At 42.5% G+C, this 72,089-nt stretch overlaps 1 long non-coding RNA gene across 1 annotated transcript, besides 4 other annotated features; it reads left to right on the plus strand.

Annotated features, from left to right (window-relative positions):
- Positions 18,467-19,002: an enhancer, noted in NCBI's record as "H3K4me1 hESC enhancer chr8:70245925-70246460 (GRCh37/hg19 assembly coordinates)". NCBI's record gives its function as "activates a minimal SCP1, AML or CMV promoter by ChIP-STARR-seq in primed H9 embryonic stem cells {active_cell/tissue: H9 hESC(primed)}" and the evidence as "EXISTENCE:reporter gene assay evidence [ECO:0000049][PMID:30033119]".
- Positions 19,003-19,537: an enhancer, noted in NCBI's record as "H3K4me1 hESC enhancer chr8:70246461-70246995 (GRCh37/hg19 assembly coordinates)". NCBI's record gives its function as "activates a minimal SCP1, AML or CMV promoter by ChIP-STARR-seq in primed H9 embryonic stem cells {active_cell/tissue: H9 hESC(primed)}" and the evidence as "EXISTENCE:reporter gene assay evidence [ECO:0000049][PMID:30033119]".
- LOC124901958 (uncharacterized) lies at positions 41,704-46,840 on the plus strand. Its single transcript, XR_007060956.1, has 2 exons — positions 41,704-42,214; positions 43,325-46,840. It is a non-coding gene; the product is annotated as an uncharacterized LOC124901958 (long non-coding RNA).
- Positions 41,811-42,105: a silencer, noted in NCBI's record as "tiled region #8363; K562 Repressive non-DNase unmatched - State 3:PromF". NCBI's record gives its function as "represses a minimal TATA promoter and a strong SV40 promoter by Sharpr-MPRA in K562 cells {active_cell/tissue: K562}" and the evidence as "EXISTENCE:reporter gene assay evidence [ECO:0000049][PMID:27701403]".
- Positions 53,996-54,502: an enhancer, noted in NCBI's record as "H3K4me1 hESC enhancer chr8:70281454-70281960 (GRCh37/hg19 assembly coordinates)". NCBI's record gives its function as "activates a minimal SCP1, AML or CMV promoter by ChIP-STARR-seq in primed H9 embryonic stem cells {active_cell/tissue: H9 hESC(primed)}" and the evidence as "EXISTENCE:reporter gene assay evidence [ECO:0000049][PMID:30033119]".

Here is a 72,089-nt window from a genome sequence, read left to right on the forward strand (position 1 = left end):
GGACAACATTCATGTTGGTGGTAAAATAATGAGAGAGGAGAAACCTGGTTCTGAGATGACCTTGCAGAGCAGAGCTGTCTACCTATCCTGGACAACCTCCTCCCTCTCACTTGCTCAATGAGAAAGAAGTAAGCATTACCGTGTTGGAGCTGATTGATATATTTGAGGGAGTCTCTTTGTGATAGCAGCTTAGCCTATGGCCTCATTAATAAAGGTAGGTACTGCTATTATCTAGATTTTACAAATAAGAAATCTGCTATCAATGCAAGAAACTTTGGGAAAGAAAAAGATAAAGCAAAGTACATTTATGTCTCAGAAGAGCATTTCTGAATCTGTGAGGAGGGAGAATACTGGGGCTTGCCCAAACAGGAAGATAGAGTCGAGCCAGGCAGCTCAGATACTTGTGAAGCTGTGACATGAAGTCAGCACAAGGGTAGCTTAACAGGGAAGGAGACATAAGAACCATCTTTGTGTGCCAGTCTCCCTCACTGAATTGCCCCCTGAGCAGAACAACAAGCTTTTAGTCGTGTTCGTACTCAGCTCCTCAGTTAATTTGAGTACCTGCAGCTGCGATGATGAGATTCAGTTAGAGAATTTAACATTACTCCATATCTGGTAGCCAAATTCTGTCCTCATCTATACTCACCTTTTCCAGCAAGCTGGATTTGCTTGCATTCAGTCTCACTGCCAGGAGATTTTGTTCTTTGGTGGAGACATCAACAAAGGGGATTATGAGAGAATCTTAGAAGATTGTCATGTAAATGTGCCTCCCAGAAAATAGATCCCATTATGCCTAAGAGGTCTTCCAGACCACTCATCACGTGCTCAGCAAACCTTTATTGACTGGCAACATCAAGTCATGATTAAGAACAGGGACTCTGGAGTAATACTGCACCCTTAGCTGTGTCTCTGGGACAGTAATTTACCTTTCTGGGACTCACTTTCCTCCCTTGTACAGAGGAGTGTACGCATACTCATAAGGTGTTTGTGAAGATTGAATTAATTAAGTAAAAGCACTTAAAACAGGGCACAGCACATATGAAGCCCTCCATAAGTGTTAGCTGCTATCATTTATTTATTGAGCATCTGAGTGCCAAATGCTAAAGAAATATGATCATAATCTTCAGGAAAAATATAGTCTGGCCAGAAGAAACAGACACATCCACAAATGTATGCAATCTTGTGTTGTAGGTGTGGATTCCATAAAGATCCCATGGACATTACCGATGGCAGAGCCAGCTTTCTCATGTCAAGGTCATAAAAGGCCTCCTGGAGGACAAACATTCTTTTCTTTGAAGTAGACGTCACTGTGCTCATGGGTTTCTTTTCCCCCAGGATATATTTATGCAAGTATATTTATAAGGGTAGTGGTTTTTTAGATAGAACACTGAAGTCAGGGTTTATAAATGTTAGTTTCCAGTCCCAATTATGAAGTGTACTAACTGACTTGGGAAAGTAGCTTTTGAGCCTCAACTTCCACCAGCAAAATGGAGTTAGTAATAACTGTTCTATTTCATTGTTTTTGTGAAGTTCAAATAACATAGCTATGAAAACACTTTATAAGATATAAAGCACTGTGTGAATAAAATATATTAATTATTATCTTATAAAGTCCATAATACTTTCTCCTCAGAAGAGTGCCAGTTCCAATTATTTGGCAGTGATTGCCTACAATGCTGGGTGCAGATATGAAGCTACATCTGTTCCCTATTGAGAAGAATACCCTGATCAATAAGCAATGACTCCCTTTGGTACATGCTAAGGACAAGGGACATGGGTTAGTTCATATTTACAGAATTTGTTTCATACAATATCAGAACCAAAGCAGATAAATGCTTCTGCATGAATGTAACCTAGAAAAGGAACCTAGTATTATTGCAGCATTAAACAACAAAAAAATTATATGTGTGTGGAAAATAACTGTTTTCTAATGGTTTCAAATTGTTACTTGTTAGAAGCCAGTAAAAATTTCTGGCTTTGTTTTAAAAGGCCTGCGCTTTTCACAGTTCTTCATACAGGTGACCGAAACACTGATTATTCTAGTGCTATGAACTGAATTTTGTTCTTCCACAAGTCCTATATTGAAGTCTTAACCCCCAGTGTGACTGTATTGGAGATAGATTTGTTGGCAGGTAACTGAGGTAAAATGAGGTTGTAATTATGTGCTACCAATCCAATAGGAGTTGTGTTCTTATAAAAGGCAACACCAGAGAGCTCGCTTTGTCTCTTCCCATGAGTGCTCAGAGCATGAACCATGTGAGTAAAAAGCAGCCACCTGCAAGCCAGGAAGAGGGACCTCACCAGAAACTGAATTTCCTGGAACCTTGATGTTGGACTTTCCAGCCTCTATAACTGTGAGAAAATTCATTTCTGTTGTTTATGCTGCCCAGTATCTGGCATTCTGTTATAGCAGCTCTGGCAGATTAATACACCTTGTAATATTCATAATTACCGTGAGATATTCTTGTTACCAGGAGAATGTGAGAGAGACATTCTGGAGCTGTGACATTGTCATTCAAGTATATGGTCGCCTCCAGAGTAGCAATCAGGAACATAAGACCCAGGTAGCATCAAGGCTGTGGAACCCAGGACAAATCAAGTTATCCAGGAGATAAAGGCAAGAGACAAAGTTACCGCTAGTGGTCAGGAAACAGAGTGAGTAGTCACCAGGCTTAGGCAGTAAGAATCAGGCTGGATGCTGGGAATTCGGGAAGCCTGAGTGAAGGATCCAAGGCCCCGCAGCAGTGATGTGAACCTGGTGCTAAAGTAAGGGCTGTTTCATTGGATAGTCTTCTAGACTTGCTGCCTGGGCAGGACCTGGCATGAGAGAAAAATGTAACTCTGAATTCAGGGTGAAGCTGGGAAAAAGTCACCACTTTCAAGTGTTTGAGATGAGTACCTGTTGGTAGATCCAGATATTAATTTCTCAGGAGGAGAGGAACCTAAGACTCGGGGTAGATAGTTCCAATGGGTAATTTGCAGTTTTAAAAGTGCAATGTGCCACTATATACACAACATATTGCTTGTTTGTGAAAAATTGCAGGTGACTTATTTTACCTCTTTTTTTCCCCAGTAACCATAACTAATAGCATGCCTGTACTACTTTAATTAAGCATGGCCTCTTACATAATAGAAATTCCCTTGGGTGCAAGTAATGGTACCTAGAGCAATTTGAAACATGCTTACTCACACACACTGGAGAAGAAAGGGCACATGAGGATAGAATCCATTCAGTTACCAAGAGGAGGTACATGACCTTTTTCTGTGGAGCGTTTCAAATACAGAGTTACAGCTGCTCCACGGGGCAGGTGTGATTCTGTGGGGATGGGCCTTCCAGTTTCCCCTGTTGCTCCTAAAATTACATACGTAAAATATGTTCTCTGGAAACGATCTGCATAACATCTGTTCTCTTCATTTCTTCCTATTCTGTAGAAGACTATCTAATTAGAAAGATAAAATAAGGGATTAAAGCAATAGCATTTAATGTGTACCATTCACAGGAAGTAACTTTTTTTGGTCAATTTTCAAGAGATGCCAGGTGAAAATTGAAACCTGTAGATAACTACCTCAACTTAATACTTCCACTTGCACATCTTATCACAGTATACAAAATCCAAAATTCAAAAAGAAATGCTTCCATAAAAATCATGTTTTCTTACAAAAAGATAGCATCGGTTTTTGTAAAACAATTATATTTCTATGAAAAGCAAGTAAAAACCAAATGGTAGTTTACACTGTGAAAAGTTAAGCATTGAGTCTGGGAATGTTTCCCAATGAAAGTTAGCATTATCTAATCTAGGTTATATTCATTTCCTGTTGCTGTAGTAACAAGGAACCATGAACTTAGTGGCTTGAGACAATAAACATATTATTTAACAGTTCTGTAGGTTACAAGTCAAACACAGCTAAAAATCAAGGTGTTGGCATGGCTGCCTTCCTCCCTGAAGGCTCTGCAGGAGAATCCATGTCCTTGCCTTCAACCCTTTTGCTTGTGGCCCCTTTTTGTCATATTCAAAGCAACTTCAGGTCGAGTTCTTCTCACATTGCATCACTCCAACCTTCTGTAGTCACACCTGTCTCTCACACCGTCCCCTTTTCCTTCTCCCTCTTCTACTTTGAAGGACCCTTATGATTACATTGGGCCTACCCAGATAATCCAGGATAATCTTTCTATTTTATGGTCAGCCAAAAACAACCTCAGTTTTCTTTTACTGTTTAACCTAAAATATCCATAGCCTCCAGGATTAGGATATGGACATCTTTGGGATATGGGTGGTGAACATTATTCTGCCTACTATTTCTAAAATAACGACTAAAAACACCATCTCCTCTGAGTATCTCTCTACATTAAAGAACACGGACTCACCAATTTGTGAATAAAAGAAATGTAAGATCAAAGCCACCTCCTAACCACAGATCTGGCAGTGGAAGAATAGATTCTCCAGCCCAGGGGAGAGTAAAGGGTTACAGGTCCCATTCATTTAGAAAGACGGTGGGTGAGGGAGGCAGCCTAAATCCTAAAATATTCCTGGGTCCATTCGTTGTTCAAGGGATTGGTAGAAATATGCCCTGTGAGTACAAGCAAAGGTAACACAACTGCACGGGCGAGAGGTCCTGCCTTGTTATCTTATGGGCTGGATGTCTATGGGAGGAGCTTCGGAGCTACTTGAGAGAGGCCAGAAGAATGATGGGCTGCCCATTCACAGGTAACTACCAAACCTTCAAAATTACACACCTGAAAGTCAGTCCATCCCTTGCATATCAAAAATACTTGAGCCCGAGTTGAAACTTCCCATAACCCACCCTGCTTAAAGCCTAATGGGTTCAAATACATTAGGAAATAGTTTGATCACAAATGAAGAAAATTCTGTCATAAAAAAAATCTATTTGGAGGTCATAATTCCAAAAGGAAATTATTCTTTGGGCCTTTCAAAATACTTATGAAATAAAAGTTTATAATCTGAATAAAAGGAAATAATCACGTCATTTAGTTTGACATGTATCTTTAATAATCAAAATGTAACTGGAAACTTTTAAAATTTATTCTAAGTCAACTTTCACATAGGTAATTTGACCCATTTTTGCTCATTGCAATAACTAATATGTTTAGCTACAAAAGTGTCAGATTCATTTATGCTTCTTGATTTTGATTCTCACTTATCCTTGCCTTTATTTCCTGTAGTTTGCTATGTTGACTATGTTTTAATTTTATTAAATTTTGGCTAATTAACTAACATGTAGTAGTTTTCCATTTTGCTAGACATTTACATTTTGATTTTAGGATCCTTATATTAACAATATTTCTTTATTCAATTCTATACTCAAATTGTAAATTCAACACCACATTGAAGGTATAAGAGAGAGCAAAAGAAGGTTCTACCCAAAGGAACTTACTCTCTAGGAAGGAATGTACATGTACTAAACAAGTGAAAAAGTAATCAAAGTGCTTATTGTGCTAAGTACTATGGGAACTAAGCAAAGCAATGAGTTGGAGAATAAGTAGGGGAAACATCCAAATAAGCTCAATTAGAAATGAAGTGGGAGATATTACAACAGATACCACAGGCATACAAAGACATACAAAAAAATCATTCAATGCTACTATGAACACCTGTATGTGCATAAAAAAAGACATAACAACAACAAAATCTACAGACAAATATCCCTGATGAACATAGATGCAAAAATCCTCAACAAAATACTAGCTAACCAAATCCAACAGCATATCAAAAAGATAATCCACCATGATCAAGTGGGTTTCATACCAGGGATGCAGAGATGGTTTAACATACACAAGTCAATAGATACGATACACCACGTAAACAGAATTAAAAACAAAAATCACATAATCATCTTAATGGATGCAGGAAAAGCATTTAACAAAATCCAGCATCCCTTTATGATTAAAACCCTCAGCAAAATAAGCCTAGAAGCAACATACCTTAAGGTAATAAAAGCCATCTATGACAAACCCACAACCAATCATTATACTGAATGGGGAAAAGCTGAAAGCTTTCCCCCTGAGAGCTGGAACAAGACAAGGATGTCTACTTTCACCACTTCTATGTAACAAAGTACTGGAAGCCCTAGACAGAGCAATCAGACAAGAGAAAGAAATAAAGGGCATCCAAATTGGTAAAGAGGAAGTCAAACTGTCGCTCTTCGCTGATGATATGATTGTACACCTAGAAAACCCTAAAGACTCATCCAAAACGCCCCTGAATCTGATAAATGAATTCAATAAAGCTTCAAGATACAAAATTAGTGTAGAAAAATCAGTAGCACGGCTATACACAAACAGCGACCAAGCTGAGAATCAAATCAAGAACTCAATCCCTTTTATAACAGGTGCAAAAGAAATAAAATAAAATTTTAAGGAGAGGAGTAACATTTGGGATTAATGTGTATTCTGGGAATCTCAACAAAGTAAGTGCATAGTTTGAGTTTTCATAAGACTTCTGCACAGGCAGAGAGAAATAAGATCATGTCTATAGCTGTGTGATGATCATATTAAAAATATTACTAAGTTTTTAAATATCATTTCAAATGGTTCATTTGTATCTCACATTGGACATAAGTAGATCGTAAGGTTAATGGAAAGTAGAAAAGTTAACTGACTTGCATGACCATAAAAGAGACATCGATCTGAAAAAGAAACATTTATTCATTTACTTCAGCTGCAGTTTTCTTGACTGCTGAATTTCATGAAAAGGGATTGTTCAGGGAGGGTTATGGAGCTGAAGGTCCGGACAGGAGCTGGTGCTACCGCTGTTCAAATCTGAAGGTAGTGGAGATGGAGCCTTGGGGAGGAGATGGTGCTGCATTTTAAGTCTGAAAATCATTGAGCTGGAGGTTCACGGAGGAGCCGGTGCTGCCACTGATGTCTTAGGTTGTAGAGCTGAAGACCAATTAAGGAGCTGGTGTTGCTGTTCTTCTGTGAGGGTCGTGGAGCTGGAGATCCAGTGGGGAGAGGTGTTCTAATTTGAGGGTCATGCAGCTGGAGACCTGGGAGAAACTGATGTTTTTTTAATTGGAGGGTCATGGAGCTGGAGACTTGGGGAGGAGCTGGTGTTTTTCTAGTTTCAGAGTTGTGGAGCTGGAGACCCAGGGAGCAGCTGGTGTTTTTCTAATTTCAGGGTCTTGCAGCTGGAGACCTAGAGAAAAGCTGGTGTTTGTTACTTTGAGGGTCGTGCAGCTGCAGACTCTGGGAGGAGCAGGTGTTTCTTTAGTTTGAGGGTCGTGCAGCTGTAGAACCTGGAAGGAGCTGGTGTTTTTCTAGTTTGAGGGTCTTGCAGCTGAAGACCTGGGGAGGAACTGGTGTTTTCTTGTATGAGTGTCCTACAGCTGGAGACCCAGAAAGGAGCTGGTGTTCTAGTTTGAGGTTCATGCAGCTGGAGACCTGGGAAGGAGCGGGTGTTTTTTAGTTTGAGGGTCGTGCAGCTGTAGAACCTGGGAGGAGCTGGCATTTTTCTAGTAGGAGTGTCGTGCAGCTGGAGACCCGGAGAGGAGCTGCTGTTCTAGTTTGAGGTTCGTGCAGCTGCAGACCCAGAGAGGAGCTGGTGTTTCTTTAGTTTGAGGGTTGTGCAGCTGTAGAACCTGGGAGGAGCTGGCATTATTCTTGTATGAGTGTCCTGCAGCTGGAGACCCAGAGAGGAGCTGATGTTGCTCTAGTTTGAGAGTCTTGGTGCTGGAGACCCAGAGAGGAGCTGATGTTCTAGTTTGAGGTTTGTGCAGCTGGAGACCTGGGGAGGAGTGGGTGTTTTTTAGTTTGAAGGTCGTGCAGCTGTAGAACCTTGGAGGAGCTGGCATTTTTCTAGTATGAGTGTCCTGCATCTGGCGAGCCAGAGAGGAGCTGATGTTTTAGTTTGAAGATCGCACAGCTGAAGACTCGAGGAGGAGCTGATGTTGCTCTAATTTGAGGTTCATGCAGCTGGAGACCTGGGGAAGAGAGAGTGTTTTTTAATATGAGGGTCGTCCAGCTGTAGAATTCGGAAAGGGCTGGCATTTTTCTAGTATGAGTTTCCTGCAACTGGAGACTCGGAGAGGAGCTGATGTTCTAGTTTGAGGGTCGTGCATCTGAAGACTCGGGGAGAAGCTGATGTTTTTGTTTGAGGGCCCTGCAGCTGGAGACCCAAAGAGGAGCTGGTGTTGTTCTAGTTTGTGGTTCATGCAGCTGGAGACCTGGGGAGGAGCAGGTGTTTTTTAGTTCTACAGTCCTGTAGCTCTAGAACCCGGGAGGAGCTGGCATTTTTCTAGTATGAGTGTCGTGCAGCTGGAGACCTGGAGAGGAGCTGATGTTCTAGTTTGAGGGTCGTGCTGCTGAAGGCGCAGGGAGGAGCTGATGTTCTAGTTTGAGGGTCGTGCTGCTGAAGATGCAGGGAGGAGCTGATGTTCTAGATTGAGGGTTGTGCTGCTGAAGATGCAGGGAGGAGCTGATGTTCTAGTTTGAGGGTCGTGCAGCTGGAGACCTGGGGAGGAGCTGATGTTGTTCTAGTTTGAGGCTTCTGCGTCTGGAGACTCAGGTGGGAGTTGATGTTTTACTGATCAGAGGGTCATGGAGCTGGAGACACAGGGAGTAGTTGATGTTTTCCTTGTTAGAGGGTCATGGAGCTGCAGACCCGTGGAGGAGCTGGTGCTGCTCTTGTTTAAGTCTGAGGGTCGTGGAGCTGGAGATCCAAGGAGGAGCTGATGTTGCTCTTGTTTAAGTCTGAGGGTCGTGGAGCTGGAGTTCCAAGGAGGAGCTGATGTTGTTTTAGTTTGAGGGTCATGGAGCTGGAAACCTGAGGAGGAGCTGACGCTGTTCTAGTTTGAGGGTCACGGAGCTGGAGGCCAGGGGAGAAGCTGATGTTGCTCTAGTTTGAGGTTTGTGGAGCTGGAGACCCAGGGGGCAGCTGGTGTTTCTCTAGTTTGAGGGTCATGCAGCTGACCCTCAATCGACCTCAAACTAGAAAAACACTCCTCCCCCCAGATCTCCAGCTACACAAACCCTCAAACTAGAACAACGTCAGCTCCTCCTCGGGTCTCCAGCTGTAAGACCCTCAAACTAGAGGAAAACCAGCGCCTCCCTGGGTGTCCAGCTCCATGACCCTGAAACTGGAAAAACACCAGCTCCTCCCTGAGTGTCCAGCTCATGACGCTCAAACTAGATTAAAATCAGCTCCTTCCCAGGTGTCCAGGTGCATGACCCTCAAACTAGAAAAATCCAGGGAGTTTTTTTAGTTTGCTGCTGTTTTTCCAGTTTGAGGGTCGTGCAGCTGGAGACCGAGGAGGAGCTGACGTTGTTCTAGTTTGAGGGTCGTGGAGCTTGGAGACCCAGAGAGGAGCTGGTGTTTTTCTAGTTTCAGGGTCATGTAGCTGGAGACCCGGGGAGAAGCTGATGCTGTTCTAATTTGAGAGACGTGGAGCTGGAGACCCGGAGAGGAGCTGATGGTGTTCTAGTTTGATGGTTGTAGAGCTGGAGACCCAGGGAGGAGCTAATGTTCTAGTTTGAGGGTCGTGTAGCTGGAGACCTGGGGAGGAGCTGAAGATCTGGTTTGAGGTTCGTGCAGCTGGAGACCCTGGGAGGAGCTGATGTTCTAGTTTGAGGGTCTTGCAGCTGGAGACCCTGGGAGGAGCTGATGTTCTAGTTTGAGGGTTGTGCAGCTGCAGACCTGGGGAGGAGCTGGTGTTGTTCTAGTTTGAGTGACTGGGTCCTCAAATCTGAGGGTCCTGGAGCTGGAATCTATGGGAGGAGCCAATGCTGCCACTGATGTCTTAGGTTGTGGAGCTGAAGACCCGTGGAGAAGCCAGTGTTGGTGTTTTAGTTTGTGGGTCATGGTGCTGGAGACCCAGGGAGGAGCTGATGGTATCCTAGTTGAGGGTCATGTAGCTGGCAACCCAGGGAGGAGCTGATCCTTCTGTTGTTTAAGTCTGAAGGTCGTCAAGCTGGAGATCCGGGGAAGAGTTGGTGCTGCGGTTCAAGTCTGAGGGTCCTGGAGCTTGAGCCCCCAGGAGGAGATGGTGCTGCCACTAATGTCTTAGGTTGTAAAGCTGGACACCCATGGAGGAGCCAGTGTTGCTGTTCTAGTGTGAGGTTTGTGGAGCTGGAGATCCAGGGGTGAGTGGCGTTGTTCTAGTTTGAGGATCGTGGAGTTGGAGACCCAGGGAGGAGCTGATGTTGTTCTAGTTTGAGGCTCGAGTAGATGGAGACCCTGGGAGGAGTTCATGTTCTAGTTTGAGGGTCATGCAGCTGGAGACCCTGGGAGGAGCTGATGCTCTAGTTTCAGTATTGTGCAGCTGGAGACCGGGGAGGAGCTGATGTTGTTCTAGTTTGAGGTTCATGCAGCTGGAAACCCTGGGAGGAGCTGATATTCTAATTTGAGGGTCGTGCAGCTGGAGACCCGCGGAGGAGCTGATGTTGTTCTAGTTTAAGTGTCGTGCAGCTGGAGTTCCAGGGAGCAGGTGGTTTTGCAGTTCAATCTGAGGGTCCTAGAGCTGGAATCTATGGGAGGAGCCAATGCTGCCACTGATGTCTTAGGTTGTGGAGCTGAAGAGCTGTAGAGGAGCCGGTATTGGTGTTCTAGTGTGAGGTTTGTGGAGATGGAGATCCAGGGGTGAGCACTGTTGTTCTAGTTTGAGGGTCATGGAGTTGGAGACCCTGGGAGGAGCTGATGTTGTTCTAGTTTGAGGGTTGTGGAGCTGGAGACCTGGGGAGGAGCTGGTGTAGTTCTAATTTGAGGGTCGTGGAGCTGGAGACCCACGGATGAGCTGGTGCTGCTGTTGTTTAAGTCTGAGGGTCATGGAGCTGGAGATCCAGGGAAGAGTTGGTGCTGTGGTTCAAGTCTGAGGGTCCTGGAACTGGAGCCCCCGGGAGGAGTAAGTACTGCCACTGATGTCTTAGGTTTTGGAGCCGTACACATGTGGAGAAGGTGGGCTGGTGTTCTAGTTTGAGGTTCATGGAGCTGGAGTCCTGGTCAGGAGCCAGTGATGCTGTTCAAGTCTGAAGTTTGTGGAGCTAAACATGGAGCTACTGTTGGGGAAGTAGAGAGAGACAGAGTTACAGGATGCCACTTGAAACTGTAGATGTAGCTGAATCCCAAGCAAGTTAATCCTGGGAACTTCTCAGTCCTCGTGATCAACGCATTCTTTTTTCTCTTACACAGTTTGGATTTGGTTTCTGTCTCACAAGACAGAAAGACCCTGATTAATACCCTCAGAAATTGAAAAGCTTAAAAAAAAACTAAATGATATTGGTATAATAATAATAGAAATTAAACTATGATTATCCTGACAGAGACAAAATCACACACCACACACAATATATATTGTTTCAATCAGTAAAATGAAATATAAATTGAAAAATACATCAATGCAAACCTATAAAAAGTTATTTCATGGAGAAGCGATGGATAACAGAGATTAATCTGAGAGTTACTATTAATGGAGAAACGTAGAACTTACCATTTTTCCTGTGAGTTTTTGGTGCTGATACTGATATTCTGTGAGTTCTGGCAGCTGAGTTTGTTCACACAGCCTGGTGATGCGGCAGGTGTCACAGAAGGACCCTGTCCCAGCTGGTCCTGCTCCACTGCTATGATGAGTGCAGCCTCTGATCTCTGACTGCGTCTTGAGGGGAGACCAGGCCTTTGATCACAAGCATATCCATGGTGAGATTCCGTGGATGGAACCTCATGGATGTTCCTGATGTTCCTTCCTGATGTTCATCTGCTGTCTTGCTATTTAATGCATCTTGTTTATAACTGTCTTCTAAATATTGAATGGAAATAAAGCATTTGTACAATATGGTAAGGTATAAAGAATATCGACACATTGGACACAGAGGACCTCCACCAAGTTTAGGGAATAGAATCTGAAGAGACATAACTTTAGATGCTCCCTGGAGGCCCTGACTGAGTCCCAGCCCCTTCCCTTCTCCTACAGAGGGAATCATTTCCTGCTTTAGTCTTTATTATTGCCATACTTTTCTTCATAGTACATTTCTTTCACCACATATGTGTACATCCCTAAAAGATATGCCATTTAGTTTTTGAACTTTCTGTTGTCTTTTTGAGACAGGGTCTTTCTCTGTTGCCTTGGCTGTAGTTTTGAACTTTGATGTGAAGAAATTCTCCTGTGTGGCTGCTCCTACACTGCATGGCTCTGAGCATCTGCTCAGTGTCTATTTTTGTCCTCCATTCTCTTCCTGAGACCCACCCACATTGACATGATTCATGTTCATTGCTGCGTGATCTCCTGTCATATGAGGGGAGCATGGGAAATGTCTTCATTTCCCTATTCATGAGTGTTTGTCCAGGTTGGGGCCCTTAGGAGTGTGTTTTGCTAGGAACATTCTTGGGCATTTCTTTTGTACACAAGTGCAACTTTCTTCTGGTCAGTAGCTTTCAATTTTTAAAATTTCATCCCAGGTAAGAAACGTAATTTTCCCCATAACCCACAACACACACCCTTTCATATACAAGCATAACAAAAATAAATTTCACAACCATTCTTAGCAGTGCCTGGTGTTCCTGCTACTCTCCATTCTCCCCAACACTTGCATTGATTGGATTGTGGGATTTTTGCCAGTCTTGTGGGTGTCATGTGATATCTCCCCCTGTCAGCCTGAGACCCTCTTCATGTTTTTTATTAGCCATTCCTCCACATTTCCTTTTCTGTGGAGGGCTGGTTCAAATCTTTTGCCCAGTTTCTGTAAAGTGGTATGAATTTTTGCCTTTTTCTTTTATTATTACTATTACTATGTTTTTGTGGCAGAGTCTCACTCTGTCGCCCAGGCTGGAGTGCAGTGGCATGATCTCAGCTCACTGCAACCTCCACCTTCTGGGTTCAAGTGATTCTCCTGCCTCAGCCTCCCAAGTAGCTGGGATTACAGTCGCACACCACAACACCTGGCTAATTTTTGTATTTTTACTAGAGATGGGGTTTCACCATGTTGGCCAGGCTGGTCTCAAACTCCTGAACTCAGGTGATCCTCCTGCCTCAGCCTCCCAAAGTGCTGGGATTACAAGTGTGAGCCACCATGCCCAGCCTGCCTTTTTCTTTTACAAGAGGACTATTTATAGATTATGCCTATCCATTCCAGTGACTATCTGTATGGCAAAGATGGGTTTGAATCCACCAGTATGAATGTGCAGGATCTCCTCTCTGGTGGGAGAGGAGACAGAGAGGATAGAAGAACATGGAGAATTAGAGCCGAGAGGAGGTGGAGTCAGGGTGGGGTTGCAGGCTGCTGTGAGGACTTGGCGCCTTCTCTGAGTCAGGTGGGATTAGCAGGGGATTTAAACAAAGGAACCGTGGGATCTCCTTTATATATTTCTGCCATGGTTGGCTCAGCTGAATGCACCTCTTGAACAAGACTTGGTCTTGGACACCCAGAGGTCCACGGTTGAGGGTTTACCTCCTGGCGTGGCCACTGACACATCCACGTTTGGTGCCCACATGGCTGGGCAGCCCCGAGACCTGCTCTGCCTGGGCCTCTCATTGTTGGCATTTCTCAAGTTTGTCCCCTCTCAAGTCTGCCCCATCCAGAAAACCAAACACCTCTCTCTCCTACATGGAAACCCCCATCAGCATCTCCCCCTGACTCACAGGGCATCCCGTCAACATCACAGTCCTGACTTTCCCACACGGACAAGCCCACGGGACCCCTCGATGGACCAGGACAGCACCAGCACTAAGACATCCCCTGAAACTCACAGGAAGACCGGACCAAGAAGATGGGAACTGCATAGGATGTGGGGAGCTGCAAATGCCCATGATACTGTCAGAGACAAAAAATATTATGGCCATGGCTGACACAAAATGTTACTCAACATTTATCACAGGCCTAAATGGAAAACAGAATGCTATAAAACCTTTAGATAAAAACATGGGGGAAAATTTGTATCGCCTTGGGTTAGGCAAGAAGTTCTTAGACATGACACAAAAAGCATGATTCATAAAAGAAAAGATTGACAAATTAAATTTAGTCATAAATTTAAAATTAAAATTCTATAAAGCAATATAAAAAATCTAAAGAGAATGAAAACACAAACTATGGTCTAGAAAAAAGTATTTGTGAATCACACATCTCACAAAGTACTGGCACGCGGAATATACGAAGAACCATCAAAACTTAACCATAAGAAAGTAAAAACCCCAGTATTAAAGAGAAGGCAAATATTTGAATGGAGCCTCATCAAAGAATAGATAAGGAGGGCATATTGCCCGAGAAAGACACTCAGCATCACAGAGATGTTGGAGAAATGCTAATCAACAGTACCTCTGCAAATCTATTAAAATGGCTAAAAACAGACAAAAAACACTGGCCAGTCCAGGTTCCAGTGATGATGCAGAGGACCTGGGACCCTCATAAGCTGCGGTGGGAATGGGAGGGGTCCCGCCATGCTGGAAAGTGGTCTGGGAGTTTCTTATTAAATTAAGCACATCCTTACCACGTCATCCAGCAACCCCACTCCTGGAACTCCCCCCAAGAGAAAACTTAAACGTGCACACATAAACCCGCACACAAGTGTTTAGGCTGGGCTTATTCCTCGCTGCCAATAACTGGAAGAAAACAAAATGTCTATCGGCAGGAGAAGGTGTGAACCAACGCGGATGCTTCCACATGGGGGCACCAGCCAGCAGTGGAAAGATGCGCCCGTGATGCACCAGCTCTCCCAGGTCACACACCCGGTGAAGGAAGCTAGTTTCGGTGGGCATAGGCCAAAGGATGCCGCCACATGATATCTTGGAGAAGACGGTGCTACCGTGCTGGGGAGCAGGGCGGGGGTTTTGAGGAGCTACGGGTGGAGGGACGAATGGAGGAGCTCTCTGGGGTGATGGTGTGAGCACCTGCACCTCACTGTGGGTTGCTGCAGCTGAGAGGCTGTACAGCAAGCACTGGCTTTAGTACATGCAGACTGAAGGAGGAAGGCTCCCAAAAGTCAAAGACAAAGGATGTCACTTCCACGAAACAAAAGCACACACACACAAAAACCTCCTAAAACTAAGAAAAAAACACAAAAATATTTCATAAGAGCGTTGGACTTTGAGTTGATATAATCTACCTGGGAGCATGGAACTGAACATCAATTGAAGGGGCTCAGTACCTGGCTATCAGAAATTACAGATTTAAAAAGCGTCAGGGAGGAAATAATTTCTGCAAATGAGGTTGCTTTTCTCCAGATACCTGGCAGAGTAAGTTAAAGCAATATAGTAAAACAATGCACATCTTGATGGAATCTGAGGATCACAAAGTTGTGGTGAAGGAAATTTGAAGATGTCCAGAAAAGGAAGACAAATGAGATGAATCTTGCAGCTGCCCTTCAAGAGGGGCATGCACCAGGTGGCAGTGATTCTCCGTGATGTTACAGGAATTCTCCTGGCTGGGTCCTCAGGAGCCTTTTCTTCCCATCCACACTCACCTCCCAGGGTGACTGGTATGGGTCCCTGGTGGTCATGACTGCATTCAGGGCAGGGGGCCTGCTGAGGCTGCTCTCCCTGTTCCTGAAATGCACGGGTTTGGTCCAGATCCCGCTGCTCACCACACAAAAAGCCAATCACTGAGACAATGGTTACTGCCAATGAAGAAGGCATTCATCAGGAGTGGCAGCCCAGGAGATGGGAGATCAGCCTCAAATCCATCTTCCTGACTGACTACATAGTAGGGAAGAAATGTGACTATGTATAAGGAAAACAGGAATTAGAGAGAGTGAGGAAGAGAAGTTGGTCAGGAGGAGACAGGCGGCTGGTCAGGCACTCATGACGGGTGAGGGGTCTGGCGTCTCACTGTCCAGATGCCATGATCTGGTGAGTCTCTGTTCCTTCACACTACCTGGGAGGCCTGATGGTCAGTTTCCTGAGAAAGGAACCCAAATAAGACAAATGTCAATTTCTCAAGTTTCAAGACCACAAGGATCCATTTCTATGTTACTCAGAGAAACCATGAACATCAGTTCTACGGGAAAATTGGGCCAGTTCAACACCAGATCTGATCTGCCATGACGCCTGCTGCTCAGCCCTCAGATAAGGCCCAGAATCCAGTGTTTTTCCCCCACCCCAGCCTGACCCCACACCCACACCTCCCCACTTCACCCTGGGCCTCATTGCTCTCCTGCCGCAGAGGTGTCAGGGAGCTGCACATGGCCTGTGTGCACCTGGACACGTGGCATATTTCAGATGCACCTGGTGTCACGTTTGCACAAACCCAAGTGGGAAGAGATCCAAATGCATGTTCACCGCAGACAGCTGAGGACATCCCAGCAAGTCCCTCAGTGGAGTCAGCCAGCGCAAGGCGAGTGAGGGACCTCCGGAGATGTGAATGGGTCTCAGAGAGTGTGTGAGTGGAGCAGCAAAAACATATGCTGCTAATTAATTCAGTCCTGTTGAGCTTACAATAGTCCACGTCAAAAAGAATGTTTGGGGCTGCAGTAATTGAGTGGACAGTTGCAAACAAGGCAAGGGAAGGAGGACCAGAGAGGTGAAGAGGACACTCCCTTCGGGGGTGGAGAGAGTAAGACCTGGCATTGCACATGGGTGGGGGGGGCTTGTCGAGGCCCCTCTTTGCTTCTGAGAGTCTGTTTTCATGGACAGTCTTCTACAAAAGGTACATGGCAGTTTTTCAGGGCCAGGGTCACCAGGATTCATCTTTAAGCCTCCCCAGCCTGGGAGGCACCACCTCCACCAGCCCCGTCCGCACAGTCTTATCTCATCTCAGGTTCCCTGGAGCCCGACCTTCCATGCACAGCCTCCTGGTCTGGGCGTCTCACCTCCATCCACACAAGTGGTTCAGGGAGGGTGGAGTGTCTGGTGCTCTGCGCTGGAGGCTCAGCCCGCACTGGGCCAGGCCATCGCAGGCCTCACAGATGAATGAAGCATGAATAAATCCCGATCCTGTTATCACAGCTTCTCCCCATGCATCCCCAGCAGAACATTGTGTAAAAACTACACCAGGATTCGTACATGCCAGAGGACCGAACTTTCGTGTGTTGAAGATAATTTATCTTTCTGAATCACTACAGATCTACCAAGCGGTTAACCACAGAATAATCACAGGGGAGAGTCTGAGTGCTGACCTAAGAGAACCTTACACTGCTTCAGTTACCCTTTAAAATTAAAGGGTATTGACTTCATAATTTTGTTTTGTTTCTCTTCTAAATGAGACTGTCATGGAAAAAACAGCTATGTAGGCGATGGCTTTGTATACCTTTAGATGGAAATGTCAGCTCAATTATTTCAAGTGTAAAAGTGTTTCAGCTTTTTTGAGGTATAATTGATATACAAAGAGCTGCAGACATTCAATGTGTACACTTTGGTGAGGCTTGACATGAGCAAACACCCATGAAATCATCACCAAATCAAAGCAATTGAGGAATTCTACACCTCCTGGAGGCTTCCTTGTGCCTGTGCCCATGGTGAGAACACAGCATGAGATCTTCCTTCTCAGGCAATCGCAAATGGGCAACAAGAAAATAAGAGGAGGTCACCTTATGAACACACACCCTGTGACTTAATTGTTGATCTTTTTAACCTGGGCCTCACATTGTTCATTCAGAATATGTCAAAGACTTTAGAAGTCATCTAACATATCAGTAATTTAAAGTCCTCTAATACAAAAAGTATAGAATATTACCTTTTGTCACATAGCAATAGGGAAATGAAAAAAGAAAACTGACTTATGTTCTTTAATGGCTAGGAAAATATTCTTAAAAAGATATCTCGGCTCACGCCTGTAATCCCAGCACTTTGGGAGGCCGAGGCGGGCAGATCAAGAGGTCAGGAGATTGAGACCATCCTGGCTAACACGGTGAAACCCCATCTCTACTACAAATATTAAAAAAAAAATTAGCCGGACATGATGGCGGGCGCCGGTAGTCCCAGCTACTCAGGAGGCTGAGGCAGGAGAATGGCATGAACCGGGGAGGCGGAGGTTGCAGTGAGCTGAGATGGTGCCACTGCACTCCAGCCTGGGTGACAGAGCAAGACTCCGTCTCAAAAAAAAAAAAGAAAAAAAAAGCAGAGCGAGACTCCGTCTCAAAAAATACTAATAATAATAAATAAAGGTATCTCATCCACAGGTGAATCTAACAAATGACAAATTTATTTCTTTACATAGATAAATATAAGGTTAGATCCATGTAAGTAAATGAAGCCATTAAGGGTAGAGTCCCACAGATCACAGAACTGACCCAGCAACCAGCTCTGCTAACGATTTCGGGGAGTAATTTCCAGGCAGAGGTCGAGCTGGAGAAGCTGGGGACCATCGTAGTCCCCCTGTCCTTCCTGCCTCATAGGGTCTCTGAGGGGTGCCTGGAACATTTCCTCTTGGGCTTTGAAGATCATTTCACTTATACGCGACATTTTCCAGGTGCCACAGACCTAAGCCCAGAAACTTCACAGTACCAAGACCACCCGAGAGCCGGGGTCACCTGAGAGAGGGCAGGGGGTAGACAGTGGCTCCCCAGGAGTGAGTACCAGGTATTGTCAGGGTTTCTCTCCCCAGCACATTTACAAGGGGACTTGATGGGTTCTTCTTCCTTCGGGAGCAATCCCAGTGGGCAGAAGGAGGGGAAGGGAGGCCTGGCAGACTCTCCTCCCCAGCTCCGTTCCAAGATCGACGGGGCTCTGGCAGGCCCACGTCACCTGCAGGTGAGAGATTAGGGTTCCTCCCTGGCCTCGCTGCTCTCAGGCCCTCATGGGCACCTCTCCCCACCCTCTCAGCTGGACAGCGACACACACCCACTCTCTCATGTCAATTTGCACACAGAGCCATGCTCACTGCACACACACACTCACACACATGGGCTCTTGCACAAGTCACACCTTATTCACACTCATGCACACTCACATGATAGTTGCAAAATCCTTGTGTTCCAGCAGGGAATATGAGGACACAAGGGTGAGCGTGCGGCTGCCCGTCCCACCGTGCGTGTGCAGGTGTGTCTGTTCCTGCCTCCGCGCCAGGTCCTGGGGTGAGCACACATGGCTGCCCGTCCCGCCGTGTCTCTCCTCCGCACTGGGTCCCGGGGTGCGTGTGCAGGTGTGTCTGTCCCTCCTCCGCGCCACGTCCTCACTCTGCTGCTCCCCCATAGGGAAATTGTGATATCTGTGATTTTTCTCATCAGTCACAACTGGAATCTGCACGTCTCTGTCTCACACCCGTTCACTCAGCTGTGAGGACATCGACGTGCAGCCTCGACTTCCTGCAGTGCATTCGTCAGGCTCCCGTGGCCGCTGGGCCATTGTCGGGGCCTCGTTACCTGCCTGGCTGAAGCCTCCGCCTCATCACACCCCTCACTGGAGCAGCCCCGACTCACAGGCTGTTAATTGTCACCATCAAGCACGCCAGAAATTTTAAAATGATTTCTCTAAGCCAGGTACAGAAAGACAAACATTCTCTCTCTCACTTATTTGTCAGATTTAAAAATTGAAACAACTGAACTCATGGACATGGGCATGGAAGGACGGTTGCCAGAGGATGGGAAGGGTAGCAGGGTGCGGGAGAGGCAGGGACCGTTAATGGGTGCAAACATAGAGGAATGAATAAGATCTGGTGTTTGATAGCACAACAGGGGAACTAAAGTCAATAAGAACTTGACTGTGCATTTTGAAATAACTTAAGGAGTGTAGTTGGGTTGTTTGTAACCCAGTGGATAAGTGCTTGAGGGGACGGACGCGCCCGTTCTCCGTGATGTGCTTATTTCACACTGCATGCCTACATCCAAACATCTCACGTACCCCATAAATATATACACCTATATGCCCACAAAATTTTAAAAAATCATTTATCTAAGGATAAAAGTGAAGGTCCCTTCGTTTCATGCAGCTTCTGTTTTGTCAAAGCTTTTGTTTTTTGAGATGAACCTTCCTCACTGGTATCGTGGGCACCAGGGAGTTTGTCCAGGACAAGCTCCCACCATTTCTAACTACTCCCAACTTCAAGGGAGGATCTGTAAACACACGTGTTTTGTGGTATTTGACTGACATTCTGATATTTTTTCAGAGGACTTGGAACTACTGTAAGAAATCAATGCATGACATACAAATTCACACAATTTTGGGGAGGGAGAGACAACAGATTATGTAGTAGCGGGCGCCTGTGTTCCAGCTACTCAGGAGGCTGGGGCAGGAAAATGGCGTGAACCCGGGAGGCGGAGCTTGCAGTGAGCCGAGATCGTGCCACTGCACTCCAGCCTGGGAGACACAGGGAGGCTCCATCTCAAAAAAAAAAAAAAAAAAAAATCATGATTTTAGATTGTTTTTTCTTTTTAGAAGATTTTTTTCTACTTGAGATATTTGACTCAAGCATTGTTAAAAATGCAACAAAATCATAAAAGTTTGGTGGTTCAAAAAATAATGTTGACACAAAATTCTAGTGGCTCTACACTTGGATAGTTTTAATTTTTTAATTTGGTAACTCTGGTTACAGAAGCCAAGTGACTTTTCAGACACACAGGTTTTCAGCCCTTGGCAGGAATTAGAAATGAACATTTCTAGTATTTTCCACCGTGCAGACCTTCAGGGCATATGTGCCTGTGTCTATATATGTATGTATACACATATGAGCAGACGTGTTTGTGTGTCTGTGTATGAATATGTATCATGTGTGTACATGTGTGTGTTATTCACAGATTGCCTTTGCTAAGTATCAGATAATGTAGTGATTCCAAAGGAGTTTCAAGCTCATCTTTATTCTTTCCTATTTTGCTGAGTGAAAAGTACAGCTGTACTCCTTTACTCACTGTGTGAGACAGACGTCATACGGATGACTATAAACGTGCCATGCATGATGTAATATATAGAAAGAAAACCAGATGAAAATAAAAGTGAATAAAATTGGCATAAATGACCCCAAATCACACCTGAAACACACTCTGTGGCCCCACTGAGGTCTTCAGGCGCTCTGCGTTCGGGAGGCCTGGAAAGTCCCAGCTGTGAACCTCCCGGCAGTCCTGTGACTCAGTTCACCACATTGCTCAGACATCCACGCCTCCTGTTAATTTACCTTAAGCCTTGACTTATTTTTAACCTTTTAAAGTTAAGACCCGTGATCAGTGAGTGCCACTCTGTGGGGAGTCACGTTTGGGATGGTAATTTCCAAAGGCAGCTGAGAGAAGAGGAAGGAATGGGTGTTCCTCCAAATGCTAGTGTCAGATGCCTCGGTGAAGGCGAAAGGATTGATCCTGAGAGGAGAAGAATAAGCTCATCTGCAGAAGAAACGATATTTGACCACAATACAGGCCTTCAGGAGCAGTGCTGAGTCCAGGGAGCATTTATTAAATGCCATTTATGTGACAAGCGCAAAGCTAAGGACTGTCCAGTCTGTGGAGAGTAAATCTCCTTTCCACCTTGCAGGCTGACAAAGTCAAATCATTAGTGACCGCTCATGTGAGGAAGGTGGAGCTGCCTCTCCAGATGCACATAAATCCCGTGGCTTTTCCCAGGTAGCCTGGGAGGTGGGTCCCGGTGGGTAAACAGCGATAGATGCGGGTGATTCCCAGGGGTCCTGTGAGAGGCTGTGGCCCGAGGCCTGGAAGGAGGCAGGAGAGGGTGCTGGTTCACTCGCAGCTCCAGGGTGGGCTGGAGGTGTCCAGGTGGGACTGTGCCTGGGAATGTAGGTGCTACCCATGGGGAGCTGCTGTTCTAGAGATGGCCATGGGGGCCTCTGGGAACCCAGGAGACCCAGTGACCCACAGTTCTTACCACCTGGCTTCACAGATGGGATCTGGGACTTGGGAGTTAAACTGCTTGGTGAGGCTCCATGACTGCCAGGTGGGAGGGCTGGATTCGAAGCCCAGAGGGAGGTCGCCTCCACCTTCCGCCATCGTAGCCCTGACTCGCTGCCTCTCCACCCTGGAGACAGGGAGAGGGAAGAATTTCGGAGACCAGGGTGGGTGGGTGTGGCCCTTCACACTGGTATTAAGGCCTCCCTCCTCTCCTGTGACATGTAACCCCCAGGGCCTGCAGGTGCCCAGACAGCCTGAGCTCATGGCGCCCTACGGGGAAGGCTTTGCTTAGATGTGGAAATCAGGTAGAGGACACTGGGATTCCCTCAGTCAATGTCCGAAATCAACCTTTAACCTCCAGAAGTGCTTTAAGGCCCGCTTGAAAAGGGAAGGAAAAGGTAAACGTTCATGGTGGGGATGGGGAGCCCTGTTGGCCACAGCCTGGCCACTGTCACCACCTCAGATGGTCACTGTGGCTCTGGGACCCAGGCTCCTTGAAGGACAGACACATTGGCTGGAGCTTTGGAGATGGACAACTTTGACCCTTGCCAGGCGTCTTAATTACAGCCTGGAGGCAACAGGGCAGTGCACTCCCAGCTCTGTTTTTCTTCTTTTTTTTTTTTTTTTTTTTTTTGAGACAGAGTCTCACTCTATTGCCCAGGCTGGAATGCAGTGACACAATCTCGGCTCACTGCAACCTCCGCCTCCCAGGTTCAAGCGATTCTCCTGCCTCAGCCTCCCGAGTAGCTGGGACTACAGGTGCACGCCACCATGCCAGGCTAATTTTTGTATTTTTGTATTTTGTTTTCACCACGTTGGCCTGGATGGTCTCAACCTCTTGACCTCGTGATCCACCTGCCTCGGCCCCCCAAAGTGCTGAGATTACCAGCGTGAGCCACCACACCCGGCCACATGCTCAGCTCTTACTCCTCTTTCTCTCTGGAGTTTTGTTCTCCTCAGTTGTTGACTCAGCGAAGATGAATCCCACCTTTTAGAGAATAAAAGTCAATGGGGTTTGTTCCACCAGCTGACTGAAACAGAGAAGGTGTGAACGAGGAACATGCCATGCAGAATAGTGAGGCCCACAGAGGACGGAGGGGCTGCAGACGCCCAGGGATACTGAGTCTGCAGAAAGTGAATCCAGCCTGCAGAGCTGAGGCTGCTCTGATGCAGCAAAACTTGAAACACCACTGTTGAGTTTTCTTCCTGGGGAGGATGGACCCAAGAGGCCCTTCCCCACTTGGACCACAGCCAGCAGTTTGCACCCTAGACAATGGCCCTCGCTGAAGGGACATCTGTGTCTATGCAACCCACGTACAGTTAGACACACCACACGTGTGACCCAATGCGAGGAGGAGAGAGGCACAGAGCCCACAGGAGGGAGAGCTCAGTGGGAATCGATGGAGAGGAGGACTCAGCTGTCCGTGACCCAGAACCGGCTGACCATGTGCTGGCCACTCTCTGCCAGTCCTGGTGGACACATGCAGGTGGTGTCCACCCCATGCCTGCCCAGTGGGGTCTTACTACCAAGTGTGCCCCAGGCTTACCTGCCCACTCTCAGGTGCTGCAGCAGTGACCTGTCCACCCACTGTGAGCTGCTGGAGCCCCGGTGTGGGTCCCTCAGCCTCTGGACTGAAGCTTCCTCAAGTCATGTCAGCAGCAGGCTGGGTGCACTGTCATCAGGATGAAGAACATTGCCCTGCGTGCACCTGGGCAGAGTAGAGGTGTTGGTTTCTGCCGGTCACACTCCTGTGGAGGGCCCGGCCACCCTGCAGACCCGCCTGTGTATGTGTGGAGCATCGTGAGGGTCACTGGGGCGGGGCCCACTCCTAGACACAGCCACTGAGTCTCCACTGCTCAGTGAGGACAACACGGATGAAGGACTCAAATAGTGGCCTCTGGGGTTTGGCCTCCCGGCCCAGCCAGGCATGTGGAGGAAAGTGAGGGCTTCAGCCGGCTGTCAGGGCCCTGGGTGGTGACACAGGAACCCTGGACCCTGCCAGTGGGCCCAGAGCAGCAATGCTGGAGCACTATGATCAGGACACCTCTGCACCAGCAGCTGGGCTGCCGGCCACACTTGGGCCGAGCCGGCGTTCACTCCCCCAGGCTTGTTCACTCCAGACAGATTTCTTCCTAACTTGGGCCTCCACCTCCCCTGTCCAGAGCACTGATTTTGGAAAACGTAAAATTGTAAACTCTCTCTGCCCCTTCAAGGTGTAAATCTTCTTCCAGCTACTTGCCAGTTCCACAGCTCAGGAAATGTCCTTCTCCAGGCCTGGGAGCTGCCTTGGAAAATGAGGCATCGAGAAAGAAAGGGCCCAGCCCCTCAGGCACTGTGGGAGGGCAGGAGCCTGACTCCATTGAGGAGGATTAGGGGGCCAGCCCCCTGCTGAGGCCTCCAGGGCTCTCCCACCTGCTCAGCAGCCCCTCAGGCCTCTCAGCCTTCCTGCCGTGTGCTGCAGAGGACCTGGGTGCTCTCCCCTACTGCAAAGATCTTGAATAAAGCCTTTCTTGCTGGTTTAAAACCATCTGATGAGAACAATTACTTGTTCTCATAAGAGACCCTGCATCAGAGTGGTCGTACCCACCCTATGGGTGGAGATGGGGTCTTGAAGCCCACCTGCATTTGTCACCAGGGTGTGCACAGAGAGAGTTTCAGTGCCACCCTAGAAGCATCCACTCAACACTCAGGAATAAAGCAACACCTACAAAATTTAAAAATAATGGTAAATGGAATGGCACCTAAAAGAAGAGTATGACTAATATAAACGAGAATAACAGATGTGCACACTTGCACTTGTCCACGCCCCAGATAGAGATGCCCATAAATCACATCCGAACATTTTCTAGGGCCAGAGAGGTGAGAGTGAGGGACATGGAAAATGGGGATGAAGGGAATGGGTAAAGAAATCCACCTGGGACAGCAGGTCACCTTGGTGGGGGCAGCATCATGCTGGGTAGGGCAGCCAGGGCAGTGACCCCTCCAGGCATCTAGGCAGAAAGTCACACAAGGGGCTGAGAACCCACAATATGAGAGGGTGGATTCTAGGATGAGCTCCAGAAGTGATTTACGGATTAAGAGAATGGCCACATCAGGATCCCCACCCCTGAGGTCCCACAGCCCCCACCATGTTGCATTCCAGGGTCTTTCCAGCCCCTGTTACCACCCCTGCTGCTGCAGAAACTCGGGTCCCATTTAAACCCTGATATGGTTTGGCTGTGTCCCCACCCAAATCTCATCTTGAATTGTAGCTCCCACAATTCCCATGCGTCGTGGGAGGGAGCCGGTGGGAGGTGATTGAATCATGGGGGTAGGTCTTTCCTGTGCTGTTCTTGTGATGGTGAATAAGTCTCATGAGATCTGATGGTTTTAAAAAGGGGAGTTTCCCTGCACAAGCTCTCTTCTCTTGCCTGCCACCATGTGAGATGTGCCTTTCACCTTCTGCCATGATTGTGAGGCCTCCCCAGCCACGTGAAACTGTTAAGTCCAATAAGCCTCTTTCTTTTGCCAATTGCCCAGTCTCGGGTGTGTCTTTATCAGCAGCATGAAAATGACTAATACAAACTCCCTCTGGTGAGGGCCAGTTGTGGCTGCTCAGCCACCGGGGAAACCTGGGTTCACTGTCACAGACTCACTGGGGTTTCCAATTCCAATTCTGGCCTGGAAGATGACTGATGGGCTTTTGATCATAGAGCTGGACATACACACATTTGTGACTCTAAGAAATAAGGCAAGAAGCTATCACTGTGTGCCCTATTAAAAGTAAAAGCTAATTTTTTGTGAGAGAACTGAAATCTCAGGTGTGGTATTTGGAACACGGAGCCACTTGACAGGAAGGCCCCAAAATGGAAGTTCAAACATCCTGGCAGAGCAACAGAAACATAAAATGAGAAAAAGAACAGAAAACTAAATGAGGAGCCATGGAGAAAGAACACTAGGATGGAGCAGGTGCGGCTGTTACCCATGAACTAAGTGCAGCTCCGCGTCAGAGAAGAGAACACAGTGAATACAGCAGTCCTTGAACTGACATGCTTCACATTTAGAAACATACCCTCCATCATCACAATTTCATTTGCCAAATTAGACACACTTTACTGACACTTGTGGAGGTTTTATTGCTTTGCTTTGGATGAAGGCAATCTATTATAGCTTCTCCCATGGAGCTTCTCTGGACACTGTTTAATCAGACTTCCTTAAAGCTCCCCTAAAAGAGGTCTCCTCCCTCCCCAATACCAATATCTGAGAAACCCCAGCTGCTCACACAAATTCAAGTTATTCATCACCTTTCCCAAATTTACGGCTCTGGCTCCTTTTATACTCTGACATGGGGCATTTTTGTCGGCAATGCCCTCACAACCCCAGTGCCTCCTCTAATCAAATTCCACCGATTCCTTGGCTTTCCTTTCCCATAAATGTCATCGAAACACTCAGCTTACCTCCTGATGGAGTGATTTTATGCAAATTTCCTTACTCATAATTAATTTTAAAGACCAACATTCATCAAGGAAGGAAAACTGTTTCCAAAAGGCACACACATCTTATATGAAACATTGCTTAATACAAGAAGATCTGATTTTGTGGGAAGCATTGCTTTGAAGTAGTTTCTATGTCCAGCGATTTGATGCCATTCTATGAGACTTTAAGACAATGAGAGCCTCTGTTAGCAGAGCTAGGGCGGGCCCGCGGGGAACTGGAGCGGGCACGTGGGGAAGTGGGGCGGGGACGGGAGGAACTGGGGCCGGCACGCAGGGAACTGGGGCGGGCATGCGGGAAGCTGAGGCAGGCACGTGGGGAACTGGGGCGGGCACGCAGGCTCAGAGATGCACACGTTTGTTCTCAGCCTGCACATCCCAGAATGCATTTTTGCCTCACGCTGTAACAATTAGAGAGATCCTTCACAAGGCAAGGGCTGATGAACGTGCAGTTCTGGGGAATGCGAAACAAACAGCTGAAAAGGAGAAGGCAGCCAGGCCGAATGAATGTGCTCATCAGACAAACTCACCAAGGTCTCCCTCATTTGGCCACCTTGTTCCTCCTGGAGGCAGGGGCCCCCCAGAGCTGCCGGGTGTGGGGCAGGGGCCTCCATAGACATCTGGCTGGGGCTTCACTTTGAGCCTCCTCCACCATCAGGGCAGGGGAGTGAGGATGCAAGGAGCCTGGACCTCCCCTCAGGAAGGTCCTGTGGAGGGGTGTGGGGTCGCCTGTGGGCCCCCCAGCCCAGACATGGAAAGCTGAGCTCATCCTTCGCAGGAGCTGAGCTTCCTTCGGGGATCTTCTTTCCTGACACACACTCCGTGTCAGGGGGTCACTAACCCAGGACTGGCTTAGCGTCAGAAATAGCTGCAACCTTTTTTGTGGCCCGTGAATATGCAAAATCAGGTAGATGGTCATCTGAACTCTCCACACCCAGCGTCACCTCCACACAGGCCCCACAGGCGCCCTGGATCCAGCGCACCATTGCCCAGCCTTGTGGACCAGGCCCCAGGCTGTTATAGTGTCGGAGGCAAAACTACAACAAATCTAGTTTAAAGATTGAATTGGCTTCTATTTGTGATTCTAGACTTGGAAACACTTGGCCCTGGGAGCAGGATGGGCGCGGTGAACTGAGCGGGGAGTGTCCCGTGAACTGAGCTGGGGTGTCTCAAACATCTGGGCTCAAGCAGTCCTCCTGCCTCAGCCTCCTAAGTAGCTGGGATTAGAGGCACAAGCCACCACACCTGACTCTGAAAAGTATAATTTAATAGTCCCAACACAGATGAGAAATATTAGACCCTTTCCTCAGCCTGTCACTTCAATTAACTTCCAAATCTTTATTAATATATTAACTATTTATATTAACTATTATTAATATTAACCTAATATTGCACCACTTCACATTATATTTTCATTTATTTTTAAGGGAACCTTTTTCTATTTTCATTTACTTTTATTGTGTAGACCCAACCCAACATTAAAATCATCTCAGTTATCACCAATTTTGTATAGACACTGAAGGAAGAAATTTACATTCATTATATCATTTAACACTTAAAATCAACAAAGAAATAAATGCATATGTATTTTGTTCTTAGCAGAACAGTGGAAACACTGCACAAAATGAACTCAGCTGTTTTTATTTTGCTTCTTGATTCACACCCATTCTACCAGCACTCTCTATCTTCAGCTTACCAATGAGTAAGGAAGGACTGAGAGGAAAAGAATCTGTGCATTGCCGTATCTTTCCCTTTCCTCTGTCATAATTTTCGGCATAAGTTATTGGCTAATATAGGGAAGTAACATATTAAGTGTATTGGTTTGCTAAGGCTGCCAAAACAGAGTACCACAGACTGGGTGGCTTACGCAACAGAAATCTATCTTTCTCATACTTCTGGAGGCTGGAAGTTCAAGATGAAGGTAGGTGTCGACAAGAGTTCATTTCTTTTGAGGCCTCTCTCCTTGCCTTGCAAATATCTCCCTTCTCCCTGAGCATTCAATGGTTTTCCCTTTGTGGGTATCTGTGTCCAAATTTTCTCTTCTTACAAGGATAACAACCGTTGGATTAAGGCCCAACTCAATAACCTCATTTAACTTAATTACCTCTTTAAAGACACTCTGTACCAATACTGTCATATTCTGAAGTACTGGGGGATTAGGACTTCAATATGTGAGTTTGCAAGGAAGACACAGTTCAGTCTATAATATTGAGAAAGGATATGATCGTCTTCCAGGGTTGTTCATGTTTCTTAGAGTGGCATTGCCTCTTCCTGCATTCAAGGCAAGTTCTGGTCTTCTGGGCTGTCATCTTCTCCAGTTGCTCAGCTGAAAACACAACACACTCATTTGTACACTCTTTGAGGCCCACCGAACTCTCACACAATGTGGGTCTCCTGGAGCTCTGTGTTCGTGGGGATTCAAAGGCTGTGTGAGAATGGTGTGGTAGCCAGCAACAGGCACCCCGCATGCATCTCCTGTGCTCATGCACATGCTCCATTGTCCATCAGACTTCACATACAGAACACAAGACTAAAGACCAAATTATTAAGAATTTGGAGATGGTGACAGTAGAACATTAAGCCAAGTGAGAGTCCTTCTAGGAGCAAGGCCCCAAGAGTAAGGTGAGCATGTCATAGAATCCACTTAGTGGGAATCACAAATGCTATATGTGAATGAGGCAGCAAGAGGCCATGGACACGCATATTGCCTGGATCTCCTCTATTCATATATGTGCCCCATTGTCCTATCAGACTTAACTTATAAAACAGAAGTTCAAATGCAAAATTATTAAGAATTTCAAGATGGCAACAGCAAGGCACCAAACCAAGCGCTTCTAAGCATGAGGCTCCATGGAACTGCACAGTTGTATGCCCATGAAGCTGGTCTTGAAAATAGATGTGGCCACCCACAGAAAGTGTTGGCCTTGTGGCCAGGTAAGCCTTCTCTGCTTAGCCAGCCTCACCTCTGAATTTGCCCATAGATGTGACGTGGTTGGAAATCATTTATCATCTTTCTTAGGATTGCCATGTGTTTTTAGCAAAAATATCAGATCCACCTGATAAAAATGTATAGACCAAAAATACACAATCTACAATGTATGTTAATAGTAACCCCTATTATAGCTTCTACATTAAGTACTGCAGATTACATATTATAAGTACATCTTATAGACATAAATATTTGATAAAATAACACACTATATTGCATGGCACTGAAAGTAAATCATGCTATGACATAATGAAATGGTCATGATTTTTTCAATGACCATCTTTGTATCTCATATTTATTTCAACAGCAGAAAGCTCATATAGAAAATCAGCTTCCAAGCTGGAGACATGGGCCCCCTAGCCTTTTTTTTTTGTTTGGCTCTGCTGTTCTGTTTCATCAATTTCAAAGTATGTGTCAGCCACTAATGGCTTGTCAATCCAGTTCCATCTGTGTTGTGGTTCCTGAAATTCTTCCCAAGGTCTGGCAATGCATTATTTGATATTTCTAGTTTTCAATGTTGTTGGATCTCTGCAGCAATTTTTATGCTTCCAAGAGTTTTCAATGGGAGGGTCAGGAAGGGTAAATCAGCCAGCTGCCATCAGAGCCAATAAATCCACCTGCTTTATTGTCATTTAACAGCAACGAAAGAGCCATGGATTTTCTGGGGTGAAATAAAGCAAGTGCTGTGTACCACCTTACACTATTGGAGCACACATGTGCATGCACCCACACACATTAGATGTTATTCATGTGGGAGACACTCACTAAAGGATATAACCAGGATTATCATCAATTCACGGACCCCATCTCCAATATATTGGACTCTTCTCTTTCTCATGTGACAAGATACACAATAAACATATAAATATATAACATGTCAGGAGACAGAAGTGTTATAAAAAGCTAAACAGAGTTGGGAATAAGAGAATTCAGTGGGAGGGGCGTGGGAGTTGGTGTGCTATTTTAAGTAGGGTCACCATGGACATCCTTTCTGATGGGGTGACATTTGAGAGGAGACTGGAACTGAGAAAGCACCCAGATACCTGAAAGAAGTGGGTTCAGAGAGAAAAAGAGCAAAGGCAGGAGCTTCATGTGTTTGAGGAAGAGGACAAAGCCAGTCTCCCTAGAAGACAGCAGGAGGAGATGATATTTGAAATTTGTTTTAATTTTAAGATAAGTATCTGTTGGCACGTTTGTAGTGAGGGGTGGTGTGATCTGTCCACCCCAGCTGCTGTGTGCTGGCAAGATCCAGAAGACCAAGTGCTGAGGCAGGTAAACCACTTACGAGAAGGTATTGCAACGATCCAGGAGAAAGATGGTGGTGGCAGCCCCCAAAATGAAAGTGGTAGAGATGGAGAGGTGTGGTCAGATTTGGGATATAATAAAAGAGCACTGTCAAGGATGACTCCAAGTTTTTAGCCCACGCAGCTGGAAGAATAAAATTGCCAGCTGTAATTCTACACTTTTCTTCCTTTATTAAGAAAGTACATTGTAATGCAAGTAAGCATTTGCTGTAGGGACAAAGGGCAACCTGCAATTTGTTCTAATTTATAAAATAAAGTAACATTTTAAAACATTGGTTTTCTTGACCATTGAATAGAAAAATAGGCCAGGTGTGGTGGCTTATGCCTGTAATCCCAGCACTTGGGAGGCTGAGGTGGGAGGATCGCTTGATCCCAGTTCAAAACCAGCTGGGCAAAAAAGTGAGACCCTGTCTCTACAAAAAAAAAAAAAAAATTTAAATTAGCCAGGTATCATGGCGTGTGCCTGTAGTCCCAGCTACTCAGGAGGCTGAGGCAGGAGGAGCCCTTGAACTCAGGAGTTCAAGGCTGCAGTGAGCTATGATCACACCATTGCCCTCCAGCCTGGATGACAGAGTGAGACCTTGTCTCAAAATAGTAATCCTTATAATAATAAAATACATGTAACATACTTCAGAATAGTTGTGACTCCAGTACATAACACCACATTTAGAGTTTCTGCAAGTTCTTTATTTGGAGTCTTCAATAATAAATCAGAGCCAGGTGTACTTGTGCAACCTGCAGTCCCAACTACTTGGGAGGCTGAGACAGGAGAATCACTTGAATTCCAGAGTTGAAGGCCAGGCTGGGCAAGATAGTGATACCCATCTCTAAAAGAAAAAAATTAAATATTTAAACAAAATTTTAAAAGTAATAAATGAGATTCCCGTGTTCCTCAAATGAAAGCTTACCTTAGGCTATTGCTTTAACTGGAAACTACTTTGGAGAACACTGACTATAACCCCCATTTTGTAAAGATGTATATTCAGACATGAGCTATGAATGGGGTGACCATATAATTCATCATCCACACTAAGGTATTTTTGGGTGTGAAAGGGGTGTTATAATTATTGTTGTTGTAATAATGGGCATATACAGGACTGTCCTAGGCTTTCTAGTTGTGGAGCGACTTGGCAACAGACAGAGCCACCAGCTCTGTGTAAGTCAGCATGATCTGCTGCAGAAGCCTGAGGGATGTGACAAAAGCAGACCTGATTCGAGCTGGGTTTATAGCACAAGATGGTCTAATTTAATGGCAGGACATGATGGTAACAGTTTCTAGGCAGAGGCAATGAAGATGGTATGGTCCTAGGAGAACCATACAGTCTGTGTTGGCATAGTACAGGGTAGAGTATGAAGAATGGAAACTGAGATTATCAGAGTCTGGTCAAGAAAGCCAACATTTGGGATAAGGCTGTCATCCAAGTAACAGTTACTAGAGTGGAAGTCTAGTCCCAGCCACCATCCCTCAGTCCCATGAAGAGCCCTCATATGACGTAAGACAGCTAGCCTATCCCAAACCTTACCATGTTGTTGGGGGTGGTAAGATTCTTAGTATTCTCCTTGCCTTGCCTAAATGAGCTTTGAGAAGGCTGCAGCCTCAATAAGGAATAATGTCTGAAGGGGTTGTGCAATCTACATCATTTTATACAAGTAGAGGCAAGACCCGGGATAAGTTCGATAAAATTTTTTTTTTATTATACTTTAAGTTTTAGGGTACATGTGCATAATGTGCAGGTTAGTTACATAGGTATACATGTGCCATACTGGTGTGCTGCACCCATTAACTCATCATTTAGCATTAGGTATATCTCCTAAAGCTATCCCTCCCCCCTCCCCACACGCCACAACAGTCCCCAGAGTGTGATATTCCCCTTCCTGTGTCCATGTGTTCTCATTGTTCAATTCCCATCTATGAGTGAGAATATGCTGTGTTTGTTTTTTTGTTCTTGAGATAGTTTACTGAGAATGATGATTTCTAATTTCATCCATGTCCCTAAAAAGGACATGAACTCATCATTTTTTATGGCTGCATAGTATTCCATGGTGTATATGTGCCACATTTTCTTAATCCAGTCTATCGTTGTTGGACATTTGGGTTGGTTCCAAGTCTTTGCTATTGTGAATAATGCCGCAATAAACATACGTGTGCATGTGTCTTTATAGCAGCATGATTTATAATCCTTTGGGTATATACCCAGTAATGGGATGGCTGGGTCAAATTTTTAAATATTTCAAAGGTTACCATCACAAGGCAGTTAAAATTTGTATTATGAAATATTTTCAAACACATATAAAAGAGAGAAAATAAACACCAGTGTACTTGCCAATCAGCTTTGCCAAACCCAAATATTTTGCAATATTTGTTTCAAATATTGTTTTTAAGAAGTAAAATATTATAGAATGCAGCTAAATTTCCTCCTCCAACCCGTCTCATTTATCTTCCTCCCGCCCAAGATGTAACCACTATCCTGAATTCAACATTTCTCATTAACATGCACACTTTTTGTTTTTGCTAAATATGTGTGTATATATTGTGTTCTAAAACTCAGTTTAAATAGTGTCATAATACTTACAGTACTCTACCATTTTTCTTACCACATTAGATTTATAGATTTATTTTTCAGATATATCTATTTTGATGCATGTAGCCAGTTTATTATCTCAACAGTTTTAATGTCATTATATTGAACATATCACTATATATAATACACACACAGATAAATAGGTAATATAGACAGAAAAAAAGATAGGTGAATAGAGAGAAGATAGATAGATAGATAGATGATAGATAGATAGATAGATACATACATACATACATACATACATACATAAATATGTAGATAACTATTCCTCCGTTAATGGATATTTAGGTTGTTTCCAATTATTTGCTATTACATATCTCACCAACAGTGGTTGAGAATTTTAATTGTTCCACGTGCTTGCCAACTACTGGATTTTCACTTTTTTTAAGTACTGCCTATCTAATACGTATGGCATAAAACTTGATTGTTGTTTCCATTTCCCTGATACTAGCAGGATTGAAAATAAATTTCATATGTTTGTGGGCCTCTCAGGGTTCTTCTGTGAATTTCTGCTTCACATTATTCACCCACTTTTCTCTAGTTGTTTTTATATATTCCAGACCTAACCATTTTTTGTTATATGCTTTACTAATGTCCACCACTCCCTGGAATGTCTGTTCACTTTGATTCTGATGCCTTTTATTCTATGAAAGTTTTTCATTTTAATGAAAACCGATTCATCAAAATGTTCCTTTTTTGCTTACGTTTTTTGTGTCTTATTTTTTAAGCTCTGTCCTGCTTCAAGTTTAAATTTCTACCAAAAGTATTGATGTTTTACTTTTTACATGTATGTGTTCCATAAAAAATCCACTGAGCAGATCCACTGCTCAAGTTCTATAAAAAAACTACAGAAATGTTGATTGGAATTGCATGGAATTTGTGGATTAATTTGGAGAAAAGTGGTATCTTTACAATAGCAAGGCTTTCCATCTATGCATTTGTATCTCTTTTAATCAAGTCTTAATTTGTGTTGTGGCAGATTCCGCTACTTGCCTTCTCAACAAACTGCTTTCTTCCTTGATAAGAAAATACAAATATGTTTTAGAGATGGCAATGTGTTCAGCTTCAGGTGACGAATACACAGTAGGCATTCAATAAATAGCACCTACTTAATTATCATCATCCCCCTGGTCTACCATTTGGTAACCAAAGCGAAATAAAGTTCTAAGCAGGGGTCAGCAAACTACAGCCCACAGTTAGTCTGACCCACTTACAATTTTTATGAAGAAGTTTTTCTGGAACACAGCCAGGCCCATTTGTTTACATGTTGTCTATGTCTGCATTCGCACTAGAGCAGCAAAGTTGAATGATTGCAACAGAGACTATATATAGCCACCAGAGCCTATCTGGCCCTTTCACAGACAAAGTTGGCCAATCCCTGCCTTAGACGGTATTCTTTGCGAGATATTGGTTTGGAAGGTTCTATTCCTCTATGCCAGATGCTTATTGTTCCATACTTTGTTGCAACTAAAAGTGTCCATGGGGCCCAATGTTGGCTGAATGTTTCTGGAAAGACTTTTAAACTCCTGATAAACGTAATGACCATAAAAGAAAAGCTTGCTATCACCAACTCTTCCATCTATTTCCTGCCTCAAACACAGATTTGATGCCTGGAACTTTGAGAGCTACTTTGCAATTATGGGGTAACTCTTATGGGGGGAAGAGCTAGAGGGCAAGCAATAAGCTTAAGGTGGCAGGCAGAGCTGGCTATATAATTTGCAAATCCCAATAAAAAATTAAAATGCAGGGCCTCACCCAAAAAGCAGAAAAAAGTGTCATTAAAGGTACTAAAATATAAAGCATTTTCCTTTCTTCCATGGACTCTTTCTCAACTTGCCATAGCATTTTTTTAATCTTTTCAAGACAAGGTCTGGCTCTATAGCCCAAGCTGGAGTGCAGTGGCAGTGTTTCGCCTCACTGCAACATTTGCCTCCCAGGCTCAAACCATTCTCCAACTTCAGCCTCCCAAGTAGCTGGGACTACAGATGCATGCCACCACGATGGGTGAATTTTTGTATTTTTTATAGAGATCTGGTTTTGCCATGTTGCCCAGGCTGGTCTCGAACTCGTGAGCTCAAGTGATCCGCCCCCCTCGGCCTTCCAAAGTGCTAAGATTATAGGCATGAGCCACTGTGTCTGGCTCCATAGTGTTTTTTATTTACTACTTGATGATGTTATCAGTAAAGAATAAAATTTAATTTATTAGCATGAATTTTATCATTGCAGTTTATATTGTTTAATGCCAGTGTTAAATGCAAGAGCATTTGATTTATATACAGAATCACCAACATTATGCTACTTGCATTTCTTACCTTGTATACGCATGCATGTGTATTTCTTTCTTACCAAACACTGAGGACACTGCACAAGACAAACTCAATTGTCTTTATTTCATGTTTTGATTCACACACATAGTCCCAAAATTCTCTACTTTCCACTTACTGATGAGTAAGGAAGGGACTGAAAGGAAAAGGTACAATGCATTGCCCTATTTTTCCCTTTCCTTTGATGCCATCATTTTTGGTATAAATGAAATGGCTAATATAGGGACGTGACATGAAAGTGAAAGGATATAAGACTCCTTGCTTATTTATAGTCCTTAGAATGGCACTGCCTTCTTTTTATATTTGAAGCAAGTTTTCGTTTAAATGAAAAGTGTAGCCGCTCTGGAATATCATCTCCCCTACTTAGTCATAGATGTAACATGTTTAACTTGTGCTCACTTTGAGTCTCAATGAACTCCCATGATTCCTGGGTCCACTGGAATTCAATCCTTATGGGACATCACAAAGACTATATGCAAATGGAGGGGCAAGGAATGACAGACACTCATATTGTATGTATTTCCTCTCATTACACACATGTTCCACTGTCCCATCAGAGTTCATTTACTCAACACAAGTGCAAAGATAAAATTTTCAAGGCATTCAAACAGCAACAGCAAGCTTTAAACCAAGCAAGAGACCCTTCTGAGTTTGAACCCTATATGACTTTACAGGTCACACGCCCCTGAAGCCACTCTTGATGGCACAGCAAAAATGGGCAAAGCCTAGAACAATGCCGACATTGTTGAGTTGCCACAACAAACTACCTTCAGATATATATTTTTTTAATTTATTATTATTTTACTTTAAGTTTTAGGGTACATGTGCACAATGTGCAGGTTAGTTACATATGTATACATGTGCCATGCTGGTGTGCTGCACCCACTAACTTGTCATCTAGCATTACGTATATCTCCCAATGGTATCCCTCCCCACTCCCCCACCCCACAGCAGTCCCCACAGTGTGATGTTCCCCTTCCTGTGTCCATGTGTTCTCATTGTTCAATTCCCATCTATGAGTGAGAATATGCGGTGTTTGGTTTTTTGCTCTTGTGATAGTTTTCTGAGAATGATGATTTCCAATTTCATCCATGTCCCTACAAAGGACATGAACTCATCCTTTTTTATGGCTGCATAGTATTCCATGGTGTATATGTTCCACATTTTCTTAATCCAGTCTATCATTGTTGGACATTTGGATTGGTTCCAAGTCTTTGCTATTGTGAATAGTGCCGCAATAAACATACGTGTGCATGTGTCTTTATAGCAGCATGATTTATAGTCCTTTGGGTATATACCCAGTAATGGGATGGCTAGGTCAAATGGTATTTCTTGTTCTAGATCCCTGAGGAATCGCCACACTGACTTCCACAATGGTTGAACTAGTTGACAGTCCCACCAACAGTGTAAAAGTGTTCCTATTTCTCCACATCCTCTCCAGCACCTGTTGTTTCCTGACTTTTTAATGATTGCCATTCTAACTGGTGTGAGATGGTATCTCATTGTGGTTTTGATTTGCATTTCTCTGACGGCCAGTGATGGTGAGCATTTTTTCATGTGTTTTTTGGCTGCATAAATGTCTTCTTTTGAGAAGTGTCTGTTCATGTCCTTTGCCCACTTTTTGATGGGGTTGTTTGTTTTTTTCTTGTAAATTTATTTGAGTTCATTGTAGATTCTGGATGTTAGCCCTTTGTCAGATGAGTAGGTTGTGAAAATTTTCTCCCATTTTGTAGGTTGCCTGTTCACTCTGATGGTAGTTTCTTTTGCTGTGCAGAAGCTCTTTAGTTTAATTAGATCCCATTAGTCAATTTTGGCTTTTGTTGCCATTGCTTTTGGTGTTTTAGACATGAAGTCCTTGCCCATGCCTATGTCCTGAATGGTAATGCCTAGGTTTTCTTCTAGGGTTTTTATCGTTTTAGGTCTAACATTTAAGTCTTTAATCCATCTTGAATTGATTTTTGTATAAGGTGTAAGGAAGGGATCCAGTTTCAGCTTTCTACATATGCCTAGCCAGTTTTCCCAGCACCATTTATTAAATAGGGAATTCTTTCTCCATTGCTTTTTTTTCTCAGGTTTGTCAAAGATCAGATAGTTGTAGATATGCGGCGTTATTTCTGAGGGCTCTGTTCTGTTTCATTGATCTATATCTCTGTTTTGGTACCAGTACCATGCTGTTTTGGTTACTGTAGCCTTGTAGTATAGTTTGAAGTCAGGTAGTGTGATGCCTCCAGCTTTGTTCTTTTGGCTTAGGATTGACTTGGCGATGCGAGCTCTTTTTTGGTTCCATATGAACATTAAAGTAGTTTTTTCCAATTCTGTGAAGAAAGTCATTGGTAGCTTGATGGGGATGGCATTGAATCTGTAAATTACTTTGGGCAGTATGGCCATTTTCACGATATTGATTCTTCCTACCCATGAGCATGGAATATTCTTCCATTTGTTTGTATCCTCTTTTATTTCCTTGAGCAGTGGTTTGTAGTTCTCCTTGAAGAGGTCCTTCACATCCCTTGTAAGTTGGATTCCTAGGTATTTCATTCTCTTTGAAGCAAATATTCTCTTTGAATGGGAGTTCACTCATGATTTGGCTCTCTGTTTGTCTGTTGTTGGTGTATAAGAATGCTTGTGATTTTTGTACATTGATTTTCTATCCTGAGACTTTGCTGAAGTTGCTTATCGGCTTAAGGAGATTTTGGGCTGAGACAATGGGGTTTTCTAGATATACAATCATGTCATCTGCAAACAGGGACAATTTGACTTCCTCTTTTCCTAATTGAATACCCTTTATTTCCTTCTCCTGCCTAATTGCCCTGGCCAGAACTTCCAACACTATGTTGAATAGGAGTGGTGAGAGAGGGCATCCCTGTCTTGTGCCAGTTTTCAAAGGGAATGCTTCCAGTTTTTGCACATTCAGTATGATATTGGCTGTGGGTTTGTCATAGATTGCTCTTATTATTTTGAAATATGTCCCATTAATACCTAATTTATTGAGAGTTTTTAGCATGAAGCGTTGTTGAATTTTGTCAAAGGCCTTTTCTGCATCTATTGAGATAATCATGTGGTTTTTGTCTTTGGTTCTGTTTATATGCTGGATTACATTTATTGATTTGCGTATATTGAACCAGCCTTGCATCCCAGGGATGAAGCCCACTTGATCATGGTGGATAAGCTTTTTGATGTGCTGCTGGATTCCGTTTGCCAGTATTTTATTGAGGATTTTTGCATCAATGTTCATCAAGGATATTGGTCTAAAATTCTCTTTTTTGGTTGTGTCTCTGCCCGGCTTTGGTATCAGGATGACGCTGGCCTCATAAAATGAGTTAGGGAGGATTCCTTCTTTTTCTATTGATTGGAATAGTTTCAGAAGGAATGGTACAAGTTCCTCCTTGTACCTCTGGTAGAATTCGGCTGTGAATCCCTCTGGTCCTGGACTCTTTTTGGTTGGTAAGCTATTGATTATTGCCACAATTTCAGAGCCTGTTATTGGTCTATTCAGAGATTCAACTTCTTCCTGGTTTAGTCTTGGGAGAGTGTATGTGTCGAGGAATTTATCCATTTCTTCTAGATTTTCTAGTTTATTTGCATAGAGGTGTTTGTAGTATTCTCTGATGGTAGTTTGTATTTCTGTGGGATCGGTGGTGATATCCCATTTTCATTTTTTATTGTGTCTATTTGATTCTTCTCTCTTTTTTTCTTTATTAGTCTTGCTAGCGGTCTATCAATTTTGTTGATCCTTTCAAAAAACCAACTCCTGGATTCATTAATTTTTTGAAGGGTTTTTTGTGTCTCTGTTTCCTTCAGTTCTGCTCTGATTTTAGTTATTTGTTGCCTTCTGCTAGCTTTTGAATGTGTTTGCTCTTGCTTTTCTAGTTCTTTTAACTGTGATGTTAGGGTGTCAATTTTAGATCTTTCCTGCTTTCTCTTGTGGGTATTTAGTGCAATAAATTTCCCTCTACACACTGCTTTGAATGTGTCCCAGAGATTCTGGTATGTTGTGTCTTTGTTCTCGTTGGTTTCAAAGAACATCTTTATTTCTGTCTTCATTTCGTTATGTACCCAGTGGTCATTCAGGAGCAGGTTGTTCAGTTTCCATGTAGTTGAGCGGTTTTGAGTGAGATTCTTAATCCTGAGTTCTAGTTTGATTGCACTGTGGTCTGAGAGATAGTTTGTTATAATTTCTGTTCTCTTACATTTGCTGAGGAGAGCTTTACTTCCAACTATGTGGTCAATTTTGGATTAGGTGTGGTATGGTGCTGAAAAAAATGTATATTCTGTTGATTTGGTGTGGAGAGTTCTGTAGATGTCTATCAGGTCCACTTGGTGCAGAGCTGAGTTCAATTCCTGGGTATCCTTGTTGACTTTCTGTCTCATTGATCTGTCTAATGTTGACAGTGGGGTGTTAAAGTCTCCCATTATTAATGTGTGGGAGTCTAAGTCTCTTTGTAGGTCACTCAGGACTTGCCTTATGAATCTGGGTGCTCCTGTATTGGGTGCATATATATTTAGGATAGTTAGCTCTTCTTGTTGAATTGATCCCTTTACCACTATTTAATGGCCTTCTTTGTCTCTTTTGATCTTTGTTGGTTTAAAGTCTGTTTTATCAGAGACTAGGATTGCAACCCCTGCCTTTTCTTGTTTTCCATTTGCTTGGCAGATCTTCCTCCATCCTTTTATTTTGAGCCTATGTGTGTCTCTGCACGTGAGATGGGTTTCCTGAATACAGCACACTGATGGGTCTTGACTCTTTATCCAATTTGCCAGTCTGTGTCTTTTAATTGGAGCATTTAGTCCATTTACATTTAAAGTTAATATTGTTATGTGTGAATTTGATCCTGTCATTATGATGTTAGCTGGTTATTTTACTCATTAGTTGATGCAGTTTCTTCCTAGTCTCGATGGTCTTTACAATTTGGCATGATTTTGCAGCAGCTGGTACCGGTTGTTCCTTTCCATGTTTAGCGCTTCCTTCAGGAGCTCTTTTAAGGCAGGCCTGGTGGTGACAAAATCTCTCAGCATTTGCTTCTCTGTAAAGTATTTTATTTCTCCTTCACTTATGAAGCTTAGTTTGGCTGGATATGAAATTCTGGGTTGAAAATTCTTTTCTTTAAGAATGTTGAATATTGGCCCCCACTCTCTTCTGGCTTGTAGAGTTTCTGCCAAAAGATCTGCTGTTAGTCTGATGGGCTTCCCTTTGAGGGTAACCCGACCTTTCTCTCTGGCTGCCCTTAACATTTTTTCCTTCATTTCAACTTTGGTGAATCTGACAATTATGTGTCTTGGAGTTGCTCTTCTCAAGGAGTATCTTTGTGGCGTTCTCTGTATTTCCTGAATCTGAATGTTGGCCTGCCTTGCTAGATTGGGGAAGTTCTCCTGGATTATATCCTGCAGAGTGCTTTCCAACTTGGTTCCATTCTCCCTGTCACTTGCAGGTACACCAATCAGATGTAGATTTGGTCTTTTCACATAGTCCCATATTTCTTGGAGGCTTTGCTCATTTCTTTTTATTCTTTTTTCTCTAAACTTCCCTTCTCACTTCATTTCATTCGTTTCATCTTCCATCACTGATACCCTTTCTTCCAGTTGATCGCATCGGCTCCTGAGGCTTCTGCCTTCTTCATGTAGTTCTCGAGCCTTGCTTTTCAGCTCCATCAGCTCCTTTAAGCACTTCTCTGTATTGGTTATTCTAGTTATACATTCTTCTAAATTTTTTTCAAAGTTTTCAACTTCTTTGCCTTTGGTTTGAATGTCCTCCCATAGCTCGGAGTAGTTTGATCGTCTGAAGCCTTCTTCTCTCAGCTCGTCAAAGTCACTCTCCGTTCAGCTTTGTTCCGTTGCTGGTGAGGAACTGCGTTCCTTTGGAGGAGGAGAGGCGCTCTGCTTTTTAGAGTTTCCAGTTTTTCTGCTCTGTTTTTTCCCCATCTTTGTGGTTTTGTCTACTTTTGGTCTTTGATGATGGTGATGTACAGATGGGTTTTTGGTGTGCATGTCCTTTCTGTTCGTTAGTTTTCCTTCTAACAGACAGGACCCTTAGCTGCAGGTCTGTTGGAGTACTGGGCCGTGTGAGGTGTCAGTGTGCCCCTGCTGGGGGGTGCCTCCCAGTTAGGCTGCTCGGGGGTCAGGGGTCAGGGACCCACTTGAGGAGGCAGTCTGCCCGTTCTCAGATCTCCAGCTGTGTGCTGGGAGAACCACTGCTCTCTTCAAAGCTGTCAGACAGGGACATTTAAGTCTGCAGAAGTTACTGCTGTCTTTTTGTATGTCTGTGCCCTGCCCCCAGAGGTGGAGCCTACAGAGGCAGGCAGGCCTCCTGGAGCTGTGGTGGGCTCCACCCAGTTCGAGCTTCCCGGCTGCTTTGTTTACCTAAGCAAGCCTGGGCAATGGCGGGCGCCCCTCCCCCAGCCTCGCTGCCGCCTTGCAGTTTGATCTCAGACTGCTGTGCTAGCAATCAGCGAGACTCCGTGGGCGTAGGACCCTCCGAGCCAGGTGCAGGATGTAATCTCCTGGTGCGCGGTTTTTTTAAGCCCGTCGGAAAAGCGCAGTATTCGGGTGGGAGTGACCCGATTTTCCAGGTGCCCTCTGTCACCCCTTTGACTAGGAAAGGGAACTCCCTGACCCCTTGTGCTTCCCGAGTGAGGCAATGCCTCGCCCTGCCTCGGCTCACGCACAGTGCGTGCACCCACTGACCTGCACCCACCCACTGACCTGCACCCACTGTCTGGCAGTCCCTAGTGAGATGAACCCGGTACCTCAGATGGAAATGCAGAAATCACCCATCTTCTGCGTTACTCACGCTGGGAGCTGTAGACCGGAGCTGTTCCTATTCGGCCATCTTGGCTCCTCCTCCCAGGTATTTTCTTAACTAAAGAATAAATGCCCTCATTATTTAAGCCCACTTTTCTTTTTCAAACAGCTGAAACTGCTGTTTTTACTAGATTTCTCAACATATTAGAATTTGTATTGCTATTGTAAAATATAACCTTTCAAATTAGTTGTTTTCATAGTATGTTAATTTATTGGATTTTTGTATACAGATATTCAGATTCTGCTGAATTCTGTTATTAATTCTAATGAGATCCCCTTGGGTTTTAATCACAAATATGTAAATATTATATATACATATTGACAGCATTTTTGCTGTTTTTCCAATCTTTATGCCTTTTTTCTGGTCGTGCTATAACTAGTTTGTATCTCCAATACAATAATTAGTGAGCTTCCTGCTGTTGTTCCTGACTTCAAAGGGAATTATTCTGTTTATCATTAAGGATGCTATTTGCCATAGCATTTTCATAAATTCTTTTTATCAAGTAAAATTAATTCACTGCTATTGCTACATTGCTGAGAGTTTTTATAGTGAAAGAATATGAAGTTTTATCAGATAATTTTTCTGCATCTATTGAGATAAATTTTTTGTGTTATTTAATATTTAATATAGAGAATTACATCAATAGAGTCTATAATTTTAAACCTCTTTATATTCCTGAGCTATGCTCAATTTGACCATAATGTGTTACAATATTGTACACAAATACTGACATGCACACCCATACAAAAATATACAAACATATACATACATGTGAATATAATATGAATGTCTATTTCATAATTGTTACTAAACCATAATTTTTCTTTCTTGTGCTGTTCTTGTCTGATTTTGTTATCAAGGTTATACTACCTTCATAAAATGAGGTGGAAAGTATTCCCTCTTTGCTCATTCTCCTTATTCAGTATTCAGTAATTAATATATTTAACAAATATTTATTTAGAACACGCTGTAAAATATACGGATTATTTGTTCCTTAAATGTTGAGGAGAATGTGCCTATGAATGATCTAGGCCTTGTGTGGGTTTTTTCTTTAGCTGTTTTTTTGTTATGGTTGTTGTTATATTTTTAACTGCTGCTACAATATCTTATAATATCTTTACCGGTTTATTTTTTCTTGTTATATTTATATTTTAGAAACAAGTTCTTGATGTGTTGCCCAAGGTGGACTCAAACTCCTCTGCTCAAGAGATCCTCCCACCTCAGACTCCTGAGTAGCAAGGACTCCAGGCATGTGCCGGTAAATGTTAGTAAGTTACATTTTCCTAGCAATTTTCCATTTCACTTGTTTTTAAAATTAATACATATTTTATACAATTTATTTTTTAACTTCATTGCAGCAAAGTCATTAATGTTATTTATTTTTTATTGACAAAAATTATTTATATTTATGTCGTACAACATGATGTTTTTGATATATATATATATACACTTTAGTTTTTAAATGTGTGAATAAGGTTCTTCATAACTCCATCATAACAATGTTTGTATTTCTTACAATTATAATGTTTAAATTCATATTCCTACGGGATTATAAACTTCTTTAGGCCAGGCACTAGATAAATTCTGTATATGCCTTAGAACTTAGCACATGGTAGTCACTCATGTACAAATTATTGAGTGTGCAAATGTATGAATGAATGAATGAATGTCCACTTAAAGAAAACAATATGAAGCTCTTTTTTTAATCTTCAGCTCATAAGTTGTTTTGGTACACTTTTGTCCTTCTCTTATTTACTACTTCTTATTACAATGCAGAAGTTAAAGCATGTAATTTAGGAGAACTTTGCTGCATTTAAAGGATAATTCAAACTCATTTTAGAAAATCATTTTATTACATTATGTAATATTTTATATTTTTAATAACTTGATATCCGAAAACCAAATTTCGCTGCAACATGTTCAGAAAGTTTTCTTCCTTTTTGGAAATTGAACCTTTCTAACCAAGTAACAGTTGCTAAGGGATTTGGAATAGAGATTAGCATAGATTTGGGTGGCACAAGTGATCCTTTGTGCACGGTTAACAGTCTATTTTTCATTTATAAAATTAATATCCGTGTCTGTGATTCCCACTAATACTAGTTTGAAAATAAGCTAAAGATAATCCTCTTCTCTTTAATTTCCATGGGGCCAGCACCACTTGATCTGATTATGTAATGTCAAAAAACTCAAGTTTTACTGGCAGAGTGCATATCGTGCCTCTGTTCTAGTGCTAACAAGAGCCTTCAGCAATTAATTAAACTTCTATCTCTTCAAGGAGATTCACAACATACACTCAGGGACAGGCAGTCCAAGAAATCTGAATGTAGAAACATTTTAATTTTGTTGCCTCTGAAGTTTGGAAATTATTCAGATTTATTTCTTTCACAAAAAAAGTCCATCATTTTGTCTTACTGGTCCATGTGCTTCCCACCAATCTTCCTCACTTTAGATCCTTATCCTCTTTTCCAAGGGTAGCATTTCCACTACCCCCATTTTCACTGGCTACGTACCTATTGAACCAAGGCTCAGGCTCAGATCTAGCAGTAGGGAGAGTTACCCAGCTGTGGCCACTCCAGGTCTCACAGACAAGGAAGCCAGGTGTGGGCAAAGTCATGTGGACAGCCATCAGTCCTCTGCAGGACCTCATTCCTAGGACTCAGTGAGTACCTCCAAGTGTTTTGGGGATTTCCAGGCTCATCATGAATCTCCAAATAACTCCATTTAACCAACAAGATTTTTATCTCTAGATATGCTCCTCAAAGGCAGTTTTATCATAGCCACAAAAGACAATAATGTGAGCCATGGAACTTCCTCAGGTCCACCAAGAGATGACAGAGCTGTTCCAAGATGCAGAGTGAGAACTAAGAACCAGCAAAACAAACATACCAAAAACACTACTCAAAAATGAATCGTTAGTTAGACGGTTGCTAATATTTCACTTGAATACATAACTGTGTGAGAGAAACAACCTTAAATATTAAAATACTAGATCTTTGCAAACTTTGTGATTAATTAATTCAGCAATATTTATGGAACATCTGCTATACAGTTGGCATCCTACTAGTTCTTGGGAAGAGTACAAAAATCATGTCTCTGTGGAGTTTATAATCCACTGAGAATGGTACAATATATCCTATAATTATATTTAAAAACATAATCCTAATTACTTTGAATTCTACCACTTATCCTCGTGTCAAAAGAGCAATTGTGCACATATGCTTCTATATTCTTCACAGCTCCTCGATTTCTAACTGTCTTCCAGGGGGAAAAACATGTTAATTTCTCTTAAAAGAAACCATAAGCCACTGGAGTACAATGACACACAGTAATACAGGAGATCAACTTGAAGGAGAACCGCTTAAGTTGTGTAGGGTAAGGAGTAAGCCAGCGATTCTCGAACTTGGCTGAGGGCTGGCTACCTAATTTGTGGGGCCAGTGCAAAATAAAATGTAGGGCCCCTTGTTCAAACACAGGGAAAAAAAAGTGTAATTAAAGTGTGAAATTTTCTTTTCTTTCTTCCACATTCTCTCTCTTGACTAGTAATGGTGTTTTTTATTTTCTATTGTCATGTGGCACCTTGGCATTCTGAGTACTTTGATCTGAAGGACATTGGAAAGGCCTCACAGCCAAGGTCTCTTTGAGCTTTGCCTACCCTCCTGTCTCCTGACCCTCTTTCCCCTCTAAAGGGAGCCATAGAAACCGGAATTCCTCTTCCCCAGGGTGATCCATGGAAACTGGAATTCCTCTCACCCAAAGCATGCCATAAAACCTAAAAAGGTCACCTCCTCCCTTCTCCCTTGAATACCCTCATTCCAGAGCGATCTTGTCCTATACCCAGGTAGAAGGTGTAGAAGCAGAACAGTAGTGATCTCCTTCCTCCCTATCATAAAGGTCATGGCCCAACCTTCTATAACAAAGATTAATGAGGAAAACATAACAAATTTATTTGATCATTGTTTTATGAAACACAGGAGCCTTCAAAGTGAAGACCCAAAGATACAGGGAAAACTATCCATTTTTATGCTTAGGTTCAACAAAGAATGGACAGCCATGTAGAAATGTGACTGGACAAAAAGGTTATGATCTGTATGCCAGTAGACTGCGTGGGGAAACCACTGAGGCCTGTCCTTATTCCTGTTGACTTTGGGCAGCATTTCTTCCTCCCGGTTATAGGGTAGGATACCTCTGGAATGAGGGTCTTAATTTCTTTATGACCAGTTGTTACACAGAAAAGCATGGGTAGGGAAGGGGTAGAGTAACATTTTTCAACTTTATGGCTGGCTTTGGAAAAAAAGGGTTCCATTTTCTATGGCCTGCCTTAGGGGAAAATGGAGCCAAGAGACAGGAGGGCAAGAGAAGGTAAGAGAAAAACTTCTGCTTCTGAGGCTGCTTCCTAGAACTTGACTTTGGAGTATTGTTTTCTGAGTCCAAACAGAGGAATGCTACATAGACAGGACAAAAAGAATCTGAGCAGACAGGCCTTGCTGGACTTCCCTGTCGGTCTATTACCATGAGATCAGACCCTTTTGTCCAATCTCTTTCTACATGGCTGTCCATTCTTCACCAAACCTAAACATAAAATTAGATGGTTTTTCCTAAGTCTTTGGGTCTTCCTTTCTGAAACTTCTCACGGCATGTAAAATTTTCATTCAATAAATTTGTTATGCTTTCCTTTTTTTTTAACCTCTCTTTTGTTAACTAGGGATGAGTGAGGAAAGATATCACACCTTTTTGCCCCTACACTATTTGATCATGGTTTAAGAAAAGATAAAATCTCTAATTATTAGCATTAATTATCTTTTTCTTTTATATTATACAATGCCAGTTTTAAAAGCAAATATAAGAGCATGTAACTCATGTGCAAAACACCAAATTACCCAATTTGCTTTTCATACCTCATGCATGAATACACTGTGTATTTTGTTCTCACAAAATGAGTGGACATACCACACAAAACTAACTCAATTCACTTTTCAATTCCCACACATTCTACCAACACTCTCTACCTGTGGTTTACAGATGATTAAGGAAGGTCCAAGAGGAAAAGGTACTATAGGTTGCTCTCTCTTTCCCTTTCTTTCTATAAGAGAAAGCCTCAGTGTAAATGAAATGGCTGAGATGACGAGTGACATAGTACAAAAGGATTCAGTGGGGCTCCTTGGTCATTTGTAGTTCTTAACACATCATTGCACTTTCTGGTTTGAATGGAAAGCATAGCCTCTCTGGGCTGTCATCTCTCCACTTACTAAGCTGTAGATGTAGCCTGCTTAACTTGTGCACACTGTGAGTGTCACCGAACTCCTCCTACATATCTTGGGCCCAGCAGAATTCAGTGCTCATGGGGCCATAGGTGAAGGCAATATGTGAGTGGTGTAAGATGGTGAAACCCTGTCTCTACTAAAAATACAAAAAAAATTAGCCAGGCATGGTGGCATGTACCTGTAATCCCAGCCATTTGGGAGGCTGAGGCAGAGAATTGCCTGAACCTGGGAGGCAGAGGTTGCGGTGAGCTGAGATCGCGCCACTGTACTCCAGGCTGGGCGACAGAGCGAGACTCGTCTCAAAAAAAAAAAAAAAGAAAGAAAAAGAAAAAAAAAAGAAACAGCACACACAAACATAATGTGCATCCCCTCTGCTCACAGGCATGCTTCATTGTTCCATCAAACTTCACATGTGGCCAGGCGTGGTGGCTCACACCTGTAATCCCAGCAATTTGGGAGGCTGAGGTGGGTGGATCATCTGAGATCATGAGTTCGAGACCAGCCTGGCCAACATGGTAAAACCCCGTCTCTACTAAAAATACAAAATTTAGCTGGGCATGGTGGTGGGCATCTGTAATCCCAGCTACTCAGGAGGCTGAGGCAGGAGAATCGCTTGAACCCAGGAGGCGGAGGTTGCAGTGGGCCAAGATCACACCACTGCACTCCAGTCTGGGTGACAGAGCAAGACTCTGTATCAAAAAACAAATAAACAAACAAACAAAAACTTCACATGTAAAAAAACTCAGTTTCAAAAATAAAATAATTATTAACTTCAAGACAGTGACAGCAGAGCCTTAAACTAAGCATGGGTTCCCTCTGAGAACCAGTCCCTGAAGCCAACCATGCACATTGGATTCATCTGAGGAATTGAGGCCTGAGACTCATCTGTATAAGTTGTGATTTAATTGTAGCCTAGGTCTGATCATCAGAAATTTTACAAACTCTCAAAAGATTCTATGTGCAAGCAAGGTTGGGAAACACTGGGGTTAGAAGAGTCTAACATTATTTTTCAAAGTGAATTAAAGAACTCAGTAATAATCAAAGAAGTACGTATTAGGACATGAGTTACCACTTTATACCACACCATTAGAAAGAAGTTGTCTCTTTTTTTGTTAAAACCATCCAGGGCTCGTCAGCGTGTTGAGAATGAGCCTTCTCAAGTTTTGCTGAAATAAAAACTGGTCCTTGTTTAGAGGACATATTAATAGTACTTACCAAACTTCTAATTACAGTTCATTACAGCAGCATTGTTTGAGAAGGAGAAGGAAGAGGAGCAGGGAGGGGGAAGAAGGAGAGGGAGAGGGAGAGGAAGAAGTAGCAGGAGAGGGAGAGGAAGAAGTAGCAGAAAAGGGACAAGAGGAGGAGAAGGAAGGGGAGGGGAGGAGGCAGAGGCGAGAAAGGAGGGAGGGGAGAGGAGAGGAGAGGAGACAACTTAAATGTCCAAAATAAGAAAATTATCAAGTAAATTATTGTATGTTTATGTAATGATTACTATGCAGTCAGTTTTTAAGATGCAGAACTAGATGTGCTGACCTAGAAAAAAGTCCATGAGATATTGTCAAGAAAAAAGTTTCAGAACCATGTAACTTATAGAATCTCATTCTTATAAAATACATGTAAATAAATCATCCTTATAACTACTGGTGTGTGTGTGTGTGAGAGAGAGAGAGAATGTGAGTGTGTGTGGGTGTGTGTGGGTGTAGGCTAAGAAAAAAAAAATCTGGAAGGATAGCAACTAAAAAGATGACTGTTGTCAGCTATGGGTAGTGGAATTTGTATACCTTTCACTTTTTCTTTGTACATTTCTGTTTCATTCAATTATGTATTACAATTATGTATTAGCAAAGAATAAGACAGAAGATATGAATGGGAATACAGCAGGAAAAGTCAGTAGATTTGTATTCCAAAAACATTATTTGTATTCACACCTTCATTTTCCACAAATTATGAAAAACAAATGCTTTAGTTTATCATAAAAATAGGAATGATGGTTACAAATCTCTTCTCAGATATGAGTAAAAGTATTATGTATCGCTTATAGGTCAAATATGAATTCTGGCTATTATTATATTTAGTATACATCTTCACTTTAAAATATTATAATCACATATAAAATATTACAAAACAAATCTAAAACTAATATGGGTTTCCTGATTTTGTTCTCCAACAAAATCAAAGTCATGCCTCTTAGGCAAAGGCCACCATCAAAGAACTCAGGGTTTACAATGCAAAAAGCAGCAGATTTGTATTTTAGGATATTTAACAGGGTCTAGTCTCACTCAAGTCCTTGCTATTGTTCCCAAAGATGTCCTTATTCCTTCAGAAAAAGATAAATGGTTGCAATTGTCCCTATTAGGATGGAGAATAATCAAAAGGAAAGCACTTCCTCACTAATTCCCATCTCCATAGAAACCGCTCAGCTCCCAAGCCCCTTGTCCACATCCATCAGTCAACAGGGTTTTCTGATATTAGGCAGTCAGAGCCAGAATCCTGCATTCCTTCACATTGTGATACCTTGAAGGGTGAGTTGAAAGAACAGAAAGACTTGTGCCAAATTTTTAAAGACCTCACTGCATCAAATTTAAATCCTTCCTGGTCTTTTTCATGTTTCTAAGAAAGTGTTCTTAACATAAGTTTAAAAGGCCCATGTGAAACGGGCCTCTTATCAGAGTGCCCTTAATCCTGAATATCCTAAATGTCCCTTTCTGTTATTTACACTCGAACGGTGCATTGATAAGAATTTCCTCTCTTCCCTAACTTTTTTTTAATATGAATATCCTCAGAAGAGTGAGAGCAGGCTGTGGGAATATTCACCTGCTGTGTGAATACGTCAGTTTAATGTGGAAGTGATAGATGAGTATTATTCACTCCCCATGTCCCTTTGCTCCTATTCGGATTACAGGTTGGGGGATGCTATGTTAAATAGCTGGAGTCTGACTGAAAATAATTTAACTCAGTGGCTAATTGGATTTAATAATTACACCACAGCATTAAGTGCATCAGGTTCATTGACCTGAAAAAGAATTGTCAAACTACAATTCTGGGTTTAGTTGGATCGATTGAATTTTAGAGCTAGAATTGGAGAGATTATTTAAGTCAGGATTCTAATCCTCATTTATTGGTGGAATAAGCTGGATAATTTTTTAAAAAAAGCTCATTCTATATCTGATGAAGCAGAATCAGCATTAATAGAACCCAAGGATTTATATATTTTATATGCAATTTTTTATAATCAACTAAATTTGGAAACTACTTCCTTAGAATTGCCTATCACCCTCCCCACTGCCCATTTTATAGATAATAAAATTGGTTACATGGATATGTAGCTCCAAGAGTGTAAGCTTAGTGCTTTAAGAGACAGATGGTAAATGAGGGGCTGGGCCAGGATAAGACAATAGGGAGCGGTGAGGATAATGGCCAAGACAGCAAAAGCTCCAGAGCCAAGGGATGGCCACATTCAGCTCTGATCAAACGTGGTTGGAAAACATGCAGGCCCAGTATCAACCGATTGTCCCACTTGTTTCAAGAGGAACTGGAAATCCATATTTTTAGGTGTAATTTTCCAATTTCCTAAATACTATAAGAAAAATATAATGTATTTTTGGAGTGAATCTTGGCCTTTGCCTGCCAGTTTTCCACCTCTTTGTATAAAAGACTTATCTAAGATCATGCAAAGAGCAAGGAGCAACATTGAAGGAATAATTGAGATTTTTTTTTGGATCTCAAGGCAATTATTTCCTCTACCCTAGGCTCCCATTTCTTCTACCCCAGGCTCCCATTTCTTCAAGTGATAGCAACTTGTAGAAGACCGAGGGAGCATGATTTTTAAATTTCTCCCAATTCTGGATTCTGTAATTTTATGCTAGTCAACATCTAGAGTTTTTATAGTGATTTTGCATCCTTCTAAAAGGAGACTCATTTGGCGTTTAAAATGGCATAGTTCATTCTCTGGTTAAAGTCAAAGCTAATGGCTTAATGAACACATGAAACCATTTCCCTAATTATGTCTCCGCTCCAGACCAACAATCAGAAGCCAACTGCTCTGTGTCTCTGTTTTATTATACCTGTCTTTGAAAAACAGTGAACTTTTAAAGTATATATTACTAATCTTAATACTGGGCTTCAGGAAATGTTGTTCGTGACTGTAGGCAAAAAGCTTAGGTGCACTCACTGAGCAAGTTAAAACACTCTTGTACATTACCATTTCCTATTACTTGCAATGACCATTTACCACCAGCTCTTGCCCCACCAGCCCTAGCAGCAACATTTCCTCCCATTTTTCCACTTTCCTGAGCCACAGGAAACCCAGTGGCAACAATCTATGGCTGATAAGTGCCTGAGTAACAAGGTACTGAAAAGGCTTCCAGGGCTAAAAGCATCTTTCTCAAGAGGCATGAAATTCCACACTTGACTTTCTCACACCCCTTGAAATTCTATCCCTTAGAAATGCATTTTGGTTAACTTGCTGACCTCTTTTCAAACTTAAAACCCCCTGGTACAGCTGCACCCTAGGGTGGCTTTGCTTAACAGTTTGCTTTACTTGAGATCCATGGTTTTTCAGAAGAAAATGCAGAGGAAAAGGAACTTAGGGACCTGGGTCACTTCAGAGGGTCACAGATCAGTTGAGGCCTGGGGAGAGTAGGGGGTACCAAGCAGTAAAAATATTTTGTACTGCTGGATGTGAAAGAGAAGACAAGAAAGGAAACTGGAAATAGACCCAAGTCAAACTTATCTTACCCCAGTATTTTACATGGCGATGGATGTCTTGTGGAGGAGTCAGAAAGTCGGGCCTGGACACTATTGCCCGCCATACAGGGGAAAGCTTCAAGGCTCTAAAATTGTGTTCCTTTCTTGTCATACCTACTTTCCTCCCTTCCCACCACGTGTTTTTTTCATCTTGAGTTAGTAATTACTTTTTACATTGAAATTTTATGACAGCTGACCATGGTTTGTTTTCAAGTCATTATAAAGATCAGTTAAGGCATTTTCATTAAGACCTAAACCAAGAAAAATCCTTGTATTGATCACACACACACACACTTAATTCATTTTTTAATTAGTTAATGATTTTTCCTTAGAAACATCTCTGTATTAATGATATGTACTAGAAGAAAGAAAAGGTTCACCACTTTGTTGTTTTAGTATCAATAACTGTTGAAATTTCAACTGTTACAAGTAGTTGACTTTAGAGAGTGTTTTCTTGTCTAAAGTACCAGATCAGCTGAGAATGAATCTATGGAGCAATGTGTTCCAAGGGCCTGTGGCCTTTTCTTTTCTTTTTTTTTTTTTTGAGATGGAGTCTCGCTCTGTCGCCCAGGCTGGAGTGCAGTGGTGCGATCTCGGCTGACCATAAGCTCTGCCTCCTGGGTTCACGCCATTCTCCTGCCTCAGCTCCCCCAGTAGCTGGGACTACAAGCGCCCGCCACCATGCCAGGCTAATTTTTTGTATTTTTAGTAGAGATGGGGTTTCACCGTGTTAGCCAGGATGGTCTCGACCTCCTGACTTCGTGATCCACCTGCCTCAGCCTCCCAAAGTGCTGGGATTACAGGCGTGAGCCACCGAGCCTGGCCGGCCTTTTCTTTTTTTAACTTAAAAAATGGTAAGTTTGTTTGTTACGTAAAAATGAATTCAACAATAATAATAATTTGCATGCTTTCTGTCTTTCCTTCTTTCTTTTGCTCAAAAATAATGTACTGAATGCCAACGGTATGCTAGGCTTTTTTTAGCATCTTGGGATGCAAAGCTGAATATAACACAATCAATATATATATTGATCAAAATCCAGAGGTCATTTGTTTATTCTGGAATAAAGGCATCAATAAAGGTCTGGAATAAAGGTCTGTCCTATCAGACCTTTTTTTTCCAATCATATTTCTGTACGGCTGTCCATACTTTATTGAACCTGACCATAAAAATGAACCATTCCCTCTGTATCTTTAGGTTTTCATTCTGAAGGCTCCCATGAGTACATGTTAAATAAATTTACATACCTTTTCTCCTGTTAATATGCCTTTAGTGAGTTATTTTTCAGTAAACTTCAGCAGGTAAAGGGGAAGTTCTCCCTTGGCCCCTACATTAGGGACACAAAACCAGGTCTATCTGATTCCAAAGACCGGCTCTTAGCTACTATGCTATAGTTCTTTCCAACATTGAGGAGGAAAACCGGCAACGCACCATCAGTCTGCCACCTGAGAGTCATTCACGAATGTTGGATAAATGCTGAATGAATGTTCAAGTCACGTAGCAAATTAGCGGCAGAGCTGAACGTAGAAAGAAACCAGGTGTCCCACCAGTGTTCTTCCCATGACCACACTTGGCAGCAATCTACCTTGGACCCAATTTAGACAGACGAAGTTGTCAAACTCGCACGAGAAAAGTTACAGAAGGTCTGGCCTTATGTTGAACTCTCCAGCCTCTGAGTTAAATCTTTCAAAACCTCATCTCCTTGCAGGTTACTGCCAGCCCAGCGGGGTGGCTCAGGCAGGAGCTGACCCTTTAAATGGCCTAATAATCAGACCTTGAAAAGTCCAACAGTAGCCTCAGAAAGCCAGATGAGATGAGGATCGGGGCCTGTAGTATGACAATAAAGAGCCCTAACCAAGTTTTAATTTTTCACATAAAATGAGCTCGGCAAAACAAAAAACCAAAGCACTTGGAAAAGAGAGCTCTCATTCCATACCATACTTTGAACATTACCTAAAACACAATTTCTCATTGAAAAAAAACTTAGAAAAAGTTTGACTTCACCACAAAGAAAATGAAGGTATATACCAAGGAGACATTTATCTTCCAGGAATTTAACTATGAAATAATTAAATTCAACAGAGTATGTAATTACACAAAAATGAAACCTGATCTCCCTAGAAATTTCCCCTCTGCTATCTCAGGGGAATGAGCCAGACCCTGCATTTCTTCTTGTTTGCATTTTCTGCATTAATCTCGCTGCAATTTGTAACAAGAGGTCCCAGTATTAACCTTCAGATTGGTTTCACATCTTCTGGAGCTCCCAAGTAGGGGAAGAGTCAGTTTTGCCATTGCTGGAGGGAGCTTTTGGGTAGAGGCGGCTGGGGGTGCAGCAGCCCTGTTGCTGTGGCCCTGTCGCTGGGGCCATCGCTGAGCCTGACATTAGGATTCCCTGAAGAACAAAGGCCTTGCTCACTCTGGGTGTTTTTGTTTTGTTTTGTTTTGTTTTGTTTTGTTTTGTTTTTAATGAGTATTTTTTTTTCTAACTACAAAACTCAGATAAACCTCTTGAAAATGCTCATGGGCTAAATGCTTAAACTGGCAGAATATATTTTTCAAAAAGTGTGTTTTGTGATAACTTTGTTTTATTAACATTTAGTGGTTTATTAAAACTATAATGAGATAAGATAGGAATGCATTTTTCAGATTCCAGTGAGATTTTTTTACCCTTCTATAAACTGTGTGAGCCACATAAAGTTGTAAAAAAAAAAAAAAAAAAAAAAAAACTAGATATTCTTTTCTCTTCATATTATCGTCAGTACTTTGGGAAAGAGATTTAGCATATAATATCAATTAGTTTTCCGAATGTAATTGCTTTGTGGTGCTTTATTACTTAGGAATGAACAATATTTTAGGTTACTATTTGCCATGTTTTCAGGCATCTTATGAGGAAGTGTGTAGCATTTGATAGACAAGCATTTCACTCTAAGGTATTTTTAGTTGTGTGGTTGTAGCAGGTGTAAAAAAAGAGACAGACTCACATTTGCTCTTCTACCTGCCAGGCTCTTTGCCTGCCCAACTCCCCACCCTTTTAGGTGTTTCTGAGTGGCAAAAACTATATGAATTACAACCCTGGCTGCAATCAGTGGAAAAGCTCAGATACTATTTTTCCTAGCTTGCATACATATTTTATGTCTTTTGCCAGATGAAAAGATTGGCAATACAGTAAAAGAAGCACCACAGTGGTTCACTATTTCTATTTTCCTGGTTTTCCTGATGAACCACCTTCTGGCAATTTCAGGACTCTCAAGGCTGCTGCTCTCAAAGGCGGATTTGCCATGGGGGTGGGTCCCCCTCCTCCAGCGCTTTCCTCTTGCCTTCACTACATGAGCTGCTACTCAGGGCCCTCACTTGGCCACAACAGCCTGAATTGGAGGTTATAAATTCAAAAAAGCAAGAAAAACTTTCCACTTTCTCTGCATCTTTAGGATAAAAACACCATAACAGAGCAATGCTGTGGTCCCCAGCCTAGCTGCTCCAGGGTCTAGTTGGTTCCTAAAGAAACTGATTTTAAGTTTTTCTTTGATATATACTTTAAGGCAATAATTAGGAGCTCTCTGGGGTTGAATTTTCTCGTGTTTTAAACCCAATAGAAACACAGACTGACCTGTAGCATTTGTGAATATGCTAGTATAATTAATTCCCCAAATCGAGTCTCTGCCTTTCTCCAGGAGTCCTGTGAGGTTTACAGATTAATTCAGTTGCAGACTTAGGATCCTTACTGTGATCCTCTTCAGGGAAATAAAAAAGGCAGGAGCCTTTTGGCTTAGACTGCCAGAGTAAGAACAATAGGCCTTAACGAAGTTCTTTTTCTTTGCCCCCTTTTTGAATGATGACTTTTTACTTCAATGCAGGAAGGTTTCATGAAGGATAAGGAAAAAGATCCCCTGTTCTGTTTGTGTACAAGTGCGTATTTAATGACTGTGGGTCAAAATATATCACAAAAGCATGGTCTTTGACAAAAGGGCTGGATTTTAATCTAAAGAGGATGGTTAAGAGATTTAGAGAGAGGTGATCTAACTGTATTGTTCCCCTCAGTTATAGGGTTGTTTTTTTTTTTTAATCCACTGCCTCTTCTCAAGAGGTTGCACCCACTGTCTTCCAAGGCTGACGGTGGGAACTATTCCCCGTGCTTTTGGCATGGGAAAAGGGTGGTTTGTTTTCCTTCCTCCCCACCCCATTTCTTTTCTTTTTTGATAAAAGAGTGCAAATAATGAGTGAAGTTACAATTATACGGAGGTTGCTGAACTGACATTAACTGACGTTTTTCTGATTGCAGGATGTCTGTGGGTTCCCAGCAATTTCAATTTCAGTGACTCACTGATATTCCCTGCATTACAATACCTACATCTACCAGACCCAAACAGAGAACTCCTTATGCTGGTTTATGGTTTTCATACTTGTAAATGTATTAATTGTTTTTCATTCATGAGCATCTCTAGCTAGAAACAAATGTTTCACATAGACTTTGAAGAAGTTAAACATTAAATTTAAATGCTCTAACACTAACTGACCAAAATCAGTAATAGACTTAATTTTAGACTATTTCATTCCTGGACAGTCTTCTAAACATAGTTATTTTGTTCCCCAATGTTTTTTGGTTCGTAAGCAACTACATTTTATTTTCTTATTTACAACTACATTTGCAAATGCTAAAATTTATGGTCAGAAAATGAGTGTCTGATTCTTTTCAACTTGACATAAATCATTTGTAGATATTCAATAGAAAGCATTCACATAAAAAATAAAATCTCTATTGTTTTTCTTTTTACTTGTATGACTTAAACCGTGAAGTGGCTAAACTGGAATTTCATAAGTCTAACTTAAGCCTCTTATGTTTGGTACAACTTTCAAATTTTTGTTGATTAAACTGAAGGGGGGAAAAGGAAGATACTGATTTTAGAAACTAGCAATGTGCCACATGGGAAAAGACGTTCAGTTGCCAACAGGACAAAGGCCCAGCCGCCTTCCAGCATGAGCTCCCCACCCTCCTCTACAGAGCCTCTGGGATGTGCCTATCTGCCCCACTCCCTTTCCCCAAGACACATTCTGCCTTTCCCCCCTGCATGCTTTTGCTTCTTTCAAAGAACAGAAACATAATATTTTGCCAAGACTTTGCGTGCACCTTATCTATATGAGTTACATTGTAAATAGCATTCTATTCAACTTTCAAACCATCCCCATGAGGTAGAAATCTCTATTTTACAAATTAAAAAAAAAAAAAAACAGGCACAGAAAGATTTGTCTACTTGCCCAAAGTCACAGAGCAAATAAGTGACAGAATAACTTTTTTAAAGCAATAAAGCATTGTCATTTTTGTATATATACTATATGGTAAGAGTGCGAAGAGGGTGGTCCATTCTACCTGGTGGGAAAGAAAGGGAGAGAGGTGTCAGTAAAGCCTTCATGAAAAAGGTAATAGGAGTTGAGCCCTGTAAGATGAGGAGGAACCCAGTTTTCTGATTCTAAAGCCAAAGTTGTTTGTACTACTCACTTTCCTCATCTCTTCATTCTCTTGGCCTATACAAATTCTACCTGTACTTCAGCACCAAGCTCAGATTCCACTTCCTTCATGAAAACTTGCTGACCACCTCTGTCCTTTGAACTTCCAGAGCAATTATTTATTAGGCAATTTAATTGATGAATAATGTCACTTTGTGAGATCCCTTTATCAATGAAACATGTTATAAATTCTTACGTGTTCATCTGTATTTGTGATTGATCACATCAAGTACACAGCAAGCGTTCTTTTTTTTATACGTTTTATTGTATTTCTCATAGTGCTTTGGAGAACATCTCAAAATTATTAGGGGCTTAACAGATCTTTCGTATTATTTTAGCTCTATTTTGTTGATTAAAACTGACAGTTACAAAAATCCTAACTGCATATCCCCCACTACTATACAAGTATCATAAAGACATTAAACATTCAGAACAATGAAGGGATAAGAGGCAGTCAATCTAATTATAGAAACATCTAAATTAAAAATACCTTAAATAAGTGAAATCTTTTCCAAGTAATCCAAACAAAGCAAATGTAAACAATTGTCCACCTGATATTTTTTCTTGACTCATCTCCTCATCATTCCCCTTTTGTCTCTACCAGAACTGCCCTCGATAGCCCTTGATGGGTAACACTTTCTTGCATACACATATCTGTCTCCATGGCAGGCTTCTTCCATTAGACACCACTGCACTGGGACCAAAGACTGTGACCTGTTTATTCTCATGTCTCCAGCACCAGCACAGGACCTGACTAGTACATAGTACATGCTTCATGTTGAGTGAATCGATGAAGGAATGGGGACATACATTTAATTATAATCCCAGATAGGAGCTATCCAGAGAAACCTTCACAGGGAGCCATGTGGGCACATGGTGGGGGTCAATGCTTACTTGGTCAACAAAAGATCAGTGAGTATGTAAGGAGGGAACACATTCTAAGTAGAAGATCCATGTGTGAGGGCAAAGACTGTGAGTCAGAGATGTTCAAAGAATGGCTGACAGAATGGCCACAGAAGCCCTGTAGGAAAAAAATCACCCCAGCCCCACTGGGATCCCAGCACCCCAGACACCACCAGGCATAAGTCCTCCTTCCCAAGCGAACAGATAGGATTTCAACAGATAGTGTCTTCTATCTCTAAGCAAGTTATTTCATAATCTGTTTCCTTTCTCAGAGATAACCTGCTTATCTATTAAAAAGAGAAACATATGCTGTCTATAGTTGCTCTGCATAAAAGTCCTTCTTAATTTACAAATTATGCTCTTTCTCATGTTTTTTAAAAATAGAAATAACCAAAACAGTTTTGAAAAAAATGTTGGAGAGCTTATAATACTTGATTTCAGGACTTACTATAAAGATACAATAATCAAGATAGTGTGGTATTAGCAAAACAAACTAGCAAGCAAAGATATATAGATCAATGGAACAGAATGGAGTATAGACACACACATGTATGGTCAATTGATTTTTTGACAAAGGTGCCAAGGTAATTCAATGGAAAGAAGATAGTCGTTTCAACAAATGGTGCTGGACTAATTAGCTACACACAATTTTTTTTAACTTATCTAACGTCATATACAAAATTAATTCAAAATAGATCATAGGCCTAACAGACAAACTTAAACTATAAAATTTGTAGAAAAAAAAAGAAGAAAATAGTTATGACCTGGGGTTAGGCAAGATTTCTTAGATAGGACACAAAAAGTATAACTCAAAAATCATGAAAGAAAAAAATGGACAAATTGGACTTAATTGAAATTTAAAACACCTGCTCATCAAAATAAACTGTTAAGAAAATGAAAAGATAATTCACAGACTGGGAAAAAAAATATTGCAATTCACAAACATAACAAAGACCTTATGTCCAGACTGTACAAAGAACTCTCAAAACCTATAAGACAAACAACCCAATTACATAAATAAATAAATGCAAAGTGTTTAAATGTATGAGATCACATTTCTGCTCTGTATTTCTGCTCAAGTTTGCTATGAAACTAAAACTGCCCTAAGAAATAATGTTTATTGGCTGGGTGCGGTGGCTCACGCCTGTAATCCCAGCGCTTCAGGAGACCGAGGCGAGCGAATCATGAGGTCAGGAGATTGAGACCATCCTGGCTAACATGGTGAAACCTCGTCTCTACTAAAAATACAAAAAAATTAGCTGGGCAGGGTAGCAGGCTCCTGTAGTCCCAGATACTCGGGAGTCTGAGGCAGGAGATTTGCTTGAACCCGGGAGGCAGAGGTTGCAATGAGCCAAGATTGCGCCATTGCACTCAAACCTGGGCAACAGAGTGAGACTCTGTCTCAAAAATAATTAATTAAAAATAATTTTTATTAAATATGTTTTTAGGCTGGGACAATGGTGCACGCCTATAATCCCAGCACTTTGGGAGACCAAGGCCAGCGGATCACTTGAGCCCCAGGAGCTGAAGAACAGCCTGGGCAACATGGTGAAACTCCCTCTCTACAAAAGAGTATTAAAATTAGCCGGGTGTGGTGGCGCATACCTATAGTCCCAGCTACTTGGGAGGCTGAGCTGGGAGGACCTGAGCCTGTGAAGGTCGAGACTGCAGTGAGCTGTGATCATACCACTGCACTCCAGACTGGGCAACAGAGTGAGACCCTATCTTGAAAAAGTAAATAAATAAATAAATATGTATGTTTTTAAATTTTATGTAATTAAATATGAGGAAGCAATTCTAAAAAGAACAGTATTTTCTTCCTTTTTTCCATATGAAATAAGAATTTTATACTACTGCACCAAGCTTAAGGCAATAATTCAAATTGAAGTTCCAGTAAATGATGTTTTCAAAACTCTGTAAGTAGTTTAGACCTTTATAAGCCTTTATAAGCAGTTTTTTTAAGCACTTCCTGGGCAAGCCTGGGCTTTTCACCTTGGTGGTTATTCTGAAGGCAAGTTCATAGCTTTGGTTCACTCAAACTGGTGAGCTTCGCACAAAGTAAAACAATGTTCCAGTACCTTGGCAGCATGCCAGTCGTGGATACCTCTCTTACAGAAGGGATTTTTTAAATCACAAAGTGGACTGATCCAGTGTGGATGGCTTACTATAAACTCATTACCATTTTGAATAAAACAACTGAAAATGGTCTTCCTGCACTGGGCCAGAGGAATACTTTATTTATGTTAAACAATGGTACATCACTGAGGATTTGTAAATTGAAGATTACAGAAGTCAGACTACTAATTCCTCACTGAATAGGGTAGCTAACCCTCTAAGACTCCACCACTTGGTTGTGACCCTGTAACTCTGCCTGGACAAATCCAAGTTTGTGTTATTAAACCACCATAATTATTTCAGCAAAACATCTCTTTCATTAGGGGATTGTAGAAGGCCAGTTAATAGCCCTCCATTGCAGCAGCTATCTCTAAATTTATTTTGGAAAGCACAATACCTGAATGGGCCTCATTCTGTGAGCCGTGGTTCCTGCCCTTCCATCTCACTGGGCAGCATGGCTGCTGTCATTTTATTAATAGTTGATATGGTTTGGATCTGTGTCCCCATTCAAAGCTCATATTGAATTGTAATCCCCAGTATTGGAGGTGGGGCTGGTGGGAGGTGATTGGATCATGGGGTGGATTTCTCATGAATGGGTCACCACCATCCTCTTCATGCTGTCTCACAAGAGCTGGCTGTTTAAAAGTGTGTGACACCTCTCCCCGCCTCCCTGTTGTTCCTGCTTTGCCCATGTGACAAGTCTGCTCCCCCTTTGCTTTCCTCCATGAGTGTAAGTTTCCTGAGGCCTCCTCAGAAACCAAGAAGATGTCAACACCATGCTTCCTATACAGCTCACAGAACTGTGAGCCAATTAAACCTTTTTTCTTTACACATTACCTAGTCTCAGGTATTCCTTCATAGCAATGTGAGAATGGCCTAACACAGGAGTGTTAATCAAACTCTGATTTGTGATTTGGTTCTGCCAACCAGATTGTCCTTACTCACGGAAAGAAGGAATAAATACGCTCAACACTGCCATGTGCGTCTCAGGCCCTCATTCCTTGCTGTGGTCTTCTCGCCTATAATCTACTTGTTTCGCCCTTAGTCCCATCTCAATTAGCTACAATTTAATTCCACCCAAAGCAATTTAAAACATCCCGTATTTCTTCCTGAGAAAGAGGACATAGAACACTCAGATTGTATCACTTGTTGTGTGCAGACACAGGGACATAGACTGAAAGAAATCACTCGTAGAGAGGAAAGGAAGCCCAGCAGCACACTTTTTCCAAGGCATGCTAGAGAAAAGCAAAAGCCTTAGCAATGTTATTGATAAAAACTGCCCTGCAAGAACAAGCATAGAAGAGGCTTAGGACTATCTGAAAATGGCACTAAAAGCCTGCAAGAAAGATACAGGAAAAACCAATGTGTTTTCCTACTGTCTCTCACCATTCAGTACAATACTTCTGACACCAGAGGTGCGGGGGTGGTTTTCCCTACACACCAACCAAGTAATCAATTCTGCAGTAGATCAGCTAGGTGTCCTGTAATTCAATTTAATTATGACACTATCTATCAGCATCAGATCCCACAGATTGAGATCTCAGTCCCACAACACTGCCCCCCTCCACTTCAGATGCTAGTCAAAATCCCCAGGTTGTGACCTGTGCTTCTAACTGACCAGCTATAAATTGGGGTTCCCACTACCCTTCCTTGGGTTAGCTTTATGTACTAGATCTATTCACAAAACTCAAGGAAACACTTAACTTGTGTTTACCAGCTTATTGTAAAGGATATTACAAAGGATACAGATAAACAGCCAGATGAATGGATGGATAGGGCGAGGTATGAGGGAAGGGGTATGGAGTTTCCATGCCCTTATCAGGCACACTGCCCTCCAGGAACCTCCATGTGTTCAGCTCTCCAGAAGCTTCCAGAACCCAGTCTTTTGGGGTTTATATGGAGGCTTCATTACATAGGCATGATTGATTACATCACTGGCCATTGGTGATCAACCCAACCTTCAGCTCTCACACCTCCTTGCAATTTGGGAGGTGGGACTGAAAGTTCCAATCCTCTAATCATGCCTTAATCTTTCTGGTGACTAGACTCCATCCTGAAGCTACCTGGAGGTCCCAGCCACCAGTCATCTCATTAGCATACAAAAGACATTCTTATCACTCCAGAGATTCCAGGGGTTTTAGGAGCTGTATGTCAGGAAATGGGGATGAAAACCAAATATATATTTTACAAAATTGCATGGCCCAAGGCAGATTTCCATATCTGCATTTAATCCATCAGGAACAAGACAATTTGCAACAATTTGCAAAGAACGATCTGCAGGCTTTGACTGTATAGGAAAAGAAGTGTAGACTAGACCAGAAAAGACACAATTCCCAGGGGGTCCTGTAGCTCCCTGGGGTCACATGGCTATGATTTTCTCTTTACTGAGGGTAGGCAAGGTGTCCTCTTTTTTTGTTTTCCAAGAACTAAGGCATAATAGGTGGTTAATAGATGTTTTGAGGAATGGAGTAATGAATACATGAATCCATCTTCTCTCAGCTGTTCAGTTTGTGAGGAATTTTCAAATCCTTAATTAAGAATAGATACATCTATATAGAAGCAAGCTAGAAGTGTAAAACAAGCCTTCAATATCTATTATTTAGAGTTGATTGTATGTACTTATGTGTTTAGGCTAACTCAGTACTAAAGCATTTTTAGTTTTTACGTTGGAGTTCAGTCATTTTTGGAAAATACTTATGTCAAATTTCTTAAGTTTTACATTCTAGACATTACCAAAATTCTGAATCACAGAGTGGGTTAAACTAAGTAAGTGGCATATTGCAACTTCTATTGTTTTACAAGATCCGATTCTGTCTCAATATGTGGCATTTCATCATAGCACCTGGCCTCAGTGGAACTTTTCAACCCTAAATGCTAATCTGATTTAATTCTTCAGGGTAAAAAAATTCAGATTAGTCTCTATCTAAACCTGAGTCAGAAATACTGAAACTGGTGGGGCTTAGGGGAGGAGAATGGGTCCCTCAGTGGTGGACCCATAGAGGGTCCTTCTGGCTTCTCCTCTACCCTTAGCCAACGTAGGCACTGGGGCAGCAAGACCTCAAACGTCCCAGCAGCATGTATCCCACTGGCCTGCTCCTCCCGCTTCTGCTCCTCCTTCTATTCCTTGTCTCTTCATCTTCCTTCCTTTTCCTTCTTTCCTCTTTTCTCCATTCACAGTCCTTACTCCCTCCTTCTTCCACTGAAGGTCTGTGTTGGTAGGCATGGCAGCATGGCAGGTTCTTTTTTTGGAAGGTCCATGGTAACTGGGGCTGGCAGGGCTCATCTATCTACTAGCAGGGTGGCTGAGAAGGGCCACTCACTCATCACAACTGTTAAAAAAAAATAAGCAAATACCTAACACTTTTTTTGTTTTTGTTTTTTGAGACAGAGTCTCACTGTCACCCAGGCTGGAGTGCAGTGGTGCTATCTCGGCTCACTGCAACTTCTGCCTCCAGGATTCAAGTGATTCTCCTGCCTCAGCCACCTGAGTAGCTGGGATTAGAGGTGCCCACCATCATGCCTGGCTAATTTTTGTATTTTTAGTAGAGGCAGGGTTTCACCACGTTGCCCAGGCTGGTCTTAAACTCCTGATCTCATGTGATCTGCCTGCCTCAGCCTCCCAAAGTGCTGGGATTACAGGAGTGGGCCACCATGTCTGGCCTGTTTTGTTTTTTAAACCCCATTTTAGGAATGCTGGGCAAATACTTTCCCAAGTCCCTATGTTGTCCCAACCATAACTAGAGTTCCCAGCATTTGTGGTAGAGGAATATCGAATTGAAAAATTGGTCAACACTGGAGTTGACATAAATATTAATAATCACTGCAAAGATAGTAACATTTTCTGCTCCCAGAATGGAAGGAACAGCAGTCAGTAGGTACTGTTGACAAAGCATTTGAGATCTCTCTTTCAGCTCCCTGGTTTCACTCACATTGACCTCAGCAGATAGATCAGCTCCTTGGGGATTTGGAAAATGCTGATGTCTGGGCCCTACCCTGAGGAAACCTGACGCAATTGGTCTGCAGTGTGGCTTGGCATTAGGATTTTCTAAAGTTCCCCAGTGAATTCAATGTACAAGCAAGGCTGAAACCCACTGACTTCAGAGTGAAAACCAAAGCATTGAAGGAAAGCAGGGGGAGGAACCAGGATGGTCGATTAGAAGCAGCTGAGGTCCGGGGCACTCACAGAGAGGAATGAAAGGGGCAAGTGAGCACAGCACCTTCAACTGAAATATCCAGGTTCTTGCATTAGGACTGATTACGAAAACAACTCGACCCACAAAGAATGAAGAAAGGCAGGGTGGGGCAACAGTCCACCTGGGAGTGATACAGAGCCAAGATGTAGCAGGACGAGCCGCAGACAAAACTCCTCAGACACCAAGTTAAATAAGGAAGGGGTTTATTCGGCCGGGAGCATCAGCAAGACTCCTGTCTCAAGAGCCAAGCTCCCCAAGTGAGCAATTCCTGTCCCTTTTTAGGGCTCACAACTCTAAGGGGGTCTGCATGAGAGGGTCATGATTGATTGAGCAAGCAGGGGGTACGTGACTGGGGGCTGCATGCACCAGTAATCAGAACAAAACAGAACAGGACAGGGATTTTTACAATGCCTTTCCATATAATGTCTGGAATCTATAGATAATATAACCGGTTAGGTCAGGGGTCGATCTTTAACTACCAGGCTTAGGTCAGGCAGGCCCAGGCCTGGTTTCGGGTCTGGTTCCTTGGTTTTGGGTCTGGTTCCTAGGCGCCAGGCTAACTGCTTTTAGTTTTGCTTCTCTTTCCTTTTCTGAATATAAAACAATATGAGAGGGTCTGTCTCTCTTCTCTCAAAGGGAACCCCCAACCCCAGCCAAGGGAAGCAGTGAGTGAGTGTGTGACCCTGGGAAACTATGTTTCTTCCATGGGTCTTTGCAACCAATGGATCAAGAGATCCCCTCGTGAGCCCGTCCCACCTGGGCCTTGGGTCTGACACACAGAGCTGTGTGGAGTCTCAGCAGAGCAGCTGCTCAGGCATGCAGAGAGACCCAGGAGCTTTGCATACGCCAGCCCTGAGTTCCCCAACAAACGTCTGCAACTCAAGCAAGGCGGGAGGTCCATACATACCCTTAGGAAGGTGACAGAATCCAGCGAGCCAAGCAGCCTCATTCTGCAAGCCCCACTTCCACGACACCTCCAAAGATAAGACCCACTGGCTTGGAATTCCAGCCAACCCCCAGCAACAGGATGGAGCCTGCCTGAGATAGGGCGGAGCCTGGTGCAGTGGGGCAGGGAAAGGGTGGTCGCCACCTCTGCTGTTAGGTCGGGACTCAGCCATTACAGCCTGCGGGCTTTGGAGAGTCCAAATGGTCTGGAAGAGAAAGGGTCCACCCAGCAGCGCAACACAGCCTCTTTGCCAGATCATGGGCAGACTGCTTCTTTAAGTGAGGCCCCAATCCATTCCTCCTCACTGGGCAGGACCTCCTGGCCAGACCCCCCTAGCAACACCCACCAGCACGTGTTAATAACAGAGCTCTCTGATCGCTCCCTGGGGCTCAGTGCCCAAGGGAGGGGAGGGCCGCCACGTGGGTTGGTTGGACAACTCAGCTGTTCCAGCCTGCGGGCTTTGGAGAGTCCAAGCTGACAGGGGCAGAGGCAGGTCCCTACCGTATCACAGCTGTTTTGTTGAGGCATGGCCAGACTGTTTGTTTAAGTGAGATCCACTCCTCCTCACAGGATGGGTCCTGCCAGTGGGGTCCTCCAAGCTGGGGCCTCCGGCCACCCCTGCTTGTGTTCTCCCTGGGATGGAATGCCTGAGGGGAGAGGCAGGCTGACACCTTCGCCTTGGGGCTTCTCAGCCAGTCCAGCCTGTGGGCCCATGGAGAGCCCAAACCAATTGGGAGCTGAAGAAATCAACACAGAACAGCTGCTCTACCAGAAAGCAGCCAGACTGCTTCTTTAAGCAGGTCACTGACCCCATTCCTCCTGATTAGGTGACACCTCCAAACCAGGGTCTCCAGCCACCTCCTGCAGGTACATTTGGGATGACAGTAGGTCAGTATCGCCCCCGCCTGGAGAGGAAGAGCTGGCTGCCATCTTTGATGATTCACAGCCTTCACTGGTGATACCTTCTGGTATGGGAAAAACTGAGGCAACTAGGGTCTTGAGTGGACCCCCAACAAACCAAGCAGCCCTACAGAAGAGTGGCCAGACTGTTAAAAGAAAAACAAACAAACAACAACACAAACATAAAAACTCCATCCAGAGGTCAGCAACCTCAAAGATCAAAGAAAGAGAAGCCCACAAAGATGAGAATGAATCAATGTAAAAATCCTGAAAACTCAAAAAGCCAGAGTGCCCCTTTTCCTCCAAATGCCAACACCTCTCCAGCATGGGTACAGAACTGGGCTGAGGCTGAGATGGCTGAAATGACAGAAGTAGGCTTCATAAGGTGGGTAATAACAAACTTGGCTAAGCTAAAGGAGCATGTTGTAACCCAATGCAAAGAAGCTAAGAATTATGATAAAGCAACACAGGAGCTGACAACCAAAATAGCCATTTCAGAGGGAACACAACTCACGTGTTAGAGCTGAAAAACACACTACAAGAACTTCACAATGCAATCAAAAGTATTAATAGCAGAATAGACTAAGTGGAGGAAAGAATCTCAGAGCTTGAAGACTATCTTTCTGAAATAAGATAGGCAGACAAGAATAGAAAAAAAAAGAATGAAAAGGGATGAAGAAAATCTCCAAGAAATATGGGATCATGTAAAGAGACCAAATTTAAGACTGATTGGGGTACCTGAAAAAGAAGGGGAGAATGGAACCAAACTGGAAAACATACTTCTGGATATCATCCAAAAGAACTTCCCCAACCTAGCAAGACAGGCACATTCAAATTCGGGAAATGCAGAGAACCCCAATAAGATACTCCATGAGAAGATCATCCCCAAGACACATAATCTTCAGATTCTCCAAGGTCAAAATGAAAGAAAAAAATGTCAAAGGCAGCCAGAGAGAAAGGCCAGGTCACCTACAAAGGGAAGCCCATCAGAGTAACAGTGGACCTCTCAGCAGAAACCCTACAAGCTAGAATAGATAGGGAGCCAATATTCAATATTCTTAAAGAAAAACACTTTCAAACCAGAATTTCATATCAGACCAATCTAAGCTTCATAAGCAAAGGAGAAATACGATCATTTTCAGACAAGCAAATGCTGAGGGAATTTGTTACTATCAAGTCTACTTTGCAAGCGGTCCTGAAGAAAGCACTAAATATGGAAAGGAAAAACCATTAGCAGCCACTACACACACATCGAAGTACATAGACCAGTGAAACAACCACATAAACAAGTCTGTAAAATAACCAGCTAGTATCATGATGACAGGATCAAATCCACACATAACAATACTAATCTTAAATATAAATGGGGCAAGATCCATTGGTATGCTGTCTTCAAAAGACCCATCTCACATGCAAAGACACATGTAGGCTCAAAATAAAGGGATGGAGAAAAATTCAAGAAAATGGAATACAGAAAAAAGCAGGGGTTGCAATCCGAGTCTCTGACAAAACAGACTTTAAACCAACAACGATAAAAAAACAGACAAAGAAGGGCATTACATAATAGTAAAGCGTTCAATTCAACGAGAAGAGGTAACTATCCTAAAAATATATACGCCCAATACAGGAGCACTCAGATTTATAAAGCAAGTTCTTAAAGACCTACAAAGATACTTAACTCCCACACTAATAATGTTGAGACTTTAACACCCAACTGACAATATTAGCTCATTAAGACAGAAAATTAACAAAGATATTCAAGACCTGAACCGAGCTTTGGATCAAGTGGACCTGATAGGTATCTACAGAACTCTCCACCCCAAAACAACAGAATATACGTTCTTCTCATCGCCACATGGCACCTATTCTAAAATTGATCACAGAATCAGAAGTAAAACACTCCTCAGCAAGTGCAACAGAACTGAAATCACAACAAACAATATGTCAGACTACAGTGAAATCAAATTGAACTCAAGATTAAGAAGCTCACTCTAAAAACCACACAACTACATAGAAATTGACCAACCTGCCCCTGAATGACTCCTGGGTAAGTAATGAAATTAAGGCACAAATCAAGACATTCTTTGAAACTAATGAGAACAAAGAGAAAATATACCAGAATCTCTGGAATACAGCTAATGCAGTGTTAAGAGGGAAATTTACAGAACTGAATGCCCACATCAAAAAGCTAGAACGATCTCAAATTAACAACCTAACATCACCAGTAAAAGAACTAAGGAAACAAGAGCAAACAAACCCTAAATCTAGCAGAACACATGATATAACCAAGATCAGAGCAGAATTGAAGGAGATAAAGACACAAAAAACCCCTCAAAAAAATCAATGAATCCAGGAGCTGATTTTTTTAAAAAATTAGTAAAATAGATAGACTGCTAGCTAGACTAATAAAAAAGAAAAGAGAGAAAAAAATAAGGGGGATATTACCACTGACCTCATGGAAATACAAAAAACCATCAGAGAATAATATAAAAACCTCTATGCAAATATACTAGAAAATCTAGAAGAAATGGATAAATTCCTGGACACATACATCCTCCCAAGACTGAACCAGAAAAAAAATTAAATTCCTGAATAGATTAATAATGAGTTCTAAAATTGAGGCAGGAATAAATAGCCTACCAACCAAAAAAAAGCCCAGGACCAGATGGATATACTGATGAATTCTACCACAGGTACAAATTGAAAAAGAAGGACTCCTCCCTAGCTCATTCTATGAAGGCAGCATCATCCTGGTACTAAAACCTGACAGATACAACAACAACAAAAAAAGAACACTTCAGGCCAATATCCTTGCTGAAAATTGATGCAGAAATCCTCAACAAAATACAGGCAAACCAAATTCAGCAGCACATCAAAAAGCCTATCCACCACAATCAAGTAGACTTCATCCCCGGGATTCAAGGTTGGTTTGACATAAGAAAATCAATAAATGTGATTCATCACATAAACAGATCTAAAGACAAAAAACACATGATTATCTCAATAGATGCAGAAAAGGCCTTTGATAAAATCAACATCCCCTCATGTTAAAAGCTCTCAATAAACTAGGTACTGAAGGAATATACCCCAAAATAATAAGAACCGTGTATGAGAAACCCACAGCCAATATCACACTGAATGGGCAAAAGCTGAAAGCATTCCCCTTGAAAACCAGCTGATAGTATTTGGCTGTGTCCCAACCTAAATCTTGAATTGTAGCTCCCATAATTCTTATGTGTCATGGGAGGGACCCAGTGGGAGGTAAGTGAATCATGGAGGCAGGTCTTTCCCATGCTGTTCTCATGATAGTGAGTAAGTCTCATGAGATCTGATGGTTTTATAAAGGGGAGTTCCCCTACACATGCCCTCTCTTTTGCCTGCTGCCATATAAGACGTGACTTTGCTCCTGCTTTGCCTTCCACCATGATTGTGAAGCTTCCCCAGCCCCATGGAACTGTGAGTCCATTAAACCTCTTTTTCTTTATAAATTATCCAGTCTCGGGTATGTCTTTATTAGCAACATGAGAACACACTAATACACTGGTACAAGACAAGGATGCCCTCTCTTCCCACTCCTATTCAACATGGTGTTAGAAGTTCTGGCCAGGGCAATCAGGCAAGAGAGAGAAATAAAGTGTATTCAAACAGAAAGAGAGGAAGTCAAACTATTTTTGTTTGCAGATGACATAATCCTGTATCTAGAAAACCCCATCGTCTCAGCCCAAAAGCTTCTTAAGCTGATGAGCAACTTCAGAAAAGTCTCAGAATACACAATTAATGTGCAAAAATCGTTGGCATTTCTATACACCAACAACAGGCAAGCTGAGAGCCAAATCATGAACGAACTCCATACACGATTGCCACAAAAACAATAAAATACCTAGGAATACAGCTAACAGGAGAAGTGAAGGACCTCTTCCAGTAGAACTACAAACCACTACTCAAGGAAATCAGAAGTAACACAAACAAATGGAAAAACATTCAATGCTCATGGATAGGAAGACTAAATATTGTGAAAATGGCCATACTGCCCAAAGCAGTTTACAGATTCAGTGCTATTCCCGTTAACCTGCCATTGACATTCTTCACAGAATTAGAAAAAGACTATTTTAAAATTCATATGAAACCAAAACAGAGCCTGAATAGCCAAGAAAATCCTAAGCAGAAAGAACAAAACTAGAAGCCTCACTTCCTGACTTCAAACTATATTACAAGGCTACATTAATCAAAACAGCATGGTACTGGTACAAGAACAGACACATAGACCAATGGAACAGAGTAGAAATCCCAGAAATATGACTGCACACCTACAACCATCTGATCTTGGACAAACCTGACAAGAACAAGCAATGGGGAATGGATTCTCTATTCAATAAATGGTGCTGGGAGAACTGGCTAGCCATATGCAGAAGATTGAAAGTGGATCCCTTCCTTACACATATACAAAAATCAACTCAAGGTGGATTAGAGACTTAAATATAAAGCCCCAAACTATAAAAACCCTAGAAACCAACCTAGGCAATACCATTCAGGACATAGGCATGGGCAAAGATTTCATGAGGAAGACACCAAAGGTAATTGCAACAAAAGCTGACACATAAGCCTAATTAAACTAAGCAGCTTCTGCACAGCAAAAGAAATTATCAACAGGTAAAACGACAACCTACAGAATGGGAGAAAAAAATTGCAACCAATCCATCTGACAAAGGTCTAATATCCAGCATCTATAAGGAATTTAAACAAATTACAAGAAAAAAACAACCCCATTAAAGGTGGGCAAAGGACATGAACAGACAATTAGCAAAAGAAGGCATACACGCAGCCAAAAAACAGGAAAAAAAAGCTCAACATAACTGATCATTACAGAAATGCAAATCAAAACCACAATGATATATCATCTCACACTAATCATAATGGCCGTTATTAAGAAGTCAAAAAACAACACGTTTGCAAGGTTATGAAGAAAAAGGAAGGCTTTTACACATTGGTACCAGTGTAAATTAATTCAATCCATTGTGGAAGACAGTGTGGCAATTCCTCTAAGACATAGAGGCAGCAATACCATTTGACCTAGCAATCCCATTACTAGATATATACCCCCCAAAATATAAATCATTCTATTATAAAGATACAGGCATGCACTTGCAGCACTATTCACAACAGCAAAGACACAAAATCAACCTAAATGTCCATCAGTCATAGACTGGATAAAGAAAATGTGGTACATATACACTATGGAATACTATGTAGCCATAAAAAAGAAAGAGATCATGTCCTTTTCAGGGACATGGATAGAGCTGGATGCCATTATCCTCAGCAAACTAACACAGGAACATAAAACTGAATACTATATCTT

Source organism: Homo sapiens, chromosome 8 (assembly GCF_000001405.40).
Source record: "Homo sapiens chromosome 8, GRCh38.p14 Primary Assembly".
NCBI classification, from domain to species: domain Eukaryota; kingdom Metazoa; phylum Chordata; class Mammalia; order Primates; family Hominidae; genus Homo; species Homo sapiens.